At 32.2% G+C, this 72,089-nt stretch overlaps 1 protein-coding gene, 1 long non-coding RNA gene and 1 other non-coding gene across 3 annotated transcripts; 2 read left to right on the top strand and 1 right to left on the bottom strand.

Annotated features, from left to right (window-relative positions):
- Nucleotides 1–34,680: 34,680 nt before the first annotated feature.
- LOC124909573 (putative germin-like protein 2-1) lies at nt 34,681–42,556 on the top strand. The gene is made up of 3 exons (XM_047450240.1): nt 34,681–34,795; nt 34,858–35,092; nt 41,980–42,556. Exons 1-3 carry the CDS (start codon nt 34,681–34,683, stop codon nt 42,554–42,556), a joined length of 927 nt encoding a protein of 308 aa, XP_047306196.1.
- Nucleotides 37,306–37,379, bottom strand: TRNAI-AAU. The gene has a single exon. It is a non-coding gene; the product is annotated as a tRNA-Ile (tRNA).
- An 8,492-nt stretch (nt 42,557–51,048) lies between the features above and the next one.
- On the top strand, nt 51,049–52,004 carry LOC124910718. The gene is made up of 2 exons (XR_007096451.1): nt 51,049–51,356; nt 51,680–52,004. It is a non-coding gene; the product is annotated as an uncharacterized LOC124910718 (long non-coding RNA).
- Nucleotides 52,005–72,089: the final 20,085 nt, after the last annotated feature.

Below are 72,089 nucleotides of genomic sequence, written 5' to 3'. Positions count from 1 at the left end.
GTACCCTTCTTAAGAGTATATATTATTGACAGAAGAAGGAGAGCCAAAAAGTTTTCAGGAGGCACAAGTTCATACAGACAAAGCTAAGTGGCAGAATGTAATGAAAGATTAGATGAAGTCATTGCAAGAGATGGGCACATATGAGCTGGTGGAACTTCCTAAGGGCCGAAAGGCATTGAGAAACAAATGGGTGTTCAAGCTAAAGAGAGATGAAAATGGAGAAATTATGAAGTACAAAGCTCGACTTGTTGTAAAGGGTTTTGGACAGAAACAGGGCATCGACTTTGAGGAGATTTTCTCACCAGTGGTAAAGATGACTTCCATTCGTACAGTGTTAGGTCTAGTAGCTAACTTAGACCTTGAGCTTGAGCAACTTGATGTAAAAACTGCATTTCTTCATGGTAACTTGGAAGAAGAGATCTACATGGTGCAACCAGAGGGTTTTGAAGTGAAAGAAAAGGAGAACATGGTTTGCAAATTGAAGAAGAGTCTATACGGGTTGAAACAAGCTCCGAGACAGTGGTACAAGAAATTTGACTCTTTTATGATGAGTCATGGGTACCAGAGAACCAAGGCAGATCCGTGTGTTTACTTCAAAAGATTTTCTAATGGAAAGTTTCTGATCCTTTTACTTTATGTTGATGATATGTTGATTGTAGGACATGATGCTGAGAAAATAGCAATGTTGAAGAAGGAGATGTCCAAGACATTTGACATGAAGGACATGGCCAAGCACGTCAGATATTGGGAATGCAGATTACTCGTGACAGAAAAGCTAAGAGACTTTGGTTGTCACAAGAGAAGTACATTGAAAGGGAGCTTGAAAGATTCAACATGCAAGGAGCAAAGGAAGTAAGTTATCCACTTCCTAGCCATTTTAAATTGAGAAAGAAGATGTGTCCATTAACAGAGAAAGAAAATGATGAAATGTCAAGTGTTCCATACTCCTCGGCTGTAGGGAGTTTGATGTATGCAATGGTTTGCACTAGGCCAGATATAGCGCATGCAGTCGGTGTGGTAAGTAGGTTCCTCTCTAATCCAGGAAAACAACATTGGGAAGCAGTGAAGTGGATTCTTAGATATCTAAGAGGCACTTCCAATTTGTGTTTGAGTTTTGGAAATGGTGAAGCTGTGTTAGAAGGTTACACAGATGCTGATATGGCTGGAGATCTAGATCACAGAAAATCCACTTCGGGTTATGTGTTTACTTTTGCAGGGGGAGCCGTGTCATAACAATCCAAATTGCAGAAATGTGTGGCTTTATCAACAACAGAAGCAGAATACATTGCAGCAACTGAAGCTGGTAAGGAGTTATTATGGATGATTAGATTTCTCCTAGAGTTTGGTATGCAACAAGAAGATGCAATTGTTTTCTGTGATAGCCAGAGTGCCATAGATTTGAGCAAGAATGCTACATATCATTCCAGAACTAAGCATATTGATGTGAGGTTTCATTGGTTAAGAGATGTAATAGAAAACCAGCAGATGAAGTTGAAGAAAATCCACACAGATAAGAACCCGTCAAACATGTTTACGAAGATTGTTCCAAAAGACAAGCTCGAGCTCTGTTGTCGGCTTGTCGGCATGAATACCAAGTGATGACTTGAAGATCGGTGTACCTCTCTCCGTGGGCTGGAGGGGGAGATTGTTGGTCCTTTGGGTCCAGCCCAATTAGGCATTTAATAAAACAAGCAAAACCCTAAGAATGCTGCTCATTCTATCACTTCTAGAGAGAGAAGCCATTCTGCAAAGAAGAGAAGAAACAGAGGAGAAGAAACAGATGAAGAAGAAGAGAAGGATGCAGTAGATCTCTTACATTTTCACCTTCAGGTTTCAATCTCTTGTTATCTTATATCTAGACTAGCTTAAGTCTGAATGAATCTGGTTTTCTCTGTTTGTATGCCTCAACTTTGAGTTTAAAGTTGAGAAGAACATTTGTATCTGTTTCTTGCTTATAGTGAAATTTGCTGGTTGGCCCCGTAGTTTTTTTTACTCCAGGTTGAGAGGGTTTTCCACGTAAATCTGGTGTTATTTTGTTCTGTGTTTGATCTTCTGTTTTAGACTTGGATAACCTGTGCATTTACCCATCTCACATTGCTAAATTACAGTATAAAAGTAATCTTCATTTCAAAATTCCCAACAATAACAACTTCCTAAGACAATCTGAATTATCCTCGTAAACCACAACAACAACAGAGAACTTCATCAAGAATTTTTTGCATGTAACTTCCTCCATAATCACCTGCTCACCATTAAAGATGTCCTTAACATCAATAAGGTCCATATTTCATCCCACCCAGATTATGCCGGTTCTTGAATTATAGTTTAGCACAAACTTCCATCCCTCACCAAAACAAAGATCACCAATTTTGTCCTCATTCCTAAGCTTGGCTTTAGTCTCTATAATCCCAATTAATGTGGTAATATGTATGTCAATGATCTTCCTAACCTCCTTATTTTTTGAGAGGGTCATTGAGCCCCTTAATATTCTATGGACTAAATTCATGAATTTAAATACGAATTAGAGTCCCGACTTTCCACATCATTCCTGTTGTTTTTCCTTTTCTCTTTTTTTTTTTACTCTTGTTGTCTTGGGTCGATTAGGAGATTTTAATCTATTACCTTTTTCATCATCACCCTCGTTCCGATCAAGTCTGGTCTTTGAGCTTTTACAGTCTCAAATTCTTGATTGTCATTCACTGTAGATCTTGAGGAGCAAATTCCCAACATTATTCCATCATTATTATTTTTCTTGGCAATTTCGCATGTAATAAAATTGAAGTTTATTGATTTCCCTTCCTCATTTATTGGGTCAGTAGCATTAGGATCCATATCATTTGAGCATGTGATCGTCACATACTTGTATAAGTAATAAGTCGTGCCTAAAAATTAAATATTACACAGTCGATTCTCGCTTAAAATATCTTAAGTTAAAACTTAAACTGAGGATAAATTGAAGGGTCATACCCACGGGTTTGTTTGACGAAATGAGTTTTGGGATAAAATCCAGTTTTTATCTCAAAACTCAAACATCTTATCACCGATCTAATCATCAATTTTATCTATTTAAATACCAAAACTACTCCCTTTCTTTCTAAACCACTTTATCATTTCTCTTTCTAATCCACAATTCTATCACATTCAGCCCATCCTCTCAACTCAAGGGTAAATTTGTCTTAAAATTTTAAAAATCAGTTTTTATCAAATAAGAATTTTTAGAAAAAAAATTCAGGTAAAACCTAAAAACCCACTTTGTAAACCCATGGAATACTTGTTAGTTTTCTAAATTGAAAAAAATACAAAATATTAGAGTTATCGTTTTTATTTTTGCAAATATGATGTATAATTATATTATTTTGGCAATTGTTTTTGGTAAACTACTAAAATGGAACTAACCAAATTATTTAACCGAACAACACGATCACATTTTAAAATTTTCAAAAAAAATGTATAAATAGATTGAACAAATTGTATGGTTTAACGTTTGGTAAGTGATACAAATTATATATATGGTATAAGTTGTATAAAAGTATAAGTTATAATGACGTATAAATAATATAGAGTATTATAAGTTATATAGGTTATTAATGTTTGGTATTAATTATAAGAAATTATATAAGTTGTATATGGTTTATAATTTTGTGTTTGATATATATTATAAAAATATAGTATAAGTTGTACAAATATGAATTTTAAATTATTATTATTTATTTATATTATAAATAATATTATTTATTATTATAAATTATTTTACCGTTATTATTTAATATTTAATGTAATTTTAATTAAAATATAAAAAATTAATTATAATATATATTCTAAATTATATTATTTAATTTAAATATTATTAATAATTGTAATAAAATAAACTTAAAAATAAAAATAATATATAAAATAAACAATATTATTTATAATATAAGTAAATATAAAAAATAATAATTAATAAAATTATTTTTATAAAAATAAATAAATATTTTTTAATTAAAATATTGAATTATTTAAAAAAAAATATATTAAAAATATTATATATAATAGTAATAATAATATTAAAATTAAATTTAATATATTATATAATAATAATTTATATATAATAATAAATAATATAATAAAAAATTAAATGATATAAAAATAGTGTTATAAGTAGATATTATTCTATACCAAATATGAGTATAAATTATATAAAGTATAAATTTATATCACTAATAAACAAATAACAAATACCATATAAAACACTATTAATATAATTTATATTATATATACTAACAGTGTTGTACTTTTGTTTGTACCTCTGTGTCCACCTCTATATCCACCTGAGTTAAGAATATATTTGATCAAGTACCAACTAATATATATAAATGACAAAATATAAATGATTGTAATTAAAAGTATATATCCAAATAAAAAATAGAAAACACAAATGGTTGTTGAAAACTAAACACAAATTTTCAATACTAGTTATATATTATTATTATTATTTATATAATTTAATATAAAACTAATTAAAATAATAATAATAAAGAAATTAAATTATAATGTTATAGATATAAAATTAATTACATGAGTTAGTTTATTTAAATAAATATATTTTTTTAATATGCAAATATAAATTTAATTTATTTATCTAAATCATATAAAATTATAAAATCAAAATAATTGACAAATACATAAAATCTTAAGATCATAAATTTAAAATCCTAAAATTTTAACTAATTTAATAACTAATTTTCATAAAATTGTAATTTTTTAACAGTTAAATCAAAGTTTATTGAAAAATTATTATATACACAAATTTTAGTTCATTTGATAGAACAAAATAAAAAAAATTGTATATTAATGAATTCAAAATAATCACACATATATATAATAAAAAAAGTTAAATAATAATGAAAGAAAATGTAAAAATATGATTGATTGAGAAAATTTTAATCTGATTCACTTAAAAATAAAATTATTTTTATTTTTTATAACACTTTTATATTTTTCTAACAAATGAAGTGAATCATTTCCCCATATTTTTGTCCATTAAAAATTCACATCATATTAATTAATTCAAATATTCACACTTTATACTGTTAAAAAAAATTGTAATTAATAGTGAAAAAAAATATAAACTAAATATACATCAATTTGGTAAAGATGTCCTTTTGTCCATTCAAAAGTCCACATCATAAAGATCAATTTTTAGCCAAAATATACATCATTGAAACATATTGCAATTGATCAGATTCCCATTTTCTTTTTGCAACTAAATCCAGACATATATATATCCTAAGTGGGTCCCTTGATTTGGATCTTCTATCATTTGAAGACAAACTTCACATTAAACTAATGTATGAGATTGAAACATTTTACCATCAAATCATATAAATTATGATCTTTCATAAAATAATATATCTTTTATAAATAAGTCCTTGACCTATTTTTCAATTGATATATATCCTAACTTTTAAATTTGTGTTCATACTCATACAGTTTATTTTATATATTTTTAATTATTTTCTGAAAATTTGAAGTTTTTTAGATTACCCTTTTGTAAGAATTTTGATACCTTTAAAATCATATAACTTTTGAACTTTTATCTCCAAGAATTTAGTGATTTCAGAAGGTTTTAAAACTTCGTGAAAATAAAACATAATTGAAAAGTTTGAGAATGTACATCTAACTTCAATAAAATAATTAAAGGAGTTGTTTAATTATGAAATTATAAGTTTTGCAATTTATTTTGACTTGTAAATAGTGAGTGATGACGGTTGAGTTTCGTAACAGCAAAACTATGGATCTTCTTAGAAATCAAACATGTAACAAATCAGTTTTCAAATCGTCTATGACGAACAACAGATTTACCAAGAATTGAAATAGCACAAAGCAATAAACGACAACACAATATATGTGGTTCGGTCAAAATCGACCTACGTCCACGGGAGGGATAAATTTCACTAAATCAAAAAAATGTCAATAGTAGAAACTTACACGCCCTGCTCTCAAATGAAAGAAGTGATTACACTAGGAATGATTAAACTACTCCACAATCAAAAGCTCCCCCAATCTTTCTCTTTGGATCAACCAAAGAACAAGAAGAAGAAGGAAACCAGAAAACCCTAGATCTGTAATTCACTCTCTCTCAACATACTGTATGTTATGAGAAAAATACAAAAAAAAGTATTTATACTCTAACCCGTTTTCATAACAGAAAACCCTGACCCGTTTACCCGGAATTTAAAACCCGCCCGTAATTGCAAGGAATACCTCAACAATTCTCTCCCTTCCGAGCCATGGGAGAATGTTGTTATAAACATTCATCATCGTGACGCTCTTGCCAGAACCATTCCGGCTTTGGCACAACATATATTATGCTTACCTCTTGGTAAGCCCTTTGTCATCATATATGACACGTTCTCATCTGTATGCACTTTCTCCAAATATAACTCCTTCTTCTCGAGAACTTCAAGGATCCAATGGTATCTTCTTTGGATATGTTTTGAACGTGAATGGAAACTTGAATTCTTGCTTACATGTATAGCACTTTGTGAGTCACTAAACACCACAAACATGTCTTGTGTAATGCCTATTTCTTTCAACAATTCTTTCATCCATCTCATTTCCTTACAACATTCAGTAATGGCAATATATTCAACTTTTGTAGTAGACAAAACAACAAATTTCTGTAGACGAGACTGCCATGATACAACTCCTCCTCCAAAAGTAAACAAATACCCTGAAGTTGATCTCATTGTGTCAATATCACCACTCATATCTGAATCAGAAAACCCTTCAACATGTGGCTTTCTAGTACCATAACACAAAGCGTATTTAGAGGTCCCTCGAAGATATCTCATTAGCCACTTAACTGCTTCCCAGTGTGTCCTACGAGGATTTTAAAGGAAACGACTAACTACTCTAACCGCATGAGCTATATCTGGTCTTGTACAGACCATTGCATACATCAGACTACCTATTGTTGAAGCATATAGAACACTGCACATTTCTTGTCTTTCCTCTTCATCCTTGGGAGACATTGTCTTGTTTATTTTCAAGTGTGTAGCCAATGGACAAGCAACTGACTTTGCCTTGTCCATACAGAATCGTTTTAGAATCTTCTCAATATATCTCTCTTGAGACAGCCATAACTTTTTTCTTCACCCGATCACGAATGACCTGCATTCCAAGAATTTGTCTTGCTTGACCCAAGTCTTTCATCTCAAAAGACTTAGCCAAATCCTTTTTCAACTTGGCAATCTTGAGCTTATCTCTCTCAACAATCAGCATGTCATCAACATATAGGAGAAGTATAATAAAATCATTAGAAGAAAACTTGTGTACAAAGACACAATGATCTGTAGACGTCTTTATGTACCCATGGATGATCATGAACGACTCAAACTTAAGATATCACTGCCTTGGTGCTTGCTTCAAACCGTACAGACTTTTGACAAGTTTGCACACCTTACTTTCCTCACCTTTCTTATTGTAACCTTCAGGTTGCTCCATATAAACATCTTCATCCAAATCACCATGGAGAAATGCAGTCTTGACATCAAGCTGTTCAACCTCAAGATCCATACAAGCAGCTAAACTTAACACCACCCGGATAGAAGTCATTTTCACTACCGGTGAGAAAATCTCATCATAATCAATTCCATGCCTCTGGACAAAACCTTTGACAACCAGCCTAGCCTTGTATCTTGTCTTTCTATCATCACCTTCTTGCTTGATCTTGTACACCCATTTATTTTGTAATACTTTTCTGTTCCCTAGTCTTTCAACTAGATCATATGTTCCATTTTTCAGCAATGACTTCATCTCTTCATCCATGGTAGCTAGCCATTCTTTCTTATGAGCATCCTCAAGAGCCTCCTTATAACATATAGGCTCCCTACAATCAGTTAGAAGGACATACTATGTAGTAGGGTACTTAGAACTTGATCTTTTCTCCTTAGTAGACCTCCTAAGTACCTCTTTTTATTGATTATGTTGATTTCCATCTTCTTTTTGAACTTCAAAATCAGCCTCAACATTATCACCAAGATCAGTTTCAATATCAGTATCATTTCCATGGCATACAACTTGACCCTGAGGAACATCATCTTCACTATCCGAGTCTGAAGCTACATGTGGCCTTGTCTCCTCAACATCATGAGACAACTCAAGACCAGAAAGATCACGTATGTATGCATCAAGCTTTTTACCATCTTCAAAATTCTCAATAGTCTGATCTTCAAGAAATACCACATCTCAGCTTCTCAAAACCTTCTTATCAACTGAGTCATAACACCTGTATCCCCACTTTTCATCACCATACCCCAAAAATATGCATTGTCTGTTTTTTGCATCTAGCTTAGACCTCTCATCTTTTGGAACATGCACAAAAGCTCTGCAACATAAAACACGTAAATAGTCATAATTAACATCTTTACCTGACCAGACGCATTCTACACACTTATTATTCAATGGCTTGGAGGGAGAACTGATCACATACACTACAGTGCTCATGGCTTCATCCCAGAAATGCTTAGCCAACCTAGCATGGGAGAGCATACTCCTCATCCGTTTTAACATTGTTCTGTTCATCCTCTCTGCCACACCATTTTGTTGTGGAGTCTTGGGCACAGTCTGTTCATGTCGAATACCCTACTCTTTGCAATAATCATCAAATGAACCTATGTACTCTCCCCCATTATTTGACCGCACCCTCATCAGTTTTCTTCATGTCTCTCGTTCAACCAGCTTGTGAAAGACCTCAAACCTTGCTGCAACCTCATCCTTGGACTTTATAAAATAGGCCCAAACCTTCCTAGATGCATCGTCTATGAAGGTTACAAAATAGGAAGCACCGCCTATAGATTTAATCTTCATAGGACCACAAATATCTATATGGACCAGTTCAAGGACATTATTTTTCAGTTCAACTTTTGACTTACTGAAGGAGACTCTATTCTGCTTACCCTTCAAGCAATGCTTACAAATTTCAAGATGAGCATCCTTGAGATTCAACAACTCATTCCTTAGGATTAAAACATTCAACCCATTTTCACTAATGTGACATAGTCTCTTGTGCCACAACTCAGAGGATGACTCCATCAAAATAGAATATGTTGCATCATAGACAATTTTCAAATTTGTCTTGTATAAGGAACAACATTTCTTACCTCGTGCAAAAACCAATAAACCCATACTTAGCTTTCATGCTCCACCACTGAAAACATTATGGTAGCCTCCATCATCGAGCTTACCTGCTGAAATCAAATTCATTCTCAAATTAGGAACATGTCTTACATATCTCAATGTCATGAAGCAGCCCATGTTTGTCTCGATTCTAACATCACCAAGACCAACTATCTTGGACACACCACTGTTACCCATGCGAACCTCACCATAATCACCAGCTTTGTAGGACTGGAAGTAACCTTTGTGTAGAGTAATATGGAATGAGGCACCTGTGTCAACAATCCATGTTGTTTCATTTGAAGATGTGCTAAGACAAAAGTCTTGACAGTTAGAAGCATATGTCAGTTCACCATCTGAAGCATAAGTAGATGTATCTGCACTCTGTTCTTTCTTTTCTCTGGGATTCACTGTACCCTTCGCTTTATCATTTTTAAATTTCCAGTACTCATTTTTCCAGTGACCCATTTTGCCACAGTAATGGCAAGCACCATCCTTCTTTGGAGCTCTAGACTTGCTTCTATTCTTTCCCCTACTCGATCCACTTCTATTATCCTTTGATCTTCCTCTATCGGCCACCAACATATCAGACTTAGAGGGTTTATCCCCTTTTCGATTCTCCTCATCAAGTAAGGAACTGGTGACAAATGCCATGTTGACTTTACCATTTGTTGTTGAGTTGTTGAGAGTGATAATAAGTGTCTCCCAACTTGCAGGTAAAGATCCAAGGACTAAAAGTGCTTGCACCTCATCATCAAAGTTTATCTTCATACTACTCAACTGATTCAAAATATTTTGAAATTCATTCAAGTGCTCAACATTTGATTTATTATCAATGTACTTCAGATTCACCAGCCTTCGTACTAGTGCTGCTTTATTCCCTACTGACCTCCCATCAAAGAGAGCTTCAAGTTTGCTCCACACACCATACGCCGTAGTCTCATTCTCAACATGATGCACAACATTTACACCAACCCAGGAACGAATAAAGCTGCAGGCCTTTCTATCTATCTTTTTCCAATCAGACTCTTTTGTAGTCTCAGGTCTAACACCCTCATTTTCAATTGTTTCATTCAAATCATTTAAAACTAACAGATCACTAATCATCAGTTTCCATTGCCTGTAGTTTGTACCATTCAGACTCACCATATCAGGTCTACATTTCCCCATTATTACTGCCTTTGTTGAGTTATGGAGCCTACACTTATAATAAACTCTATATTGTTAATTAGAGTTTATTGGGTTTATCTTTTTTGGTTTTGGGCTTGGGCCTGACAAAAGTTATTTAGGTTTATTACCTGAATGTTTACCCTATAAATATGTGATTATTAAGGGTTTACATTGGGAGACAAAATTCTAGAGAGATAAAGTGTGAGGCAAAAACTCTGTATTCCTTCTTCTTCTTCATAGTAAATCTGGTGGTGGCTGAAGTGGATGTAGCTCAATTTGAGTGAACCACTATAAATCTGTGTGTTCTTGTGTTCTTCTTTCTTGTGTTTTTACAGATTGTTTTCAAACAGGTCGGATTTGGGAGATACAAATCCTAACAACTGGTATTAGAGCAGCTAGGCTAGATCTGAGCATTGGAAATAATGGCAAGTGATAATAGTATAGGACATGGGATTGAAAGATTTGATGGGACAGATTATGCCTTCTGGAGAATGCAGATTGAAGATTATCTCTATGGAAAGAAGCTTCATATTCCTTTAAGTGAGAAACCAGAGAAGATGGATGAAGCTGAATGGAAACTCCTTGATAGACAGGTTTTGGGAGTTGTCCGATTGACGCTAGCCAAGACAGTTTCTCACAATGTAGCAAAGGAGAAGACCACCATGGGTCTGATGAAAGCTCTTTCTGATATGTATGAGAAACCATCTGCTAACAACAAGGTACACTTAATGAAAAGACTCTTTTACTTAAGAATGATTGATGGTACTTCTGTCACTACTCATTTGAATGAACTCAATACAATTGTGAATCAATTGCTATCTGTTGAGATTGATTTTGTGGATGAAGTTAGTGCCCTGATTTTGTTAGCATCTCTACCAAATAGCTGGGAACCTATGAGGGCAGCAATTAGTAATTCAGTTGGAAATGCTAAACTGAAATTTGTTGAAGTTAGAGATCGTATTCTTGCTGAAGAGGTTCGTAAAATTGATTCTGGTGAAACATTCAAAGGTTCTGCTCTGAATGTGGAAAATAGGGGAAGATGTAATGATAGAAATTTCAACCGAGGTAAGAGCAGATCTATGTCAAGGAGCAGGAGGAGTCAGTCCAAGTCTGGGCGGACATTTGAGTGTTGGAATTGCGGTAAACAGGGTCATTTAAAGAGGAACTGCAAAGCACCGAAGAAAAATGGTGATGATAAAAATGATGCAGCCAACGTTATTACAGAATCTGTCACTGATGCGTTACTTCTGTCTGTTGATAGCCCGATAGATTCATGGGTTTTGGACTCGGGAGCGTCTTTTCACACCACTGCCCACAAAGAATTAATGGAGAATTATGTGGCTGGAAACTGTGGGAAAGTTTATCTCGCAGATGGTGAGCCACTGGATATTGTTGGCATGGGGGACATCAAATTGAAGATGGCAAATGGTTCTGTTTGGAAGATTAATAAGGTGAGACACATTCCAGGTTTAATGCGCAATTTGATCTCTGTTACACAACTTGACGAAGAAGGTCACAATTTCAGTTGTGGAAATGGTGCATGGAAGGTGACTAAAGGAGAAATTGTTGTTGCTCGAGGTCACAAAACTGGAACGTTATACACGACTTCAACTTGCAGAGAAACAGTTGCTACTGTAATTGATGACTCGAAGAACAGTGAGCTATGGCATTGTAGGTTGGGCCATATGAGCGAAAAAGGGATGAAAATTCTTTTGAAGAATGGACAGATTCTAGAACTGAAGTCTGTTGAACATCAGTTATGTGAAAACTGCATTCTTGGAAAACAGAAACGAGTGAGTTTCTTAAAAACTGGGAAGGAGCTCAAGAAAGAAAGACTAGAGTTGGTACACACTGATGTGTGAGGACCTGCACCTGTTTCTTCTATTGGCGAATCATACTATTATGTGACTTTTATAGATGATTCAACAAGAAAAGTATGGGTTTACTTTATGAAGCACAAGTCTGAAGTATTTGCTATTTTCAAGAAGTGGAAGGCTTTGGTTGAAAATGAAACAAATCAGAAAGTTAAGTGCTTGAGATCCGACAACGGAGGTGAATATATCAATTCAGATTTCAAAGAGTATTGTGCTGAGATCGAGATCAGTATGGTGAAGACTGTTCCCCGAACGCCTCAAGAGAATGGAGTAGCTGAAAGAATGAATCGAACATTGAACGAGCGTGCTAGAAGCATGAGATTGCATGCAGGGCTGCCTAAAACCTTCTGGGCAGAAGCTATTAATACTGCTGCCTATTTGATAAACAGGGGACCCTCTGTTCCTCTTGAATTCAGAATTCCTGAAGAAGCTTGGAGCAATAAAAAGGTAAACCTTTCTTATTTGAAAGTGTTTGGATGTTTATCATATGTTCATATTAATGAATGTGATAGGAGCAAGCTTGATCCAAAGTCTAATAAATGTTTTTTCATTGGTTATGGTGATATCGAGTTTGGTTATCGTTTCTGGGATAATTAAAATCGGAAGATCATTCGTAGAAGAAATGTTATCTTCAATGAACAGGTTCTCTACAAAGATTGTGTTGGGAAGACATCAGGTGGTGATTCCAAGTTGGAAGAGACTGGTACAGTCGATTTGAGAGAATTTTCAGCTGAATATGTACCGGTTGTCGAAGAAGAACAATGTGTTGTTGAAGATGAAATCGTTGAGAACGTGGCCCCAGAGGTAAATCTGCAAACACCGGTTATACAGTTGAGAGGTGGTCTCCATCTCTAAACTATATCTTGTTGACAAATAGAGATGAACCTGAATGCTATGAGGAAGCAATACAATCTGATGAATCGGTTAAGTGGGAGTCTGCGATGAAAGATGAGATGGACTCTTTGATGTTGAATCAGACTTGGGAGCTCACTGAGCTACCAAAGGGAAAGAAAGCACTTCACAACAAATGGATCTTCAGGATTAAAGAAGAACATGATAAAACCATGAGGTACAAGGCAAGATTGGTTGTGAAAGGATTTCAACAGAAAGAAGGTATTGACTACAATGAAATCTTCTCTCCAGTAGTTAAATTGATGACAATCAGAACTATTTTGAGTTTGGTTGTGAAAGAAGACCTTCATCTTCAACAAATGGATGTCAAAACTGCTTTTCTTCATGGTGATTTAGATGAAGAGATTTACATGCGACAACCAGAAGGATTTGAAATCAAAGGAAAAAATGAGCTTGTGTGTAAGCTTCAGAAGAGTCTGTATGGTTTGAAACAGGCTCCAAGGCAATGGTACAAGAAGTTCGATAGCTTCATGAAAAGTAACAATTTTTTGAGGTGTGAAGCTGATCATTGCTGCTATATCAAGACGTTTGATAAATCGTACATTATTCTTCTTCTCTACGTTGATGACATGTTGATTGCTGGAACAAGCTTGTATGAGATTAACAAGCTTAAGAAAGAGTTGTCTGAAAAGTTTGCAATGAAGGATTTGGGTGCTGCAAAACAAATCCTTGGGATGAGAATTTTCAGGGATGAAGAAGTTCTCAATCTTTCACAAGAAGAATATGTGAAGAAAGTTCTTAGCAGATTCAACTTGTATGATGCAAAACTAGTTACTACCCCCTTAGATAGTCACTTCAGACTATCTAAAGATCAGTCGCCTTCAACAGAGGAGGAGAAAAATTACATGGCAATTGTACTGTATGCCTCTGCCATTGGTTGTATTATGTATGCGATGGTTTGCACAAGACCAGACATAGCACATGCAGTGGGAGTTGTTAGCAAATTCATGAGCAATCCGGGAAGACAACATTGGGAAGCAGTAAAGTGGATACTACGATACTTAAGAGGAAGTACGAGTCTCGCTTTGTGTTTTCGAAAGTCTAATATGGGTTTGGAAGGATATGTTGATGCTGACAATGGTGGTGATGTTGATAGTAGGAAGAGCACAACAGGGTACATTTATACTCTGGGAGGTACTGCAATCAGTTGAGTTTCAAAATTACAGAAGATTGTTGCTCTTTCTAGTTGTGAGGCAGAGTATGTTGCTGTGACAGAAGCTGCTAAGGAAATGATGTGGTTACAACCCTTTTTGCGAGAATTGGGTCAAGACTACGAGGGAAGTGTGTTGCGATGCGATAGTCAGAGTGCCATTCATTTGGCAAAGAATCCTGTTTATCATGGCAGGACGAAGCATATACAGGTTCGTTATCATTTCATCCGGTCAGCTTTAGAAGATGGAGTATTAGCTCTTGAGAAGATTCCCGGGAGTGAGAATCCAGCTGATATGTCGACGAAAGCTATGACAAATGAGAAACTGAAGTTGTGTGCAACTTCAGTTGGTCTTCTTCATTAAGACACCGAATGGAAAGCCACTACCGATCGAGAGATGATGAAGTTAGTCTCCAAGTGGGAGATTGTTGAGTTATGGAGCCTACACTTATAATAAACTCTATATTGTTAATTAGAGTTTATTGGGTTTATCTTTTTTGGTTTTGGGCTTGGGCCTGACCAAAGTTATTTAGGTTTATTACCTGAATGTTTACCCTATAAATATGTGATTATTAAGGGTTTACATTGGGAGACAGAATTCTAGAGAGATAAAGTGTGAGGAAAAAACTCTGTATTCCTTCTTCTTCTTCATAGTAAATTTGGTGGTGGCTGAAGTGGATGTAGCTCAATTTGAGTGAACCACTATAAATCTGTGTGTTCTTGTGTTCTTCTTTCTTGTGTTTTTACAGATTGTTTTCAAACAGGTCGGATTTGGGAGATACAAATCCTAACAGCTTTGACAACTGAAAAAAAACCCAACAAAGAAACCAGTTGATCTCTTCTATGAATTTCGCCAAATTACTAGCAGAGCACTCTGATCCAATGTTAAACCAGATAACCAATCAATACTGCTCTAATACCACTGTTGGGTTTTGCAACAGCAAAACTATGGATCTTCTTAAAAATCAAACATGTAACAAATCAGTTTCCAAATCGTCTATGACGAACAACAGATTTACCAAGAACTGAAATAGCACAAACCAATAAACGACAACACAATATACGTGGTTCGGTCAAAATCTACCTACGTCCACAGGAGGGATAAGTTTCACTAAATCAAACAAATGTCAATAGTAGAAACTTACACGCCCTGCTCTCAAATGAAAGAAGTGATTACACTAGGAATGATTGGACTACTCCACAATCAAAAGCTTCCCCAATCTTTCTCTCTGGATCAGCCAAAGAACAAGAAGAAGAAGAAGAAGGATCTCTCTCAACTTACTGTATGTTATGAGAAAAATACCAAAAAAAGTATTTATACTTTAACCCGTTTTCATAACAAAAAATCCTGACCCGTTTACCCGGAATTTAAAACCCGCCCGCAATGGCAAGAAACACCTCAATAGTAACATATGGCTGATGACCTCGGATGTCATTGTAAGCAAATTAGTAAAGAAAATTCAGAATTAATTTTTGTACACATTGACATATTCATAACAATCTAACTACATGCACTATATACCTTAATTTGATGATGTCAATATAAAGATTAATATAAATGACACAAAGATTCCCAATTGATTATTACATTTTGTTGCACTTAATTAAAATATTTCCCTTTTAAATTATAGGTAATGTCTGTCATTCAATCCATTACATTCAACTAAATAGTCAACTACTCAATCAATTACAATGATGTATTTTATCCATTAGCACCAAATCGTAACAATATTAATCTGATTCTAAAATAAATAATATATTTGAGATGTTCAACAAATTAATAAAACAGTTATCTTGAATTTCTGAAACCTTCCAACAAGTATGTCTGATCTTAAGATATTAGAATATAACTGTTTGAAAATATCTGAAGTTAAGGTGCATTTAGATGAGTTTAAGAGAATAAATTAATGTTATTAAATTTATTAATATATTACATAATTTAGGTATATTTCATAAAATTGTTTTATTTAAATTAATATCCTAATAAGATATTAAAATAATAGTTTTTAAATAAATTTTTTTTTCCTCAAACCTCTTAAAACGAAGCTTTCAAATTGGGCTAATAATATTGGCAAAGAATCACACCTAGGAGGGCTACATAAAACACAATTAAACAATATGTTTGATTGATACCATTAAGTTTATAAAAAAGATTATTAATTAATTAATACATTTTTTAATTTTAATTTTAAAATATTATTTTAAAAATGCATGGTTAAAATAAATTAAAAATATTGTATAGGATGCTACTGATAAATTCAAATGGAAGATGACATTTGTTTGGAAAGGAGATTAAGTCAATTAAACAAAAACAAAAATTACTTTCGGCGACATTTAAATAAACTTCTTCTAACCCGTAAAAGCGTTAGCCAAAATATAACCGACATTTATTCTTGCGTCACAAGTAGCAGGATGGGCGTAAGTTTTAACAACGCTTATTTAAGCGTCATTAACATTAATTTAAGTGTGGACAAAAGTCTATTTAATTTTTAACAATTTTATTTTATATTTTAACTTTTTTAACAAATTTTTTATTATTTTAAATTAAATAATCATTAAAAAGAACATTTAGAATATCATTTATTTACTCATTATTAACATTTTAAATAATAACAAATAAATATAAATAATCTCAATAATATTATCTCGTAAAATCATATTATAATAGTTAAATAAAAAACATTAACTAACATATTACAAATTTTTAATAATATTTTAATAGTTTAAAAGCAGTTAAACTAATTTGTATATTAAAATAATTATATAAAAATATAGAAACAACAATTACTCCATACATCAAAGACAATTTTATACCTACTTTTTGGACACCAATTCCACGACAACTCTAAACACAATTGGAAGTGATATGACCACTAGCATGTAATTAGATTTCGCATTACAGCTGAATTATTTATGTGGTCAATTGCCTGCAATGAGTTTTAAAGAAGAAATATTTCATTGTCCTTGACAACATAAACAAATGGTAAATCCAAAATAAATTTCCTTTAACTAAATGAGAAAAACAAAGTAAATTGACTTTAACTTAAAGAAAAAAAATAAAATGTCAAACACTCCACTACTTTTCTTAAATACTTTAAAAAAAAGTGTTTGGAGAATTCCTCATACCTATGTAGTCCAAAAGAGACTTCAACACTAAATTGTACAAAAAAAAAAGAAAATTCCATATCGAGCAATTGAGTCAAGTAAATCTCTATAATTTACCCAATCTTCATGCACTATAAAACAAGAGATCCCAATTAGGGTAATTAAATCTGCAACTCAACATATGATATAACCCTTTGGCAGCATTAAAATAATAGTTGGTAAGGATATAGATTTACTCAACTATAAAACTTATGTAATGTTAACCTACATAAGTAGCTCTAAAACTAATTCCAGTAAAGTCAGTCTTTTATGATCCAATGGAAATAGTATGTTGATAGATTTTTCTATTGAAATTGGAATAGAAGAAATAAAACTAAGTTGTTCCAGTAATTGGTATCAATAAGTCTCTTGACCATACTTTGTTATAAGACCTTTTAACAGTGAATACATAAACTTTCTTTCATTGAAATCAACAAATAAATAATTATAAGAATTACAAAATTAATAGATAAGCTTATAGTAAGTCAATTACGGACTTATATGAACAATAACATTTTCAATCATCGATTATTCCACTACAGATTTGAGCTTAATTTAAGCATCCAACAAGATTGAAAAAGAGATTTGGTCAAGATTGAATACAAAGTTTCCGAAGAAAAGAGTAGCGTGTTAACCTATGTCTTGGAAGAAATAGAATCCAATTGAGGCTATGATCGAAGTGATTATCGATGAGAGTGGTGGAACAAATATAATAATGTACTAAACAAATAATTTAAATAAACTTATGCATGTTAATGCAGAGGCGAATTTGAATTTTTTTTCCTGATCTATAAAGATGGTAGGTATTACACTATTAAAGATAATAAGTGAGCATATTAAACATATTAATTGAATCTAACTATGAATACCTGCACTAAAATAAAATAAATATACGAAATCTACAAAATGATAGAAATACCTGATTTAAATATTTAAAATTTTATCTCGTATTATTAAAAATATAAAAATAAAAATAAAAAATTTATAAAATTTAATAAACTTTTACATATTATTTAAGTTACAACTTCTCTTTTTAGAATAAAATTAATATATTATAAAATCTAAATCAATATATGTAACAATCTCTCGTTCAATATAAATCATCGTAGTATTTGTTAAAAAAATTACTTTCATCTTATTCCGTTAAATAATTTTCAAATATTTCATAGTTGAAAATGATATTTTTATACTGACGGTAAAAACTGGTAAAGTGAAAATAAGTCGAATTAATCTATATTAATCCAATTATAATTTGGTGACTTATTTATTTCAACTAATCTGTGGTACAATTCATTGATGGAAGACATATTTTGAAAATTCTCATTACTACAAATATAAATTTTATAATATTGGAATTGTGATATCAAATAATGCATTTTTTTTCATTGAAGTCTTTGTAGATAACATTTTCATCCAATTTATAAATATTTTTAACTTTAAATAATTTAAAATTAGTTTTAAAGTTTAAAACCGAACTAAGTATAAATGAGCTCTACTATGTCATCACTCGATCTAGATTCAACTATTCTAGTTGAAAATTTATCACTAAAAAAATATCATATAAATCAGTTACAAATTTTGTGATAATATGTTTGTTCAAATCATGGTTACAAAATTGTATAAACCAATAAATTATAATGTTTTTAGAAACATTACTTTTAATTTTTAAAATGTACATATTAATAATTAAAGTACTTGTATTACATTCTTATTTTTTTAGTTAATATATTCAAACCACTTTGTTACTTATTTTGCAACAATATTACTCTCTCAAATATTGTGTTACAAAAGTGTTACATATTTTAGTATTTTAATTTTGAGGGTTCAAATATAATAACTTAAATGTCATTGTATTTGCAATCATTAACAATGTTATTATATGTGAAAGTTGTCAAATTGGTTGCAAAACTTTGGGACAGTGTTTTGATTGTAAGTGTTACAAAACCTTATAAAATTATAATGTTTTATGAACATAATTTACAACTTTTAGTTTAAGATGTGTTGCACTAATGGTAACATTATATTGAACCGCAAACGGAAAAAAAAGTGGCATTACAATTATACTTATCAACATTTTTATAATCACTTAATACTCTAAGATTTATTACAACTAAAGTTAAAAAAATATTAAATTGGTAAAAACTTACAACCTTTTATATTCTAAAAAAAAAATATTGGCTAAATTGCTGGTAATGTTTCTTCATATTAGTGTTTTATAAATTATAATTCTTACTTTTTTATAAAGGTTTATATCATAATGTAACTTAATGTTGAAACTGACATTTTTAGTAACACTCTGCTTATCTGAGTTTTTGATCTTCCATTTAGGTGTAAAAAAGGTACATTAATTACTTCCAATGTTTTATTTGTAATTTAAGTTTCTTTTTCAAAATTCTGCATCATATATATATATATATATATATTGTACATTTTAGTCGGTAAACACTTTATTTTGGACTGATTGTTAAATGTAAAATGTCTCAATATTTTGAAATGAAAAGTTTGGGTGAAAAATATATCATTTCATTTATTTTTTTAAAACTCAATTAATTTTTTTCTCATCATTTTTTGCTATTTTTTATTGTGTTTAAACTACTATTCATAAATTATTTTAATAATTTCTTATGATAATTTACAAATATGATAAGAAAGTATGGATCTCTTATTATTATTATTATTATTATTATTATTATTATTATTATTATTATTATTATTATTATTATTAGTTTTTATATTGGATCATATAAGGTGAAAAAAGGTTAATTAAGGATCAATCATTTGCAAAGTACAAACCATAAAGGAGACCATTTAATTCATTTGACAAAGAGTCATATTTTATTTTTCTTTGTTTGTGACACCCTCCTAAAGAAGCTAAGATCATTCACCATTAAAATTTAGCTTTTTTTTTAAGAGTCATATTTTATTTTTCTTTGTTTGTGACACCCTCCTAAAGAAGCTAAGATCATTCACCATTAAAATTTAGCTTTTTTTTATTTTGGTTTTAAAGATTATTCAAAAGATTCATTATGCATTCAATCTATAATATCATTTCATTAGGAAGTCCACCAAAATGGTTATTAAGTAACTCTGGATTCAGTCCAAATTTCTATATTTATAGTTGCCCAAATATATCAAAAAAACCAAGTTAACCGAGAGAATGGATTAAAGTCGACCTTGAAAACTCTTTGAAAAGTAAATTATTTGAATTATATTGTTCAAAAGATTGAATATGAAAAACGCATAATTGGGAGATTGAAAAATCACTCACCAATGTGCATCGATCTCTTGTAAGTTAACATTGATGAAGATCAACCCGAGGTGTTCGACTCCGTATGATTGGAATTGGGGAAAAGGGAGATATTGACGCGGCTCAATCAAAAGAACACGGGTCAATTAATACTACTTGAATCTATGGATCGATCTTCCATCTATAAGAGAGACCTTGTCTTTGATTGAGCCACCCCAACATCTCCCTAAACCTTCATCATCTCTTCATGAACCGGTCGGTTCAGGAAGACCTCGTCAATTGTAAGAGATAAAGGAGAGAGATGGTGTATAATGGAATGAATATTGTCATCTAGCCCTCTTTGATGTATTAATACACTTTGGACAATATGAAAAGCTATTTAATTAGTTTCATTAATTTATCAACACTTATGGTATTAATTAATTAATTAATGACAACTTTATTGTGATTAACTAGTATTTTATTCATATTAGTCCGTTTAATTTTGTTTTTTCAAGAAAAGTAACAATATTTAACAACAAAAGAAAATCTCATGGGGAATTTAAAGATGGAAAATATTGAATTATTATTTTGTTTTTAACCTAGCTAAGAAATGAACCCAAATCATTATTTTGTCATCCGAGAGGTAGTTGATCTGTCTTTACATCAAAATATATATGTTATTAGTTTTTTAAATATAATATATATATAATGTATATAAATATACTAAAAATAATGATAATATTATTATTTATCTCAGTGCAGTTGTGCATTAATTCTTGAAAGTAAGTGGTCAACTACTACTTTAAATATTACATTAGTTTATAAATTTCTCTGAATTATTCCACTAATGATAATGAACTTTATAGAAGGCTGTTAGGATAATATCGTTTTCAATAATTATTTTGTATGCTCAACCCACTATCATCAAATATTATTTATGTTAGCAAACAAATACAAAAAATAAAAGATAATATATCATTTGATTTTCTGTAAATTTGTTTTATTAAGGGTATATTTCCAAAATCAAATAATGCATTTTGTAAGTGCTAATTCAACATACCAATTCTCCTTTTAAAAAAAAAAATAAAAAGAGAACAAATTCAACATTCCATATTCTTCCTTTTATTTTTTTTTAAAATAAGTACTTGAATCTGAGTTATTTTCTTAAAGATACATACAATAATTTTATTAATAGGAGTGGTCTTCTATGAATACAAGTTGTTTCATTTAGATAATTAATATCAAATTATGCTGGATTTCAAATTACAAATCTAATATCCGGTTTACCCGAAATTCAATAGATTACAATGATTCTCTTTTTCGATTATTATCATGTAACAATAATAATAATAATATTATTATTAACTACCTTTTGAAAAATAATTTGAGTGAATATATTTTCCCAACATTGAACTATAATGATGATTGATGAGGTTGCAATAAATTAATAATTGTCGAGGATTTCAAATCAAATATTTATAAAGGTAAACTTTTATTATTGAATAAGAAATTGCTAATTTTATATTTACAAATTGTAATGTCAAGTCTTGATCAATCCAATAAAATGATTTAATGGTCCTACATGATATATGATCGAGCATGGATTAGTTGGGAATGTTTCTTTTTAGCTGTTTTCCTAATGGATATAGAGTAGCTAGCTAGCTAGCCAGCTCGCTATTGCAAATTTCAGATTATTGAGCCTTTTTAGAACTTTATTTTTTTTCATTATCATATCTCTGCCTTTTTAATTTATTATACAAGAAAAATATGTACATCATTTTCTTGAGTAAATGAACCAATAAAATTAGAATATATTTATATTTATTTTTGTTGTGTTTGGTAACTATAAAATTGAAATTGTGGGTGTAGGAGAAAAAGACCAGTAATAATAAGTTGTTTTTCATATATAGCAATTGATGTACTTAAGGAATCAAGTTGGTTATCCGATGATTGACCGTTTGAATACTTTTGTGGGAATTATTAATCAATTGGAGGCGATGAAACTCAGCTTTCATGACGAGATATAAGGCTTATGTCTACTTTCTCTCTTCCTAACTCATGGGAAACTTTTAGAATAATTTTGTCTAATTCTGCTCCAGATGTTATTCTCTTAATGGATGAAGTTAATAGTATTGTATTAAATGAAGAGATGATGTTGGGTCAAATTATTTTGTTTAAAATAATTTAGGGAATAAGTGTATTCTATGACCAATTTTATTTTGATGATATGTAACTAAAACTTAATAAGTTGAGAATGAAGCTAAGCTGTCTATTTATGTGTATGCAGGTGCATCAAACTATGCTAAATTAGACATGGTCTAAACAGGCTAAATGGACATGTTGCGAATTTAGATGTCAAGGTCAAATTTCATTAGACGTGGTAGTCTAATAGGATACCTAGTTAGACGTGCAGTCTAACAGATACGTAGTTAGACGTGCAATCTAACATATACGTAGTTAGACGTGCAGTCTAACAAATACATAGTTAGACGTATATTCTAACAGATACGTAATTAGACGTGCAGTCTAACAGATGCGTAGTTAGACGTACAGTTTAATAGATGCGTAGTTAGACGTGCAGTCTAACAGATACGTAGTTAGACGTGCAGTCTAACTGATGCGTAGTTAGACGTGCAGTCTAACAGATACGTAGTTAGATGTGCAGTCTAATAGTTACGTATTTAGACGTCCAGTCTAACTCCATTAGACTTGGTGGTCTAATGGAACATGCTATTAGACGTTGACGTCTAACTCCCTTAGACTTGGTAGTCTAATGGAGCACGTCTAATGCCTTGCTTCAGCCGTTTGAAGTTAGCTTACGTTTACCCACGACCAACTAGTTGTTCGCTACTCCTGCTCCACTCATCAGTGCAGTCTTGTACGCCATCTATTTGCATCCAATGGTTGAACACAACGTACGCGAATATTATTCCCACTACTTGTTCAATACAGGACAATTCCAGAAGGATATCTGGCGCACTACCGTTCAGTACGGCCACGATCCATGTGCACAGAGCCTGTTGTACTCTTGTACTATGGGCGGCTTTCCAATGGATGCTTGCCACGTGTCCATGTAGAAGATTCGATCGTTGGTGTCCTTTTACTATTTATAGTTGCTTAAGAACAACGAACGAACAACTTGCTTACCACATGGTAACCGAATTGAATTCTTCTTAGTCGTTACTCTTGCACTTAATGATTGTACATCATTCAAGCTTAAGAGAGAAAAAAACTAGTTGTGAGATTTGTAGTTGATCATATTATAAAGTTGAATAGAGGTTGTTCTGCTCAACTATGTGTTAGCTAGCTCAGTATTTTGTATTTGATTCAAAAGAAGTTTAGTGAAATTCTTCCAGTTGTGGAAGAAGGGGTGACGTAGGAGAGTTTGCTCCGAACATCCATAAACAACTTGTTGTGTTCTTTACCTTCTGTCTTTCATCGTTCATTGGTTCAAAGCTTCAAACCTAAACAAACAATTCTGCACTTGAATCGTTTCAAGAGTTGGTGAAGGTTTTCAAAGAATGGAAAGTGATATTAAACCATAACAGGATTTTTATCAATCCGTTTATCCGAAGTTACTAACAATAGTCAGACCCCCATCTCTATTGGTTGCACCGATTCTATCAAGTGGTATCATCCATGTTTTCTATTTTCAAGTTATATACAAGAACCTTATTCATGTTTAAATATGCCAGTTCCACCACGATCCCTATGTTTTCGAAAGAAAACTACATGATGTGGAAGAAGAGAGTCCGTGCTCATCTTGTTTTTCTTCACGATGACATGTGGAGCGTTGTCATAGATGGTCCCATCAAAATCAAAAAAGAAAGATCTGAATGGACAAACGAGGATAAGAGGAAGAACAATTTAAACAACCTGGCAATGGACGTTCTGTACAGATCTCTTGATGGCATCATGTTCAACTATATCATTGCATGCGAAACCCCTAAGGAGATCTAGGACAGACTCACTCAACTATGTGAAGGCAACGAACAGACTAAAGAGAACAAAATTACTATTGCAACTCAGTAGTTCAACAACTTCAAAATGCGTCGTAGAGAGACTATGATTGAGTTCAATGCAAGGTTCAACAAGATTGTCACCACTCTAGCCATTCTCGGCAAGATTTACAGCAATAGAGAAGTTGTTATAAAGGTCATGCGTGCATTACCAAGAGAGTGGGACATCAAGACCATGGTGATGAGGGAGTCAAAAGACTTCAATAAGATGAAGTTCTTCGACTTGCTTACCGATCTCAAGGCCTATGAGTTCGAGTTGAACTCAAGGATTAAAGAGGAGAACCCCTCATCCACCATCATTACCAAAGCTCTGGTGACTGCCGAAGAGCCACCAGTTGTCGCTGAAGTGAAGACAATTGCCCAACAACTTAACAGTGATGCTATGGCTCTCTTCGTGAAGAAGTTCGGCAAATTCATGAAGAAGATCAATTCTAACTCAAGCTCCTCAAATACCAATGATGATAAGAAATCTAAAGTTGCTAACGTTAAGTGCTTTAACTGTGATATTTTAGGTTATTACAAATCGAAATGCCGAAAGCTGAAGCGTGATGAAAAGAAGAAGGACGAAGAGAAAGAGTTGAAGGCTCTTGTGGCGGCCGACGGGAAGGCCAAATGGAACTACAACGACTCTGACTCTTCATCCAGCGATAGTGATGATGACGAGGTTGCTTGTTTCATAGAGAGCGTAAGAAGAAGAACCTAAGGAATCTGAGGTATTTGACTTCTCCTTTGAAGAATTTTTAAGGGATGAACTGGTAAATGCAGTCAATGACATGGTCATAGAGTATTAAAAGCTATTAGAGTATCAGAATGAAATAAAATCCACCTCTGAATTGTCTAAACTATTTTTATCCCAAACTTTAGTACCAAAAGTTTTTGAAAATGGCAAGGTAGAGGTCTCATCTGAGAATGAGAAACTCAAAGAAAAGGTTCAAAATCTTTTGTCTGAAAACCAACGGTTAACGTACATTGTTAGTTCTTGGACGAAATCTGGAGAAGCTGTCAAGCATCAGATCAGCATGCTAAGACCTATCGGATGCAAATTCGGTTTGGGATATGATAAAGGTGATTCAGAAAGGTTTTGTACAAAGTTAAACTCAGAATCAGACATGTTTAAGCCTATAAGTTTTGTCAAGAAGAGTCTAACAGATAGTGAAGTTGATCTAATGTATGAGGATTTAATCCTAAAGGATGTAACTACCTATGTTCCGCCAATAGTTAGCTGGTTGAAGCCTGGGAAGGAAGCAGCCAACAAGTCTGGCTTACTAAAACCTGACAAAAAGTCAAGGAGTTTTAAAATAAAGTCATCCTCTAAGATTAATGGATTAATGGCTAGCAGGAAGACATCTGGTAAGTCAAAATTATATGCACTTATTACAACAAAAAATGAGAAATCCATAAGAATAACTCAAATATGGATTCCCAATGGACAGATTGATCGAGGACCCAAGTGAATGTGGGTACCAAAGTTGTAAATATCTCTTTGTATATGTGATACAGGAAAGCTGCAGGAAGGAAGCATGGAGCATACTCTTCTGAGGACATGATCCAACAGATCAGCAAGTGGCACCACTACCACTCCCATAGACTAAGTGTTTCTATCTTAAAAATATTTTTTGGTCTTGAGGACCTCAAATCATTTATTATGTTGTAAATATGCATAAATTGAGGGGAAACATAATGATTTTCTATTATTTATGTTCCAACAGATGCACACTGACGAAATCCTTAACCGGTCTATTAGACGTGGACGTCTAATAGAAATGCAAGTACTTAGACGAATATTTGTTTACTCAGTCTGGGTTTATGTGTTGGAATGTCTTGGTTCAAAACCTACGCGGTTAGACGTCGAAGTCTAATACATGTTTAGACATTTATAAGACAAGCGTAGTTAGACGCTAACGTCTAACCAGACACACGTCTAATGTGTGGTGTCTAAGCGTAATTAGACATCTAAAGTCTAATAGACTGTTGGATGTCTATAAGGCATGCATGATTAGACGTCGATGTCTAATAGACGCTCATCCAAATTAACCCCAGAACTGAAGAAGCAAGTTAGACGTTTAACTACGTGTGCAATTAGACGTTTCATCTTCCACTAGTAAGGGCTAAAACCGTTACTGAAAGCATCAAAAGCCGTTACTGATAACTATTTGTAACGGAGAATAAAACTGTTACCATTCGTTACAGACACGACCGTCATTGAAACTTCGCAGGCATCAATAATGGTTTTCGAAAGCCGTTACTGATAGTCATTGGACAACAGTAACGGTTCTAGCCGAGTTAAAACCATTATTGAAAGACATTCAACATTCGTAACGATTTTCGAAAACCGTTAATGAAAGTCATTGGACAATAGTAACGGTTCTATCCGAGTTAAAACCGTTACTGTTGTCCAATGACTATTAGTAACGGCTTTCGAAAACCGTTACTGATGTTGACTGCCTTTCAGTAACGGTTTTTTATTTGTTAAACCATTACAGACAAACTTATAGTAACGGTTTTTTAATGCATAAAACCGTTACTAAACAATAATCATTTTTTTCATATTTGTACCTATAACAATCATCAATAACCAAAAACCACAATCATCAAATCAAAACAACAATCATACACAAACTACAATCATCCACAAACTACAATCATATCTTAAATTCACAAAAACCATTAATTAACGTACTTTAAATAACACATACATTTCAAAAATTACATAAACCTTCAACTAACCAGAATTCAAGTGGGAGGGGCATCATCACTAGTCGGAGGGGCATCATCTATAGTGGGAGGGGTAGGTGGACGTGTATTACCAACAACCAAAACCCCGCTATTTTGGGTGGTCAAGCTTTCGTCATGTTTTTCAGTGTTAAACTTGTATCCATTTATTTTGCACGAGTTATATTTCTTTGCATACAATGTAGGCCCGCGTCCTAAAATCTTAAGATTCGTTGTCTTATTGGATTGATTGGTTAATTGCTCCACCTATTAATTAGAAATTGTTGTTTAACTAATTGTCATATACTAAAAAGAAATTGTTGAGATGATTACTTACTCTTTCTTGGAAATATCTAACATATTGTTTATCCCGAACTTCATTAGAAATATTAGGAGGGCATGATTGAACGAAATCGCTACGCAAATGATAGATTAAATTATTACTTAAATCATACCTCATAATGAAATTAATGGACTTACTTATAATATTCTTCAGCTTCGCGACAATTTTTTAAGATGTACCAATGAGCACGCTCACGATCACCCGATTAATATGTGTAGGCTGTGTTCCATTAGATAAGTCTTCCATAGCGATGAATATGGAGAATGTTGTACTTGTATGTATCGATTCATCTTCTGACTCATGATCGTCCAAATATCGGGCACACATGCTCATACTCTCATTCAAAAGGTAGCTCTCGCTGATTGAACCTTCTGGAAAGTTCCTGTTCCTAAGGTATTTCTTCAGTGTGCTCAAATATTGTTAAACTGAATACATCCATCGATACTGAACCGACCCTCCAAGACAGGCTTCAAAAGCTAAATGAACTGGCAAGTGCACCATTATATCAAAAAAAGAAGGTGGAAAGATCTTCTCCAATTTGCAAAGTGTTAAGACAATTTCGTCATGTAGTGTTTCTAATTGCCCGCGTTGTGAACTTTTTTGGCAAAGCAACCGAAAGAACCTTGCTAAATTCACCACAGCATCGTACACATCATCGGGAAGTAGGCCACCTGTAGCTAGTGGAAGGAGATATTGTAATAAATGTGACAATCGTGACTCTTCAATCTTGAAATTTTTTTCTCATCCATGTTTACACACGCCCCAATATTTGAACAAAAACCGTCTGACATTTTAATATCTTTCAAAAACTGGCATAAACGTTTCTTGTGTTCTAAGAACAATGTATAGGGGGCCGCCGGACACCGAAGATCACCATCAAATTCAACCGGATGTAAGGAATTTTTTATGTTCATTATGACAAAATCTTTCCTTGCTTTAATTCCATCATTGGTCTTTTCTTTGAAATTCATTAAAGTTCCCAACAAACTATCACATATATTCTTCTCAATATGCATTACATCCAAATTATGTCTCAACATCAAAGATTTTCAGTAAGGCAATTGAAAGAATATACTGGATTTGTTCCAGTTATCACCTCGGGATTCATGAATCAGTTTCGTTTTCTTGGGCAGGTATTTTTTCAAACAAATTTCCTTTAGATCTCGTGCTTGCAATTGAATTTTGGAACCCTAGTAGTACAGGAGGACCTTTATGCTCAGTACGCCCGTCAAACGTATCGGTCTCTTTGCACCATCAATGATTAGGCGGGAGGAATCGTCGATGATTCATATAACACTCCTTTTAGCAATTTGTTAACTTCAAAGATGTAGTGTTCTGATTACAAGACGGACATACCAATTTCCCCTTTGTATTCCATCCAGACAAATTTTCATATACCGGGAAATCATTAATAGTCCACGTAAGAGTTGCTTGCAAATTAAAATATTGTTTTCTGCTTGCATTGTATGTCTTCACACCGATATTCCAAAATTTCGTCAACTCTTCAATAAGTGGCTTAAGAAATACGTCAATGCAATCTCTGGGACTTTTTAGTCCTTGAATGAGCATTGAAAGAAGAAAATTTCTTTTGTCCATACATGTGGTAGGAGAGACGTTGTAAGGGATGAGAATAACATGCCAAATGTTGTATGATGGTTTTCCGCTCGCAAAAGGTTGAAAACCATCACTTGTCAAACTAAGTCGCACATTTCGAGGTTCTGTTGAGAAATTTAGGTACAAGTTATCAAAGACCTTCCATGTCATTGAATTAGCAGGATGTCTCAACACATCATCTTCGGGATTGTTATCTTTATGCCAAGTCATGCGTGGAGAAGTTTTGGAACACATGTATAATCTTTGCAACCTCGGTTTTAATGGAAAATACCACATCACCTTATTGGGTATATACTTTCCATTCACCTTCGTTCGAATTGCACCACTAGATTTATTGACATTCCAACTAGAAAGCCCACAAACTTTATATTACTATAAATCATTATCCTCTATACAAAAAAACATGCAATCATTCTTACACGCGTCAATTGTTTTGTACGATAGACCCATGTCTTTAATGAATTTCTTGCACTCATAATACGAATTGAGAGTTGATTATGAATTGACAATATTTCATCCTTCAATAAACTCAACAATAAATCAAATGACGTGTTTGTCCACTGACCTACATTCTTTGTGTGAAGAAGTTTAAGAAGAGATGAGGCTTTGGAAATGCGAGAACCTTTATACAAAGGTAGTTTTGAATCGTCCAATAATTTGTAAAACGTCTTAGCATCATCAACGAGATGCTCATTTTCACTCGGATTTTCATTATTATTATTGACATTAGGGTACAAATCAACAATAATATCTTCCATTAGATGATCCTCACAAACTTCAACAAGTTCGTCTTCCATGATATTAGTCTCGTTATTTGGTGGTACATTGATCGGTTCGTCTTCAAGTTCATCATCTGATTCATCTTCCTCCACATTCTCAGTAACAGCATTTACATTCTGACGTTCAATTCTCTTTTCACCGTGAAAATACCAAAAACCGTAATTTTGTCTTATTCATAATAAAATCAGATGTGATCTAACCATAGTCTTATTCTCATATACTCGATTTGCACACCTTACACAAGGACATGCAATCGATGATCTACTCGTAGACCTTTCAGCAAATTCTATGAATTTGTCAACCCCCTCAATATATTTAGGATCAGTACGAAGTATAGTCATCCATGTTTTGTCTGGGATTTCCATTTAACCTAACATACAATTTAATAATCCAACAACCTAACATAAATAATCAAACATACAAATCGTTTATTAATCTAATAATCCTATAATCTAACTTAATCAAATAAACCAACAATCCATCAATAATCTAACATACAAATAATCTAACTTAATATACCAATCCAATAATCTAACATTCAAATAATTTACCTAAATCTAACATCAAATAATCTAACTTAGCATTCAATATTATCTAACCTAACATACAAATTATCCACTAACCTAACATCAATAATCTATTAATCTAACAATGCTATAATCCAATAATATACTAATCTAAGAATCAAACATTGATTGTAAATAAGATCTAACCTGGATTTGAAAGGGAAAACTTTAATCCGCGGCAGGAAATACAAGGACAAATTCAAACGGTGAAATTTGAATTTTCTGCAAAATATAAAGAAAGAGGAGTATTGAGAAAACAAATTTCATAATGTTTTTTTTCTTGCGTTTTCCAACTCCAAAACACAGTAAATCAGCTTCTCTGGTCTAAGCATTGTCTTTACATAGAATTATTATTATTATTATTATTATTATTAAGAATCTGAAAAGAACAAAAATCTTAACACTTATTTCTAAACTTGATGAGAATTTGAATATTGAAGCTAATTGCTCAATAGAAAGTAAAATATATTGGGTACAAGTGTGTCCATACTAGCTTTTCACTTTCATTGCATTTTATTTCTAATTAGGCATATTCTAATTAGGCGTGTTTCTAGGGAGAAGAACAAATAATCAGGCATATCCTACACATTCGATTATAAAATATCTATCAAAAACTATTCAGATCATAATGTTTCGATTTAACAGTACCTATTCAGATCATATAAACGGTTATGACACACAAACAATAAAGTTGGTTGAAATCCACAACAATCAAGACATATGAAAGGTTAATTCCATATTCTAAACATTCGATTCTAAGCTCTACATAAAACAATATGTACATATGATAATATTTACCTGGAAGAAGAGTTTCAAGAACAATCATCGATTCGGGAAGAAGAGCAGACGGAGAACGGATCCAACTAGAAGGAAGGCGGGCACGAACAGAGAAGAGGGAAGAAGAAGAGAACTTACCTGATTGCGGGCGAATGATCGGCGTCTTCTACCGGCGGCAACTTCAACAAATCAGACTATGCAGGTGGCAGAAGAAAACGGGCGCGGAAAAGAGGGAAGAAGGAAAAAAGGAAGAAGGAAAAAAGAAAGAAGTCGGCGCGGGCATGGGTTATTACTGACTATCTGTAACGGTTTTCTCAACAACCGTTATAAATACCAGTAGCGAAGATAAAAAGACGGTTCACTATCTGTAACGGTTATTGAGAAAACCATTACAAATACTATATCAATAACGGCGTTAGAAGAAAACCGTTACTAATATCCATTTCTAAAAACTGTAACTGAAGCCTTATCTGTAATGGTTTTCTCAATAATCGTTACAGATACCAATAATGAAGATGAAAAGACTGTTCATTATCTGTAACGGTTATTGAGAAAACCTTTACAGATACTATATCTGTAACGGTGTTGACAGAAAACCATTACTAATATCCCTTTCCAAAAACTTTAACTGAAGCTTTATTTCTAACGATTATACTAAAACCATTACTAATACTAGTAATGAAGATGAAAAGATGGTTCATTATCTATAATGGTTATTGAGAAAACCGTTACAAATACTATATCTGTAATAGTGTTGAAAGAAAACCGTTACTAATATCCCTTTCCAAAAACTTTAACTAAAACCTTATCTGTAACGGTTATATTAAAACTGTTACTGATACCCTTAACTCGAAAAATAAAATTTAAGTCACTATTATCTGTAACGGTGAATCCTTATCTCCGTTACTGTAAATTCTTAATAGTAACGATCTTATATAGTCGTTACTGATGTGCTCTTAACAGTAATGGTTTATTATAACTGTTACTGATATAAATTATTAGTAAGGGCGTTCGAGCGTCGTTACTAACAGTCGTTATAGAAGTCATTTTTTCTACTAGTGTAATTCAGATCTATAAAGGACATTTGTCAATTACTTGTGTGATATCTAATGTTCTCGCTCAAACATTAAAATAATCATTTTCGAATAACATGAAGACACGTGTCTTTCAAGTTAAAAGAAAAAGACTAATATAGCTTTAAAATATAAAGATATTTCTGATAAAAGACTAACTAATGATGGCCTCCTTTAGAAAATGTTTTTCATATTAATTAGTAGGCTCGGTGTGTTCAAAGTGACGGTTGAGCCATGTGACTATTCGTATACTACTTAAGGACATATTGCATGCGATTGAAGCCTTTATGCTTACAATTCTCTAAGAACCCTAATTCTCATCTGCCTTCTCTCTAAGATTTTGTGTTCATCTTCACCTTTCTCTCCAAATGGCTAACAAGAAACCCATTTCTCTTGGTCATAACACATTATAGGTGGATTTCGTCTCGGTCTACACCATTGATCAACATGTGATTGTTGATATGTTCTGATCTCTGAAATACTCTAGCCTGAGGAAATATCTTGGAGGACCGTTCATCTTCCATGAAAAAGAAGTACGGGAATTCTTCCGGACGGCGACCGTGGTTGGGGATTTCATCTCTGCGACAGTAAACGGAACACCCATTTCTTTCGATGAATTTGCCTTTGCTGGATTTTTCGAACTTCTGACGAAGGGTCACACCTTCAACAACGCCCTTCCATCCAAGTCTGTTTCAGAAATGAAGGTGGTTCTCTCAAAAGACGGTAACCCTATTAGAATAACCGGAGAAAAGAAGATATTGAAGTTGCACTTCATCCTCTTGAACGACAGTATATCCAAGGCTCTTCAGGGCAAAGCAAGTTCATTCAACCTGTATAGACAGGATCGATTTGACTACATGACAGCTATTTCCAAAGGAATGCAAAAGAAGAAACTTTATTGTGGAAAACACAATGGGGCATGCTCTTTTACCTTTGCTCACTGAAAGAAAGGCAAACTTTAATTCATTCGTCAAGGATGCTCGTGCTGAAGAGAAAGCTATCAAACACCTTGATTCTATCGTGAAGGAATTCACCTCCACTGTTGTCAAATACTGTCACGGATCTGAGTCATCTCAACTAAACTTATTTAAAGTCAATGTCGACCTCAACTGTTTTGATGAAGATGAGGACATGCCCTTTATTGAGAATATGCCATCTCTTCAAGGTGAACCTTGACGTCTATTTTGTGCTAAACATTTATTATGTGCAAATGAGGAGTAGGTTGCTCGCTATCTCATTGAGCTGGGAAATATCTCCTTTGAAGAAAAACGCTTTAGGGCCCAGCCTCTTATCGAACAGATTCCAGACCCAGTTCAACCTTACTTAGTCATGGAAGAAGAGGGGATTATTGTTGAAGTTATACAATTGCCCGTTCCTCAACAAGAAACAGATGTGTTGGAATCCTCTTTTCAAGAAGTAGAGCAATCTTCGTTGGATGAGGTTGAGGTTGTTCAGCTTAATAAAACAGAAATTGAGGGGAATCCACAAAAGAAGACGAATCTGAGAAGACTCCCTATGCTGATGGGGAACAAGTTAATCAAGAGGAGTCATCCTCTAAAAAAGTTCAAGAAGAAGAAAGTCCAGTCCGAATCACGATACCATTAGACGTTATCGAAAATGTGGTTGATTTGCTTCTTCATATTGAAAATATCTCTGAAAGAATTCATCAGATTTGTGATGATATTCTCAACAACCAATCAAAAGAAAACTCCAAAGATCCTTCTTCTCCCTCTAAAGAAAAGGAACCAGAAAATTACATTCAGATCAACATGAGGATGAGCCCAATTCGCACTTTTCCAACTTGCTCTCAAGTTGTCTCCTCTGCGACTCATTCTTCTAGAGAAGCTTCTCCCGGTGGAGTAAACTTTTGCAACTCAATGTTGGATGCAATTCATTCCATACAAAAGAATATGATGGACATGCAGTCCAGATTAGTCAATCTCGAGAAGGCTCAACCTCAAGCAAGAAAGAAGTATCTTCCATTCTTGCCTTTCAAAAGGAATTGGAAAGGACCATGAAGAGAAACACTTATGAAGTCAACATCGTTAACACCACTTATGCAAAGTTTGAAAAGAATCTCTTCAATAGACAGTCGGAGAAGTTTACCGAAAACAAATAATTCAACTTGGAGCTTCATCAAGAAGTTATGATAGCAATGAGTCTTGTTCAAGCTCAAATGATTGAAATGACCAATTCTATGAATAGAGCCGAAGTTGAACGCATGGAACAAGTTGATTCCTATGCAAGGTCAATTCAAGCCATGGAAGAAGGTAAAGTTACTGCTGAAAAATAAAGAACCCTTATTACCATTGATGTTGATAATGTTAAAAAGGGGAAAGTATCTCAAGAGGTGGTAGTTCAAGAGGTGGTGCTTCTAGAGGCACCAGATCGAAGAGAAAAGTAGTTAATGAAGGAAGTTGCAGACCAGCTAAAAGAGGTGAAGGTCGTGGTGGCGACCGAGGTGGTGGAAGTGGTGGTCGTGCTTCCATCACTCGTTTTCATGATCTTCTAACTGGAAACTCTCTACTTAAAGGAAATGTTGATCCCAACGTGAAAAGGGAAGGACCGTAATCTCTTTTCTTTGGCTTTTTATATATTGAACTTATGTCTGAATTTTGCTGAACTAATGTGATGATTATTTTAATTGATGGGTGGTTATCTTGTCTTATTAATATTGTAAAGTTTTAACATCATAAAAAAGGGAGAAAGTGTTGGGTCAAATTATTTTGTTTAAAATAATTTAGAGAATAAGTGTATTCTATGACCAATCTTATTTTTATGATATGTAACTAAAACTTAATAAGTTGAGAATGAAGCTAAGTTATATATTTATGTGTATGCATGTGCATCAAACTATGCTAAATTAGACGTGGTCTAAGTAGGCTAAATAGACATGTTGCGAAGTTAGATGTCAAGGTCTAATTCCATTAAACGTGGTAGTCTAATAGGATACGTAGTTAGACGTACAATCTAACAAATGCGTAGTTAGACGTGCAATCTAATAAATGCATAGTTAGACGTACAGTCTAACATATGCGTAGTTAGACGTGCAGTCTAACAGATGCATAGTTAGACGTACAGTCTAACAGATGCGTAGTTAGTCGTTTAGTCTGTACAGTCTAACAAATGTGTAGTTAGACGTGCAGTCTAATAGATGCGTAGTTAGACATGAAGTCTAACAGATGCGTCGTTAGACGTGCAGTCTAAAAGATGCGTAGTTAGATGTGTAGTCTAACAGATACGTAGTTAGATGTGCAGTCTAACAGATGCGTAGTTAGACGTGTAGTCTAAAAGATGCGTAGTTAGATGTGCAGTCTAACAGATGTGTAGTTAGACGTGTAGTGTAACTGATGCGTAGTTAGACGTGCAATGTAACTAATGTGTAGTTAGATGTGCAGTCTAACAGATACGTAGTTAGACATGCAGTCTAACTCCATTATATTTGGTGGTCTAATGGAACACGCTATTAGAAGTTGACGTCTTTTTTTTTCCAAGAAAAACAAGTGATAAATTTATAAAGTCTGAGATGTCTAAGACGAGCCATATTTTTGGTTAATAATCTCATTTGAAAAGATACCTTCTACGAGTGTTCGTAGAGATAAAATTATTATTTGCATATCTAAATTTTAAAATGGCCTATGAAGGTCTCTAACATTCGACTTTCGCGTTATTAATCCGACTCTTAAACAACTGAGTTAATAGGCATCTATACATATATAATGATACTTAATTTTGAAAGTGTCCGGATTACCGGGTTGAGAGCTGTGGTTAATTTGAATATATATGTGAGAGTAAATGGATACTTGGGTCTTCTGGGTTGACTCGCCCATAAACTTAAAATGGTTAAAAATAAAATTAAAAATGTTATAGGTATGTTTCGAACTCGTAACTTAACAAAACAAGTATAACTTTTTAACCAACTAGGCTAATAACACTATATATTTTAAATTCAACACCAAATTTGATAAACGCGAGATATTTTTAACTAACTAATCTATACATATATAATGATGATTAATTTTGAAAGTGTCCGGATTACCGGGTCGAGAGTTGTGGTTAATTTGGATATATATGTGAGAGTAAATGGATCTTTGGGTCGAATTCTAGGTTGACCCGCACATAAACTTAAAACGGTTAAAAATAAAATTAAAAATGTTATAGGTATGTTTCAAACTCGCAACCTAACAAAACAAATATAACATTTTAACCAACTAGGGTAATAACACTTTATATTTTAAATTCAACACCAAATTTGATGAACGCAGAACGTTGTAACAATATATTTTTATCCGTGTGAAAATCTTCTTAGTTCAAATAATATTTTTTATTCATTAATATTTTATGAGATTTGAGAGAATTATAAGTAAATAGTGATAAAAATATTATTCAAATGTCTAAATTTTAAAATGGCCCAATGTCATTTCTGAGTATAACCAAACACCAAACTTAAATCTGAACCTCATACATCGTGCATTTCTACACGATTATTATTTTTTCTTGCGAAGAAAAATGAGTGACGACTCTTATAAAGTCAAAGATGTCTAAGGCGAGCCACCATATATTTGGTCAATAAAGATAAAAATATTATTCACATGTCAAAATTATAAAATGGCCTATGCAAGTCTAAAACCAGCAATCTTCGCATTATTAGCACAACAATCTAAATAAATGAACTAATAGGCCTTTGATTAATGGCTATTATTCATTAATATTTTATGAATTTGATATAAATGTAAGTGAATAGCGATAAAAAAATAATTCACACCTCTAAATTTGAAAATGGCCTATGCAGGTCTCGAACCTGCGACCTTCGCGTTATTAGCACGACGCTCTAACCAACTGAGCTAATAGGCCTTTGGTTAGAATTTTTTATTCATTAATATATTATTATATTCTAGATAAATGTAAGTAAATGTCCAACCTTTACGTTATTAGCACGACACTCTAACCAACTGAGATAATAACCTTCCTATCTCAAATTAAACCCGAAATGTTCAAATGAGTTGTTGAACCTGCAACGTTGCCTATATAATTTATAATTTTTTTAATGTCATGTGATCTTTTTTTTATTATTGTAAAACTTGAACTTATATTTTTGAGGTATAGTAACAAATCTTTTAAATCTATAACCTCCCACTTTAATTAATGTGATTCGGTGATAAATTGTTAAATACCCACATTAACTTTAGTTACTTGAGTCATTAGTCAATTTTTATGAAGGCTAATGTGATTGAAAAATGTTTTGATATAGATATATTGTCTAGATGCCACCACATATAACTATGTTGATAAAAAAGAACTTGACACTCATCTAGTAAGGTCATGATGGTAGGCAGTGGTGGAACTACATATAGGACTGAAGTGAGCTGCAGCATAAATATTTAAAACTATATAAACATTAATAGAGTACTTGTCTTGGTGGTTTTGAAATAAGAGAGATTAGGTGATCAAACTAAAATAACCATATTTTTTTAGTTTTAAATTAGCATAAACTTGTGAATTTTTAATTTAAGAAGATATATTAGAGAATCTTTTAAGAGATAATACTATAATAACCATTTTTTATAGTGTTTTTACAAAAAAAAAATATTAAACTATGAAACATTAATTTTAAAGTATCAAATTAATAAGTGTATTAACTTAATTAAGAAGATATATTTGTGAAATAAAATACATTCTCGATTTTCAAATATATTATTTCGGAGTTTCACAAGTCAAAAGTCCAATATAAGAACTCAAATTTCATTGGTAGAAATGATCACCCTCGTTATCATAATTTTAATAATAAAAAAAAAGAATAACGTAAATAATAATATTAAGCTAACCAAAAAAAACTTATATGATAATAATAGACTAATAATAAAATATCATTAACTATTAACTATGGCACAGAACTTGTCGTTTGACGTACTCGAAAATAATTGTTTTTTTTAATTTTAAATTAACATCAACTTGTGAATTTATTAATTTAAGAAGATATATTTGAGAATCTTTTAAGAGATAATACTATAATAACCATTTTTCATAGTGTTTTTACAACAACAAAAATAATATTAAAATATGAAACATTAGTTTTAAAGCATCAAATTAATAAGTGTATTAACTTAATTAAGAAGATAATTTGTGAAATAAAATTACATTCTCAATTTTTAAATATGTTATTTCGGAGTTTTATAAGGTAAAAGTCCAATATAAGAACTCAAATTTCATTGGTAAAAATGATCACCCTCATTATCATAATTTTAATAATAAAAAAAAGAATGATGTAAATAATAATACACTTATTAATTTGATGCTAACAAAAAAATATAGAATTAGAACCTATATGATAATAGTAGACCAATAATAAAATATCATTAACTAATAACTAGGCACATTAACTATTAACTAGGCACAAAACTTGTCACCGTGTGATAGACTTGAATCCAAAAACTTTTAAAAATTTATATTTAAACAGTACTAAATTGAGAAAAAACCGAGTAAAAAACTATATAGTTAATTTTAAATTAATTTTAAACTATTTATAAAGTTTACAAAAATATATAAAATAATATTTAAAAACAAGTTAAAATAGTTATATTAATTTGGTTCGGTTATTTAAACAAAGAAATTTTCAAAAACAAAAATTAAATCAATTATAAAATAAATATTCGACCCTATAACAAAATGATCAGATATAGCAACTCATTCATTTGGAAATTAATATTTTATTTATTCTTCCAAAACAATTTATATGCATTAATATTCTATAAACGTTTTTTCGAATGTCTACTAACTTAATAATCTGTTTTTAAGTTTTTAACGATGATTTTTTGTTTGTGTTCTTATTTTTATGTTTGGTATCTTTTTTTTCTTATATTTTCATCAAAACAAAACTGAAATTTAATAAACTAGACTTTTATATTTTATTTATTTATATAATTAGTCTTTACTTATTTCAAACTTAATTAATTTAAGTTTTTTAACCTAATTTTTTTTTCAACTATATAATTTAAATATATAAAATCCTAGGTTTTTGGAGCACAAGCTAGAAAGGGATGAGCTTTCTTTAACCGAGTAAGAGCTGTAAACTTAACAATTTTACGGAAAAGATTAACAAATTTGTTATTTAAATTGATATTCTTAACACTTTTTAGATTTTATATTTATTTTATTTTAGTAAAAATATTCATAATTGATTTGATTAATATGTTTAATTATATGTTGAATTGTTATCCAAAAGAGTTTAATACTTATAATATTCCTAGTCCAGATGGTAGGTTACATAATATTATTTTACAAAATGGTAGGTTGATTTTTTTATTTTTTTATTGAACTAATGTTTATTATTTAGAGAAAACTAATTAATAATCATTAGAGAAAACTATTCACTCACCAAATTTTTATTGAGGACTTAGTCTTGTTCAATTTTGCAATCATCTTAAGGAGGCAAGCATTGGGCCATAATAACCCTATTTGATATCTTTACTTGAATTTTTTTTTTTCATTTTATTTCTCACAGCTTGTTTAAAAATATATAGTGCTTAATACAATTCATTTTCAATTATTTGATAAGGTCAATAATAGACCTAACAGAAACAACTTGTGAACTCGATAAAATCTTATTTAGTTGGTTGATAATGATCGAGTTTTAAAAATTGCTGACATATTCTCATATTCGTTTCAAGTGAGATGTACCAATTACTTGCGACCATTGAAAAATGGTTGGATTATTCAATCTTACATGTGACTTTTTCATTTTCATTTGTCAAACATCTCGTTAGTTATGTCTAACTAAACTTTTGTATTAATAAAACATTTGATTTAAATTGTTTACATATTTTATGATTGAGCTAACCTATGTGGAAATGGTCCTTAATTGAGTTCTTTATGAACACGTAAAGGACAAAGATCATCTTTGATAATGTCCTTAATCATTAACTAATTTAAAATGACACAACTAGACACATTTTATTCATTAGATTATCCTTAACTATTATTACAACTTCACTTGACCAATTCCTAGTAAATATCTGTCTTTGTTTTGTCCAGCTAGGACCTCAATAACTCCAAAATTAAGTACTCTAATTACAAAGAAATTAACAGATAATTAGATCCTGAGAGTTAGCTGTAATTAATTAACATATATCTTCTGTTATTTCTTGATCGTCCATATCGATATAATCTTTGTGTGTTCATGATTAATTATGGATTTTACAGTTTTTCATTATAACTAGTTGTATTAATACATTTTTTTTTAAAATATTCTTTAATTTGCCGGCGGCCATATATACAAAGTCATATGATAGTTATGATGATTATGCAATTAATTGAGCCATTCAAATTGACTTGGTAAATCTACGTAGGCACACATGCAAATTTCACAATTAACGGCTCTATCTGATTGTCTTACATATGACCAAATCAAAAGTTCCTATATCTACTATATAAGGAGGTCCAACTCATTTTAAATTTAGTCAATCAAAAACCATCTTTTCTAAATTTCTTTTCTTATCTGAATTTTGCCTACCCTTTTCGCTATCTTTTTATCCTTCAAGATGGGAAAAACTATACTCTTGTTTGGCTTCGTTTCTCTTGCTTTCATCTATATGGCCTTCGCATTTGATTCGAATCCTTTGCAAGATTTTTGTGTCGCTGACCTTGCTTCCTCCGGTATTTGGTTCTTTTCTCTTGCATTATATATATATACTAATTTTTTATGTATCGATTTTTCTTAAAACTTAGATTAATAGTCTTTGAGATAAAAGATTTGATTCCCTTTCCAAGTTCATTTTTTTTTTATATATTTTTTACATTAAATTCAAGCCCCTTTAATTTTTTTCTTAAATTATGTCCAAATTTCATAACTCTAATTTTTTACTCCATTTCTGCCTATAGTGTATCATAATCAATGGTAGGGCTGTATGGGCTTAAGCCTTAAGCCCATATATCAAAACACCATTATTGCCTACTAAATTTTTGTTTATGAAAATTATAAAAAAAACTTATATAATAGAATAGTAGTATAGTGTTTTTAAGAAAAACATTGATGAATTTTTCTTACATTAAATTCAAAACCCTTCATTTTTTTTCTTGTATTATATTGAAACTCCCTAATAATAATTTCCAGCTCCTTCCCTCTTTATAGTTATTATCATAAATAACAGGAATAAGATTTTAACACGGTTTATCCCCCATTGTTATTGCTTCAGATAAGTAGTTATTCATTTTATCACAATATATAAGTAAAATAAATAAATAAAACCCTAAAAAAAGATCCGTTTAAAAATAATTATAATTCTAAACAAAAATTCATACGGCGGCGCTTATTCTATTTTAGCGGCGCTAATTATGCGTTGATAAGCCTTTACCACATATAAGCGTCGGCAATTATTTTTGAGACGTTCTATGCGCCGTAAAATGACTTTTTAAGCGTCACAATATATGTGTAATAAGTTGCAGTGTCATGAAATAGTAATCAAACAATAATTTTTTTTTTTCTTAAATTGGGTGCAGTAACTGTGAATGGCTTGGTATGCAAGGATCCGAAGCTAGTCCAAGCCGATGATTTCTTATACAAGGGGCTAAACATTCCAGGAAACACCTCGAATCCAAATGGTTCTAAAGTGACTCTAATCAATGTTTTTCAACTTCCTGGTCTCAATACTCTCGGAATATCCATGGCGCGTGTGGATTATGCCCCATGGGGACTCAATCCGCCGCACACTCACCCACGGGCCACAGAGATCTTCACCGTCGTTGAAGGGACTATATATGCTGGATTCGTTACTTCCAATCCAGAGAATCGTCTAATCTCTAAAGTCCTTCACAAAGGCGATGTTTTCGTTTTTCCCATTGGTCTTATCCATTTCCAACACAACATTGGGCATGGGAGAGCACGTGCGATTTCTTCGTTGAGCAGCCAGAATCCTGGAATTGTAACTATCGCAAATACTGTTTTTGGATCGAATCCTTCCATTGCAGACGATATTCTTGCTAAGGCGTTTCAGACTGAGAAGAGTATAATTGATCAAATTCAATCAAAATTTTAGAGAAGAAGCAACATAGAGATGGTCAAATGAAGATTAATGATATTGTTGTTTTATGTTTTGGTTGTGTTTGAGATTTTCATTGTAAGTTTAATTATTCATTGTTAAATTTTTTTTTCCTATCTTCAATTGATGTAACTTATTTTTCTTAGGTTTGTTGTATTGATTTCTCGTCCAATAACAAAATAACTGGCCAGAATCATTTGAAATTGAATAATTTGTACACTTAAATAGACTTCAAATAAAACGAATATTTAAGTGCAAGAAATCTTAATTAATTTAGGCCCATTTTGAGTTGGAATGTTGAACTGAGACCTATCAATCTTGAGTTGAGGCCCATCTATTTTCTTATTATCTGTAACAATAATCATCATTTAAAGAGTATGTAGCAGTTCTTATATGTTGATTCAATGATTAAAAATGTATACTTTTGGTTAAATATTTCTAAAATAAAAAACAAAATTTAAAAATTGAAATTGGAATTAATAAATTATAATTAGCATTAAAAAAAATATAAATGTATTTCATTTGTAAAAGCTTGTTTAGCTTGTATTTATTGTAATAAACCTGAATTATTTAAAAAAAAATGTTAGATTTTAAAAAATGAGATATTTTATTGATAAAATGTTTAAAAGTATTAATATGTAATAATAAAATAAATAATTAAATAAAAGATATTTTTGTATTTTAATTAATGAAATGTATGATGTAATTGATGATATAAAGTATGAAATAATGTTTGATTATTATTATTATTATTTTATTATTATTTTAAAATATCAACTGATAAAGTTTTAATTCTTATATAAAAATTATAATAAAAATAATTTAAATAAATATTATTTAGATATACCCCAACCATAATAGTATTTCAAATGACACCTCATATAAAATACCCATTAATTTTCTAAATTTTAAGAAAATATATATCGGTTTGATAGGTTAGCCAATGGCTATATTATAAATATAAATTAATAAGAAATTTTATTTAGAAAAATATAAAATTATAATTCAGAACTATAAGAAAAGTTAAATTAAAAATTAAAAAATTAAAAAATAAAAAATCAAATTGTTTAATATTTCATTCTAATTTCAATTCAAATACTTCATTTTAAATGATATATCACACATGTATGAATTAAAAATAAATATCTATTCCAATCCAATATTACCATACAAATTAGTTTTAATTAGTTTGATAAATTTAACAATGAAATCAAAATCAAGATGAAAAATGAATATGATATAATCAAAAAAGATTAATGAAAGATTTTGTTGAGTAAAAAGATTTTGGTAGTGGTGGGATAGTGACAAGATGCATTACTAATCTGGAAACCATTATAGTTACACGACAAACTTGCTTTCATTTTCAAACCCTAAAATACTAATACAATTAATTAGCCTTTTGCTTTCATCACAAAAAAAGTAAAAGTATATAAACAAACAGCTCTTCACTTCCAAACCAATAACATAGGTGGTACATAGGTTTGGTTACCTTTGGTGTTGCATTAATTAGAAATATCAAACAAGATGGCCCGATTTTGATTTAACCGCCAATAACAAACCAATAATAATAACAAAAATTACCTCAATTTAAAAATATTGTAGTGTATAAAAGTATGAGCATACTCGTTTTTTTAAAGGCTAAAATTTGAAATCTTAGAGCGCGTTTAATCTTGAATTCTTAATGATTTGTAATCCTGGTTGGCTTGGGGTAAGCCCTGCAAGTCTACGGGTTAGGGCGATCAAACCCCAAAATAGTCTTTTATTAATAGGCATTAAGAGTTTTAGTTAAATTTAATATTTCTATAGATATAGTTGGTTCAAGATGAAAAACAAAAAATTTTATTTTGTTATGGATTTAAATCCCACTAGATATAAATTTTAAACTAAAATTATGATAATCAAAATTGTTTTCACGCTTTTTACATAAACTAGGGCAACCCAATTCTCTAGGATGTTACTGGTTTAATCTTAAAAAAGTTGTTTGTTAAAGAAAATGAGTTATTTGATATTTGTTTAAAATAAATTATTAAAATATTTGTTGTATTTAAAATTTAAAAATAAAAATATTTTAATATTTTAATTAATAAATTAAATAATTTGATAGTTATAATAATATTTATGTGATAAAGAGATTTTTCAAAAACAAAACATAAAAAAGAAAAAATATATCGTTTGATTATGTTTTAACGTATATGTATATATATTTTTTAATTACTAAATCACTTAATTTATTAATTAAAATATTATAATACACATAAAAAAAAATATACTAAAGTAATCAACTAATTAAAAACTAAAAACAATTATTGTTGAACTTGCATTTATTGAGTTAATGGAAGTCATTTTCTTATATTGAGAAACATGTGACATTGACAACACCTATCTAAAGTTGTCCCCAACATTAGTCAACAATAAATTAAATATTTGTGTCCTAACCATTGTTGTTAATGGTGTCATTGACACCCGGAAAGACATAATTAATTAGTGATCATACCTTTTATATATATTATTATTATTATTCAGAAACCAAATCATATAGACATATCAAATCATTATTTTAAATGAATCCAATTTAAATCTATAATCTGATAAAAAAAAAACTACCGGCATCTATATATATATATATATATATATGAAATTAAATTTTTTTTATTCAACACTTAAACCACTTTATTATAGGGAGAAATTATCGATATTATTAGTATATTAAAAATATGGTACCGCAAAATATAAAAAATATAGATATTTTGATATAACGAAAAAATATAAAGTTTAATACCAATTTCAAAATAATTAGTGTACACTAAAAACATAAAAATTTTAAAATTTTGATATATCGATATATATTAAGATACCGAAAAAATATTTATAAATTAATATATATATATATATATCACTTAAAAGAAATAAATAATGACTAATAAAATTGTGTATAATTATGTTTTTAATTTTCGATACAAAAATTAAATTCACACATGAAAAATGAAATTCTCAAAATATTATCAACGAATCAACTAATTTTGATAAATTTATTTATTTTTTCAAATATATATGAGATTTAACTTTCAATCTATCTAATGTCTATTTAAATTTAACTATTTATTTTATTTTTTAAATACATTTGACGTCAATTCAATTATAGAAACATATTTATTATATATAAAATATAATTATAATATAATATTATTCAATATATATATTTTCACCGTTAATCATATGCATTAATCATATGGGCTAAAAGAAAAGAATTCACCTCGGAATGATACTTTAATGATAAACTTTAATGGAATAATTAAAAAGCATGTGAGATTTTATTTATTAATTAAAATTAAATTAACTAATATTTATTATTTATTATTATTATTATTATTAAACTGCAGTGTATTATCAATTTATAAAAATATTTTGTAAATGCAAATATGATTAAAAATCATTTTCGATCTAGTTCGTTACACTTTAGTGTAACTTAAATATTATACTTATATTTATTAACTCTAATTTTTATAATTTAATTTAATTTTTAACCTTTACTAGTCTCTATAAATGTTTGAATTTTTAAACAGTATATTTTATATTGATCATTTTTTTGATTAAGTAAATATATAATTTTTTGGTATGAACAATATATACAGACTGTACCCAAACTTTTGATGCGATTTAAAGTATGGATACAAATTACGGTATAAATAATCAAACTATTGTTAATATTTTATTATTTTTAAAGTTATAATATTATATATTTCAGTTCTTTTATTATAAAATCCAATAATATATTAAAAAAAATGTTAGAATAAAATGACTTAGAATACCCCACTATTGGAATAAATATTAGTTAAGCAACTTAACCAAATTAATTTATAATTAAAGGAAAAAATTATAGTTAATAACAATAATAATGACGATGATAAAAATAATAAAAGCATATTCTCTCGACGTTTGCAAAAGGTGACATGGGCTGGTAGATCTGTAAAGCTGTTACAAGTTATAATTATAAAATTATAATATTATTATACTTTGTTGAATTGCCTTTTCCACCAAAGAATGAAAACACCTTTTCCTTTTACATTAACTAAAAATAATATATATATATATATATATATATATATATTATAAGATATTATTGAATAATTTTTAAATAACTATTTTTTTATTCATTAAATTAGTTAAAATATTTTATATTTTCTTTTAAAAAATAATTTTTTATTATTAAATATACAACATTTTAAGTTATTTTATAAAATAATTAAAATTTTTTAAATCTCAATTTCAACTAAAAGTACGGACTTGTTCAGTTTTTTAAATAAATAATTTTGATTATTCGAAAGTGATGATTCGGTGATAATTTTAAAAAGATATAATTCTTTTAATAATTGTTTAAAATTGTATTAATATATAATAATAATAATAATAAATAAAACATTAATTTAAAATATATAATAATTTAGTTAATAAATTAAATAATTGAATAAATAAAAAATATTTCAATTTAATTTATTTAAATAAACTCAAACACTACAAATGTTAATTATCTAGTAATAAATATCAATAAGAAAAGAGAATATATATACTATAAATTTTGGTCTAAGTCGTTGACTCCTATTCCACTTATTTTCTGGTGAATTATTTGACTTGAAAGGAACCGTATAAAGTTTAGATCTTTGTCGACCGATGTGTTTAATACATAATTATTTTATCATGACAATCAGGGAGATTCATTGGGTAAACCGATTGAGGTGATCAATGAACTTATTGATCTTCTCGAGATCCTCCGTGCTCGTTAAATTTGTTCTTTTGTTTATTTTTTTTACCATTGGTGAACATTTTGTGTTGTGCTTTTCTTATATATTATTTTCATTTTTTATAATTGTTTTTGTCGTTGAGCTTACATGACTCTCGTTTATATAATTTTGCATGAATCATTTCAAATATATTTATATATGTGAGTCTAAGAATTGATTATCAATAAATTTGAAAGTTATTGGTCTTTATTGTCTTAATTTTATGCAATTATGATTTATTTAATTATTAATAGGCCTGAGTTTGTATGTATAAGTAGTTTAGGGTTTCTGAGCTAATCTACTACTTTAAAATAATTGTTTGCAAATGTTAAAATATAACACATAAGACTCTTAAAACTTTTCCTTTTCAACATATATCAATCGTGTTCTCAAATTTTTCCTTATTTCCCTTTCTTCATCATTGTTCTTAGAAGATCCGATAATCGGAATCAACATTTGGTATAAGAGCTTATATGAAGAACATGTCGTCAAAATCAACTAGAGATGCAACATAATGAAGATTTGAAGAGAATGGAACATGACGCTCTCCTATCCGTTACTCACGCAGAGTAACTACTCGGTGTGAGTGTTGAAGATGCGGGTAAACTTACAAGTACAAAGAGTGTGAGAAGCCATGATGCTCGATGAGGTCGACGAATGTAATGATAGAATGGATATCGCCACATCTATGAAGCACTCCCTAAGGACGTCATTCTCATGGTGGTTGAGAAGAATTCCACTAAGCTAGCGTGGGATACGCTAAAGACGATACATGTTGGAGTGGAGAAAGTTAAGGAGGTAAAAGTGCAAATCTTGAAGACACGCTTTGAGGCGATTCACATGAAGAATGGGGAGCCGGTGGATGATTTTGTCATGAAATTGACATACATTATGACTGGTATCCGCTCGTTGGGAGAGAAGGTGGTAGAGATCTCTGTTATCAAGAAGTTCCTTAGAGTCGTACCATAAATATACATATAGATTGTTACCGCGATCGAGCAATATGGTGACCTTAAGAATATGACCGTCGATGAGATTGTCGGTTGTCTCAAAATCCACGAAGAGAAACTTCGTGGCTACGAAGACCAAAAGGAGGAGCACATATTGCTCACACATGATGAATGAATGTCACGAATGAAGAAAAATGGTGAAGCCATTTTTTCTTCTAGATCGTCGAGTCACAGCATCAACGATATAAATAACTAAGGTCGTTGCAAAGAACGAGGTTGAGGGAGAGGTCATGGAAAAAGCTCACCTCGACAAGAAGACACCAAGCCCCACAAAGATAAGAGCATAGTGAAGTGTTACGCTTGTTAAAAGTATGGGCATTACATGACCGAGTGACCTAATAAAAGGCCCGACGATGAGGAACACCTCACTAGCTTCCATTACGATGTGCAAATATTAATGTTTACTAAGGAAGTGACGAACGCCCGAAGACGATGAGATAAACCTTGAATAATTTGTGCAAGAATCGTCTAAGGAGGAACTAGAGGTGGTGTTGCTCAATGAATAGAAATACATGGCAAACCTCCTCGTAAGTGGCGATGAGTATAATCACACTAACGTGTGGTACATTGACAATGGAGAAAGCAACCATATGATGAGCCATCAAGAGAAGTTCAATGAGCTCGACGAGAAGATCATTAGAAACGTGTCGAAGACGGAAGTGAGGCACACAGGTTTCTTGATCTAGCTTGCGGGAAAATCCGTGTAAGCAGAGATGTGATGTTCGAGGAGGAGAAGAAGTGAGAGTGGTGCAACAACAACAACGAGCTTGTAAAAAAATCCATAGAGTTTAAAATCCTATGAGATGTCTATGCGAAAGCACCACTCGTAGAGATGGATCATGATAAATTGTTGTTACTCACCACTGATGAGCCAACAACATATCACGAGGAGGAAGCCGAAGAGCAGTGACATGAGGCCATAAAGAAAGAGCTCAAGTCCTTTAAGAAGAACAAGACATGGGAGCTCACCTACTTACCACTCAATTATAATACCATCAGGTTAAAGTGGGTTTTAAAGTTGTTAAGAGACAACAAATACAACATTCACAAACATAAAACGATATTTGTAGCGAAACACTACGTGTAGAAGCAATGCGTTGACTTTGAGGAGATCTTTGCACTAGTGGTGAAACTTGACAATTAGACAAATTTTTGCCATCGCAACTCACCGTGGATGGGAGATCCACCACTTGGATGTCAAATCAACATTTCTCAATGGTGACATCGAAGAAGTGGTCTACGTCGCTCAACCTAAAATCTTCATCATTAAGGATAAAGAGCACAATGTGTACAATCTATATAAAGCTCTCTACGGACTACGTTAAGCACCAATGACGTGGAACACTTGCCTCAATAAGAGAATAATGAGTATCGACTTTGTGAAATGTTCTCAAGAGTAGGTTGTGTTCACGAGAAACCATGGAGAAAAATTACTCATCATGCGTATTTGCTGATGACTTGATCGTGACATGATCAAGCATTAAGGCTATTGAGGAGTTCAAAAAGAAGATGATGAAGGAGTTCAAGATGAGTGATCTCGGGCTACTTTCATACTACCTTGATATCGAGGTGGACCAGAAGAAATATAGCATCAAGGTGAAGCAGTCGACTCATGCGAAGAAGGTGTTGAAATAGTTCGCAATGGAGGATTGCAACCCAAGTAAGTATCCGATGGAAGCAAAACTATAGCTCGTAAAGGATGTAAAAGGAAGCTTAGTGGATCTGAGGGAGTATAGGCGTATCATCGGGTGCCTTAGTTACTTGACACACACTCGACCTGATATCTCTTATGTAGTTGGCATAGTGAGTCGATTCATGGAGCATCCCACCACTCTACACCAACATGCAGTAAAACACATTCTTCGTTACATGAAGCGGAGTTTATGGAAGCTACTGTAGTGTCATGTCAAGACTTTGGATGAGAAACTTGTAGAGCAAGGTTCTCGGATGCGAGTCGAGGCCAGTAAACCTCTATGTGGACAAAAAGTCCGCAATAACATTAATGAAGAACTCGATTTTTTATGGATGCATCAAACACATTGACACTCGGTTCCACTTCATTTGTGAATGTGTCGAGAACCAATAGATCGTCGTAGAGTTCGTAAGCACCAACGAGCAACGTGCAGACATTCTCACCAAGGCACTAGAAAAAGTCAAATTCGCGGAGATGCGAGAACTGCTAGGCGTGAAGTATCTCGAACCAAATCAAATTTATGGGGGAGATTATGAGTGTAAACATTAATTGTTAGTAAATATAAAAGTTATTAGTCTTTATTGTCTTTTATGCAATTATGACTTATTTAATTATTTGTGTGTATGAGTAGTTTAGAGTTTTTGATCCCTCTTTTAATCTAGCGGCAATAAGAGGTGAATATTAACTCTAAGGTCTTGAGTTCGAACCCGTCAAAAATTTGTTTTCAAATATTTCAACCGTTCATATATATATATATAAATAATTGGTTTTCAAAATTTTCTTTTTATTTCCCTTTCTTCATTAATGTTCTTTAAAAATTCATTAATTGGAACCAACAATATATACTGTTAACTAATATCACAATTATAAAACTCAAAAATATTCAAATTTAAAACATCCTAAATGAAATGAATGATTGTGAGGTCTCATTTTTTAGGTTATTCATTCGAATTTACATAACACATAGAATAATCTTAAAAAAAGAAAAAGGTAATTGCGTTTTTGGACCCATAGGAAAATGACCGGAAAGCATAATTGTAATGTAGGGCAAAATGAATGCGTAATGTATTTGGTCGGTCTACCAGCTGGGTTTCTATTTTAAAATATGTCCAGATTCAATGAACTTGGAATCCTCACTACCTTTTTCTCTCCTTCTACAGTCATAAATGACCCTAGTTTGATTCTCCACTCACTCATCACATCTCATCTGAAATTGAAAACCAGAGTTTTAAAATCAAAGTTTTCAGAAATTGAAGATCCTCTTATGGCCTTTGTTTCCTCTGTTTTCTTCTTCCCCATCCTCCGTCTCTTCCATGGTAAGTTTCTTTCTTCAAATTAATCATCTTTCATCCTAACTTTCAATTGTCAACAAAACCCACTTTTTATTTTTCCCTATAGTTTTCTTGATCTTGTGATTGATCGATGATGCAGGTTTTCATTTTCAAACTGTGTTTTTGGTTTAGTTCATGATTTGGTTAATTTCTAGACATGTTTTAAATTATTTTATAGAAAGAAAAGGTCTTTTTAGATGTACGGATACGTACTAATTCTACAGCTACGGTCCCACTGAAACTTACTTTATTTTTTTAAAAAAGATATTTTGCAAATTATTAAAATTTAGAATTTTATTTTATTGCAGAAGAACAAGGCGGGTAAAGCATGCAGAAGCTTTGAGCCAATATGGAAGAGGTGTCGGTTGAATCAACGGTCATCTCTACCATATGTTCGAGACCATTCTTCCTTAGACTAGCCAAACCCTAGTTTGTAAGAAATGTTTGATATATCTTGGCTGGTTCTTTGGTTGATGAGTTCCCCTCAACAAACTTCAGATTTTGTGTGACTTTTTTTCATAAATTTATCTCTATCATTACATAATTATGATGAAATAATAGTTTATGGAGTGAGAAATTGTTATGAATTCTTATTTCTATTGTTCAATTATGATCAAATCTTGTGTATGTTCATGTATTTTCATTATATGGATCACAGATTATCTTCATTTATCAACAAAAGCTCATAGTTAAATGGCTATACCAATTAAATGCGAGTCATGCCAAGATTTTGTCGGGAATTATATAAACAAAATGATAAAATAAGGAAGTCGTGTGCCATTTAACTAGTTAACACAATTTCACAATCATTCACTTTTTTTTATTATAGAGTAAAATCACTAATAAATGCAACTTCCGAATTCATTCAATCTCGATTCATTTTCAAAGTTATTCTCTCCCTTCATCACTCAATTGGCTCAAATTCAAGTGTAAAAGAAATAAAAGCTTTTAAAATATGAAATGTGAGTTTTCAAGACTTATTTTGATATGGAGCTTGTAAGTACTCTTGAGTCTTGACAACATATTCAAATTGAGAATAAAATCCCAAAATATATATCAAAACTTATTCTTAACTTATTTGAATTTATATGAAACTTATCATTAAAATATGTGTTAGAATCAATTAGCAATTGCATATTTTTTTTTTTTTTTTTATCAAAAACAGATTTTGGTTCAACTTCTGAATGATTTCTTAAGAATTTGATCTTAACAATGCATGGCCAACTTAAGATCAATAGGATTTGATTTGGATTGTTTTATGATCATGCAAAGTAGGGGTAGATAGTAAGTTTTCTCAAAATATAGCAAATGCCAAGGGTTGATTTGAAGGAGATGAATATTTTATGTTAAGAAAAAAATTAAAGGGTATTGTAAACACTTAATTTTTGCTTTCCAATTTTATAGTTTATATATTTTAATAAATTTTCAGTGTAATGTTTTCTAAAATTAATATATAAGCTTATTCACAGATTATTGAACAGATAACTATTATTTAAGATATTATAGTGTCTCGACCGTACTATGAAAATAATTAGTTTCGTACTTAAAATAAAAAATAAGATACTAATAAGTTAAATTTGAATAATTTAATTTAGTACTATTTTATTAAATAAATAATTATTTTTGAGATAACATATCTAGTTTCAAAATAATTAATTTCGAACTAAATAAAGCTAAACGTGTAAAATAAGTGATAAGTTAATATATAGATAAAAACTGGATGAAAAAAAGAAAAAGTTCTTACTTTTTTTTTTATTTAAAAAAAATAGAGACGTTTAACAGCTCTAGTTTCCTCAAATAAAAAATTTTAATTTTTTAATCCCAATGGAACTAGAGATTAAATAAAGTATACATAGCTTGCACAATTTTAGCCAATTTTTTTTTTTTTTATCAATTTTGGATTTATGTATGTCCAGCTGATAAGGACTCTGGCAGGACCGCCGACGATCAAGGCCCAAATAGGGGAGTCAATCGAGCCCAAATCCAGATCAAGAGGCGCACCCAGGCCCATGTAGAACGCCAACCCAACGTCTAGGCCCATGCATTACTGTATGGCGATCCCAAGCAATCTTCAAGCGACCCAAGATTGTTCTTGGTGTTCTTCAACTTGTTCCAAGTTCTTCGCCACAACCAAGATGCGCGCAACCCTTTAATTATGTAAAATGCGACTTTCTCCCTTGATACTTAAACTAATTTAAGCTACGAAAGATGTCACGTCACCACAAAGATGTAAGGAATCCAATAACGCCAACAATTTTAGAAAAAAACAGCGATAAAATCTCCATTTAATTAGGATGCACTACTAGTCATTTAGAGCTAAAATTAACAATTGAGCACTATGCTTGTAAGTGTTGACTGAAAATTTTATAGTAACTTATTTATACCCTAGACTAGCTACCATAGAAATGACACCTTCCTAGATATCCTACAACTTGATATTTCGAATTTCTAAACAAGAATACAAAGTTTGTCTTCTTGATACTCAAGTCTAAGAGTCTTACTTCAAAAATTTGTAATTTTTCTCTCAAATATCCATAACTACTATAAGGATTCCTTTTCCTATTTCTAATTGTTTTGTAACCTCACTTCCATTTAATCAATATATTGGAATTTTCAAATTATGTAAGCTTGTGATGCTTGAATTGTAAATTGAATTGATATATTGCATATTAAAGTAATTATAAAACTTTATGTATTCATACAATAAAAATGCCTAATTAGAAGAAAATAATTTAATTTAATAAAATTGTGTATATGATATAAATCATGTGGCGTTGCCCTTGAAACAATTTAAATGACTTTAAATTTTTCTACAATTTTATTCAAAGGATGTCCTTATTAATTTTTATTTTCGTTGATTCTTGATGATGTTATGGAGGGATGTTTTTATTATATTATTGTTAAAAACATGTTAACTAACAATGAATTTTGAATTAAGATATTTTTTTGGCATAATGTGTTCTTGGTTTTCTTTTTCAATAACACCCGACCGTGAAAATAGACCAATGACTATTTTTTTTTAGCATGACTTGATTTTGACTGAGAATACCAATCATGACATGGTTTCTGACAGTGGGTGAAATGCAGTGGTTGCAAAAACTAGCCATTGCATGATTTTCGATCATGAAAATCAGTCATTACATTATTTATGATCGAGTTTTTTGCCTAGCTAAGTTTTCGACCAAAAAACAAGTCATTTGTGCGTCTAATCTTAGTTTTTAGCCACACTTAGCATCCGACTGAGTTCTCATGCCATTGCATAGTTTTCGAACAAAAAAACTAGCTATGACATACTTTTCGAACGAGAAATCAGAAAAATTTGTCAAAAACATGTTATCGACTGAAATTTCGTCCAGTCGGTCTGCCCCGGTTTAATTCCTTAGGCATTTTTGATTTATGCTTTTTTTATTATTATTTTTGTGTATTTTATTTATTTTATTGGTTTAATTAATTATTAAAAATCCATAAAAATGTTTGAAAATATTATTTTCAACCAAAATAATAAATAATTTTTCAATAAGTGTGTTTGGCTAAAATTTTAACTTTTACTGAACTTGTACATAACTTCTTCAATATTTGTCAAAACAAAATGAGGTTGATATATTTATTCTCACAAAATTATTTCCAACTTAAAAATTGACTTTGTATAATTTTCTAACTATTTTAATTTTTTCATTATTTTATGATATATTTATCCTATTAAACTTATTTCACATCTTTTGCATGATTTTATAAATATTTTGAAAATATTTTGTATGATATTTCATTATCCATACATGATTATCTATTTATATATATATATATATATTATTCTTGTACCCTTGGTGTTAGGATCGAGTACAACAATAATAGGGGATTAGAATATTGTTGTGCTCAACTTGAGTTTCAATTCGATGTTAATCTTGTTAGGATTAAGATCTATTTTTATTCTTCACAATTTTTCGCAAACTCTTGAACGAAATCAAGTGCGAAACTGTTTTCTCGATTTGAAGCGACAGATAAACGAATACAAGGTGCAAAAAGGAAATAATACAAGGAGTTTTATGGATGTTCGGAGATAAAAGTCATACGTCACCTCTTCTTCTATTTCCAGAAGGTTTTTCACTAGAAGACTTTGATTCGTATAGAAAACCACACAAACCCGGTTAGATACACATGACTTAACAACTGTTTGTTTCTAAACTCCTAGCTAACTCTCTGTTGAACAGAACAACCTCTGTTCAACTTAAATACTAAAATTTTACACATGAACAACAACGGTGAATTACAGAATAAACTTAGAGCAAAAGTAATTACAGAACTTTTTAATTCGTAAATTGCGTAAGATAGGACAATCTGAGAGACAGAGAGAGAGATTCACCGTTGTACTTTGCTTGATTTTTATATTGAAGAAAAGCAACGGTCGAATCTTCTTTTTGAATATGTGTGAGCTATCTGTTGGATGTACGCCAGGTGTATGGGAGGGTACACAAGAATATAATCGTTGGATCGTGGCGTACTGGATTGTATTGGAAAATATTCGTTGGGACGTGGTGTACTGGAAGGTACAAAACGGACTAGTGGAATATTGAGTACGTGGAACTTAAGCGGTTAGAGATTGATAAGTAGACTAGGTAGACGGCTGATAACAGACGTTGCTTATGGGCTGAGTAGAAATACATACGCTTCTTTAGACGCTTCTTCAGACGGTTGTTGAGGAGAAGCGTTTGCTCAAGCACTTCTTCAGACTAACACATCTGAGGAAGTTCAGACTACGTCTGTTCGCACACTACTTTAGAATAACACGTCTGATGTAGTTTAGACTACGTCTGCTCGTGCACTACTTCAGACTAACACGTCTAAAGTTGTTCAGATTATGTCTACTCGCGCACTACTTTAGACGAACACGTCTGATGTAGTTCAGACTACGTCTGCTCGTGAACCACTTTAGACTAACACGTCTGATGTAGTTCAAACTACGTCTGCTCGCGCACCACTTCAGACTAACATGTCTTATCTAGTTAAGACTATGTTTGCTCACACACTATTTCAGACTAACACGCCTAATTTAGTTTAAACTACGTCTTCTCGCGCACTACTTCAGACTAACACATCTAATGTAGTTCAGACTACGTGTGCTCGCGTACTACTTTAGACTAACACATCTGGTGTAGTTCAAACTTCGTCTGCTCGCGCACTACTTTAGATTAACACGTCTGATGTAGTTCAGACTACGTCTTCTCGCGCACTACTTTAGACTAACACGTCTGATGTAGTTTAGACTATGTCTGCTCGCGCACTACTTTAGACTAACACGTCTAATGTAGTTCAGACTACACTTACTCGCGCACTTCTTTGGACTAGCCCGTCTGTAGAAGTCAGATGACGTTTACTTGCGCTTGTGTTAGACAAACTGTCTGAAGACATACGTCTTTTGAGCTGTACCTACGCAAATAAAATTTACACAACTTAGTTTTTGATAGGATCGGCGTAATCAATAGAGACAGGGTCTGGCGATTGATAACGACTTCGGAAAAACGATTTGATAGAAATCCTGTTAGAGATTTAAATAAATTTCTATTTTACACAAACTCTTGAAAATTCTTGAACGACTCAAGTGCGGAAATGTTTGCTTAAGTTTGAAGCTACGAACCAAGAATAAAAAGATGATAGAAAGAAACAACACAACAATTTGTTTATGGATGTTTGGAGTTAACTCTCCTACGTCACCCCTTCTTCCAACTACCAGAAGGATTCACTAAGCTTTCAATGAATCAAATACAATCGCACAACTAGCTCACTATTGAACAGAACAAACTCTGATCAACTTACAATATGAAGATTATCACTCAGCTAATACAATACTTTGATTCTAACTCTCCCTTGATTAACACACAGTAAAAACAAGAAAGCAACTGACAATTAAGATAGAATAATTTGAGTATCGATAGATCGATTGACCTCCCATTGTCCTTGAGGATCTTTAAATAGGAGCATGTACCAATGGTCAAATATTCATAATGAAACGTGGCGAGCTTCCATTGGAATGCCTCCATAGTACACAACAGACTCTGAGTACTAACATCGTGGCCATATCAATCTGGTAGTGCGTCAAATATTCTTCAAAGATATTCCTGCAAAAACAAGTAGTGGGAAACATATTTGTTTACATGGCATTAATCAATTGGTTATAGCTGGCTGTCGTACTGATCTTCACAAGAAAGTGGAGCAGGAGTAGCGCACAGCTAGATAACGTGGGAAGACGGGTGCTAGCTTTAAGCAACTACTTAAGCATGGCATTAGACGTATTTCACTTAGACGACCTCGTCTAATGAAATTAGACGTCCCCATCTAATAACAAGATCCATTAGGCCACCTGGTCTAATGGGATTAGACTTCACGTCTAATTACAGTTCACTTCAGACTAATCTGAAGGAGTTAGACTGCACGTCTAACTTTAATTAGTTAGAATGTATGTCTAACTTTCTCTTTCCATTAGACCTCACGTCTAATTACATTTCACTTCAGACTAATCTGAAGGAGTTAGAATGCACGTTTAACTTTCACTAGTTAGACTGCACGTCTAACTCAACTAGTTAGACTACACGTCTAACTCCGTGTGATAGCCTGCACGTCTAACTCCGTGTGTTAGACTGCACGTCTAACTCTGTGTATTAGACTGCACGTTAAACTCAACTAGTTAGATTGCACGTCTAACTCTGTGTGTTAGACTGCACGTCTAACTCTGTGTGTTAGACTGCACGTCTAACTCAACTAGTTAGACTACACGTCTAACTCCGCTAGTTAGACTATACGTCTAACTCCGTGTGTTAGACTGCACGTCTAACTCAACTAGTTAGACTGCACGTCTAACTCCGCTAGTTAGACTGCACGTCTAACTCCGTGTGTTAGACTGCACGTCTAACTCCGTGTGTTAGACTACACGTCTAACTAAACTAGTTAGACTGCACGTCTAACTCCGCTAGTTAGACTGCACGTCCAACTCAACTAGTTAGACTGCACGTCTAACTCCGCTAGTTAGACTACACGTCTAACTCAACTAGTTAGACTGCACGTCTAACTCCGTGCATCTAATGCTAAATTGGTCTAATGAATCTCATTAAGACCAAGTCTAATATAACCTGTTTTTGATACTCCTGCACCAAAAGCAATTATACGCATAGATTGAGTTTGATATACATTCATCATCAAAATTCTAATAGTCAAACTACTTTGACACTTGGTCAAAATAATTTGACCCAACAATTTCCCCCTTTTTGATGATAATGTTAAAACCTTTTCCTAGATAACAAATTACGCATTCATTATATAGATAAGAAGTAAAACTCATTCATCCATCTTACATAAACACTTTTCAATACATTCAATATTCATAAAACAAACTTCATAGTCGCAAAATACCATTGTCAGATAAACATACATAATCAAGAGTGTTTTCAAGAGAAACATACAAAATATCATTTCCAAAAACAACATAAATCTATTCTTATCTTCTTCTTCTTCTTAATCATCATCTAGAAAGGAGAATCTACAACATAAGGAATCTCTAAAACTGCGGTTAGAGGGGGGTTGCAAACATCTATTTTCCTTTTCTTTGACTTGATCCTCTTTACCCTAAGAACATATTCAACAACTTTATGGTTGTTCAGAGTTTTGGCAGTTAGATGATACCCGTTACCAGGTTCATCAAGAAGAAAACAAAGGAAAGCGCCAGAGGATCGTCAAAACCAAATATCGTCTTTCGGGCATAAAGCATTCTTACTAGGTTTCCGAAGAGAAAACTTGTCTAGTTGATGGGTACACCCATTGTGATAGCCACCATTATCTCGAAGACCTTCGTATAATATTTGTATGAGGATTCTTTGGAAAGGAGAGATTTGGAAATGATGTCGTTGAGTAAAGCGTACTCAACTTTTAGGAGGCTACTTTTCCCGTGAATATCCATAAGGGGCGAGTCAGAGAAGACATTCATCATTTTGAACATGATTTCATAAGGGAAGGCGGAAACTCATGGATTCCTTCGATAGGGAGTTGGAAGAACATGCTGAATGAGCTTTCGGTGAAACAGATCATCTTGCCAAGGACAATCCCGATAATATATTTGTCTGGATAGAATTTGGCTGTTTCAAAGAACTCACGAATGATTTGTTCGTGATAGACATAATGAGGGCTTAGAAATTTCTACAGTCCAAAAGTTTTCAACGACTCAAACATCTTACCCATTCCAGGAGATTGTAAAGTGGATACATATTTGAAATCCACTTGTAACGATTTCGGAGAGAAGGATGTCATTTCGACTAGGTGAACAAGAACTGGTCGATTCAAATTCTAGAGAGAGACACAAATTTGGAAATACTCAGCCATTTGAGTAATACCAATCATTAAATATCAAAAACCTAACGTGTAGTTAATATGTAATGATCATACCGACCATCAAAAACTCAGAAATCTGTTCCCAAGAAACGCATCATTTAATATTAATCATAAAAATGCACAGTTAATACTAAATGTACAAGATAAAGTCATCATAAATTTTAGTCATTCTTTACGTATTGAAAGACACGTGTCTTCAATCTTTTTGAGAAATGAATGATTTAATTTTTGGCGGGAAAGGTACATAGACAAATACAAAATCAGATGACAATTGTCCAAATAGCTAGAAGATAAAAAGTCTATTTACACAAGTAGTTAGACGTTAATTTTACTTTTCACATTTTTCACTTCTGTTTGGGAAGTCCATCTATTTGACGTGACCGTCTAATTATGAGAAATCACCACGTGCTGCACATGTGTCTGGTTAGACTTGAGCATCCACTTGCTCTAGACATAAAAACGTCCAACTACGTCTATTAGACGTATGCGTCTAACCATGCAGGTTACAGAACTAAGACCTGAGTTCCCAAAAGAAGATTAAAATTCTAGAGTAGACGTACGTCTAAATAGTTATGTTTCTTAAACTTTTGATCCATTGGACGTATTAAGACCTCTGTCTGTATGTCTGTCTAGTTACATTTTGAATCACGTGTTCTCCCTTAATTCATGCACGTAACCACATCAATCAAGATCAACAAGACCTAAAATATTTCTAAAATGAGAAAACTTAGCTTCAGGCAGAGGCTTCGTAAAGATATCTGTCGTTTGTTGATCCGTAGGAACATATTCAAGACGAATATGCTTCTGATTGACGTGTTCTCGGATAAAATGATGTCTGATTTCGATAGGCTTTGTTTTAGAATGCAGAACTGGATTATAGGTGATTGCGATAGAACTAGTGTTGTCGCAGAAAATTGGAGATTCTTCAGCCTCAATCCCATAGTCCCTGAGCTGTTGTTGAACCCACAAAAGTTGAGAGCAGCAACTGTCAGCAGCAAGATACTCCGCTTCAGCTGTAGATGTGGCAACCAACGTCTGCTTCTTGCTGAACCATGAGACAAGACGATCTCCAAGGAACTGACAAGTTCCTCTTGTGCTCTTTTTATCAATTTTGCACCCTGCATAATCTATATCTGAGAAACTTGTCAAATTGAAATAGGAATCCTTCGGATACCACAATACCACATTTTGAGTTCCCTTTAGATATTTAATAATGTGTTTAGAAGCAGTAAAGTGAGAGAGTTTAGGATTAGCCTGAAATCTTCCACAAACACAAATAGAAAATTGGATATCTGGTATACTAGCAGTCACATATAACAAGGTATTACCATGTTGATCCTTAACTAAGCATGCATGAGTTTGAAAATCAACTGACAAGCCATTATTACATAGTTGACTAATACTAATCAAGTTATAACACAGATTGTCAATAAGTAGCACATCATTAATGGTTAGATTACCATGGATAATCTTACCCTTACCCATGGTCTTACCCTTTTTGTTATCACCAAAAGTGAGCTTAAGTCCATAACAATCTTCTATATCGATGAGAAGCCGTCTGTTTCCTGTCATATGCTTGAAACAACCGCTATCTAGATACCATACATATTCCTCGAGACCATCATTCACTTGTACCTACACAAAACAATATTTACAATCTTTTGGTACCCACATTTAATTGGGTCCTCGGTCAATTAGTCCCTTAGGAATCCATATTTGGGTTATTCTAATGGATTTCCCGTTTTGTTTAGTAACTAGTGCGTATGAGTTTGAATCTGTTATTTAGGCATTTCATTCTCTGATGAAATCTCTACTTCTTTCTTTTCAAAAAAGTTTGTTTTAGAAGTTTTATGAGAAGGAAAAATGTTTGCCTCATATTTCACTTTCATCTCATAAAATGAGTCTGATAACTTCTTGTACTCAATGGCCATTTCATTAAATGCAGTAGTTAACTCTTCGTTGGTAAATTCTGGTGTAGGAACATCTTTTACCTTGGATTGGTCGTTTGCCATCAAGCATGTAACAACTTCAGTTTCTTTTTCAGCAGGGGACTCCTCTAAATCGCTGTCTGCCCATTTGGATTTATTTTCAACGCACATGAAGACTTTCTGGTCTTTCTGATTCTACTTTGCTTGAGCGTTTCTACCATAAATCTGAGTTAGCTTCTCCCATATTTCTTTAGCAGAGCAACATGACTTGATTTCGTAGAATACGTTCATATTAATCGATTGATACAAAATGTTCCTGGCCACATTATCTAGGTTATTGGTCATCTTTTCTTCAGTAGTCCACTCACTTCTTGGCTTAGAAATCTTTATGGGGCCATTAGTAATGACACTCCACATATCGCAATAAGTGCAGCCAAATGAGCTTGCATTCTCATCATCCAATATTCACAGTTGTCTCTTGACAGAATAGGGATCTCGTTGATGATAGACATGATTCAGGTTCTTTAAGCTTGAGAATTGAAACAAAGCTCTGATACCAATTGATAGGATCAACGTAATCAATAGAGACAGGGGTCTGGAGATTGATAACGACTTCGGAAAAACGATTTGATAGAAATCCTATTAGAGATTTAAATCACTTTCTATTCTGCACAAACTCTTACAAATTCTTGAACGACTCAAGTGTGGAAATGTTTGCTTGAGTTTGAAGCTACAAACCAAGAATGAAAAGATGACAGAAAGAAACAACACAACAATTTGTTTATGGATGTTCGGAGTTAACTCTTCTACGTCACCCCTTCTTCCAACCACTAGAGGGATTTACTAAGCTTTCAACGAATCAAATACAATCGCACGACTAGCTCACTGTTGAACAAAACAAACTCTGATCAACTTACAATATAAAGAATATCACTCAACTAATACAATGCTTTGATTCTAACTCTCTCTTGATTAACACACAGTAAAAACAAGAAAGCAACTGACAGTTAAGATAGAATAATCTTAGTATCGATAGATCGATTGACCTTCCGTTGTCCTTGAGGATCTTTAAATAGGAGCAAGTACCAACGGTCGAATCTTCATAATGACATGTGGCGAGCTTCCATTGGAACGCCTCCATAGTACACAGCAGACTTTGAGTACTAAGATCGTGGCTATACCAATCTGGTAGTGCACCAAATATTCTTCAAGGATATTCCTGAAAAAACAAGTAGTGGGAAAAATATTTTCTTACGTGGCATTAATCAATTGGTTACCGCTGGCTGTCATATTGATCTTCACAGGAAAGTGGAGCAGGAGTAGCGCACAACTAGATAACGTGGGTAGGCGAGTGCTAGCTTCAAGCAACTGCTTAAGCATGTCATTAGACGCATTTCACTTAGACGACCTTGTCTAATGAAATTAGACGTCCCCGTCTAATAACAAGATCCATTAGGCCACATAGTCTAATGGGATTAGACTTCACGTCAAATTATAGTTCACTTCAGACTAATCTGAAGGAGTTACACTGTACGTCTAACTTTCACAAGTTAGACTGTACGTCTAACTTTATCTTTCCATTAGACCTCACGTCTAATTACATTTCACTTCAGACTAATCTAAAGGAGTTAGACTGCACGTCTAACTTTCACTAGTTAGACTGCACGTCTAACTCAACTAGTTAGACTACACGTCTAACTCAACTAGTTAGACTGCACGCCTAACTCCGTGTGTTAGACTGCACGTCTAACTCCGTGTGTTAGACTGCACGTCTAACTCCGTGTGTTAGACTGCACGTCTAACTCCGCTAGTTAGACTGCACGTCTAACTCAACTAGTTAGACTGTACGTCTAACTCGTGTGTTAGACTGCACGTCTAACTCAACTACTTAGACTACACGTCTAACTCTGCTAGTTAGACTGCACGTCTAACTCCGTGTGTTAGACTGCACGTCTAACTCCGTGTGTTAGACTGCACGTCTAACTCCGTGTGTTAGACTGCATGTTTAACTCAACTAGTTAGACTGCACGTCTAACTCCGCTAGTTAGACTGCCGTCTAACTTCGTGTGTTAGACTACACGTCTAAATCAAATAGTTAGACTGCACGTCTAACTCCGCTAATTAGACTTCACGTCTAACTCCATGTGTTATAGTGCACGTCTAACTCAACTAGTTAGATTGCATGTCTAAGTCCTCTAGTTAAACTGCACGTCTAACTCCGTGTGTTAAACTGAACGTCTAACTCCACTAGTTAGAGTACACGTCTAACTCCGCTAGTTAGACTGCACGTCTAACTCCGTGTGTTAGACTACACGTCTAACTCCGTATGTTAGACTGCACGTCTAACTTAACTAGTTAGACTGCACGTCTAACTCCTCTAGTTAGACTACACGTCTAACTCCGTGTGTTAGACTGCACGTCTAACTCAACTAGTTAGACTGCACGTCTAACTCTGCTATTTAGAATGCACGTCTAACTCCGTGTGTTAGACTGCACGTCTAACTCAACTAGTTAGACTGCACATCTAACTCCGCTAGTTAGACTTCACGTCTAACTCCGTGTGTTAGACTGCACGTCTAACTCAACTAGTTAGATTGCATGTCTAACTCCTCTAGTTAGACTGCACGTCTAACTTCGTGTGTTAGACTGCACGTCTAACTCAACTAGTTAGACTGCACCTCTAACTCCTCTAGTTAGACTGCACGTCTAACTCATGTGTTAGACTGTACGTCTAACTCAACTAGTTACACTGCACGTTTTACTCCGTGTGTTAGACTGCACGTCTAACTCTGTGTGTTAGACTGCACGTTTAACTTAACTAGTTAGACTGCACGCCTAACTCCGTTAGTTATACTGCACGTCTAACTCAACTAGTTAGACTGCACGTCTAACTCTGCTAGTTAGACTACACGTCTAATTCAACTAGTTAGACTGCACGTCTAACTCCGCTAGTTAGACTGCACGTCTAACTCCGTGTGTTAGACTGCACGTTTAACTCTGCTAGTTAGACTCTACGTCTAACTCTGTGTGTTAGACTGCACGTCTAACTTAACTAGTTAGACTGTACGTCTAACTCCGTGTGTTAGACTACACGTCTAACTCAACTACTTAGACTACACCTCTAACTCTGCTAGTTAGACTACATGTTTAACTCCGTGTGTTAGACTTCACGTCTAACTCAACTAGTTAGACTGCACGTCTAACTCAACTAGTTAGACTGCACGTCTAATTCAACTAGTTAGACTGCACGTCTAACTCCGTGTGTTAGACTACATGTCTAACTCAACTAGTTAGACTGCACGTCTAACTCCGCTAGTTAGACTTCACGTCTAACTCCGTGTGTTAGACTGCACGTCTAACTCAACTAGTTAGATTGCATGTCTAACTCCTCTAGTTAGACTACACGTCTAACTCTGTGTGTTAAACTGTACGTCTAACTCAACTAGTTAGACTGCGCGTCTAACTCTGCTAGTTAGACTGCACATCTAACTCCGTGTGTTAGACTACACGTCTAACTCAACTAGTTAGACTGCACGTCTAACTCCGTGTGTTAGACTGCACGTGTAACTCCGTGTGTTAGACTGCACGACTAACTCAACTAGTTAGACTGCACGTCTAACTCAACTAGTTAGAGTGCATGTCTAACGCCGCTAGTTAGACTGCACGTCTAACTCCGTGTGTTAGACTGCACATCTAAATCAACTAGTTAGACTACACGTCTAACTCCGCTAGTTAGACTGCACGTCTAACTCCGCGTGTTAGACTGCACATCTAACTTAACTAGTTAGACTGCACGTCAAACTCCGCTAGTTAGACTTCACGTCTAACTCCGTGTGTTAGACTACACGTCTAACTCAACTAGTTAGATTGCACGTCTAACTCCTCTAGTTAGACTGCACGTCTAACTCCTCTAGTTAGACTGCACGTCTAACTCAACTAGTTAGACTGCACGTCTAACTCCTCTAGTTAGACTGCACGTCTAACTCAACTAGTTAGACTGCACGTCTAACTCCTCTAGTTAGACTGCACGTCTAACTCCATGTGTTAGACTGCACGTCTAACTCAATTAGTTAGACTGCACGTCTAACTCCGTGTGTTAGACTGCACGTCTAATTCAACTAGTTAGACTGCACGTCTAACTCCGCTAGTTAGACTGCACGTCTAACTCCGTGTGTTAGACTGCACGTCTAACTCAACTAGTTAGACTGCACGTCTAACTCTGCTAGTTAGACTACACGTCTAATTCAACTAATTAGACTGCACGTCTAACTCCACTAGTTAGACTGCACGTCTAACTCCGTGCATCTAATGCCAAATTGGTCTAATGAACCTCATTAAGACCAAGTCTAATATAACCTGTTTTTAATACACCTACACCAAAAGCAATTAGACGCATAGATTGAGTTTGATATACATTCATCATCAAAATTCCAATAGTCAAACTACTTTGACACTTGGTCAAAATAATTTGACCCAACTATTTTGTTCAGACCACATCATTAAAACTATGTTGTATTGATTTAAACTTATTCTCTTATGTTTATTAAAATATTTTCCCTTAATTAATTATCTCTCTTTTAATTAGTTTTTCCTTTCACAAGAGTCATGATTATATTGAATATTTTATCACGGAACTATGAAATTAGTCTATATCGTAGTTCCGTGATATTTTTCCATTTTCTTTATTTAACTTAATCTAACACTTGATGTATGTATTTATATATTGTTTGTTACAAATATCACAAGAGTCATGACTATATTGAATATTTTATCAGAGAAATGACTACGAAATTAGTCTATATCGTAGTTTTGTGATATTTTTTCTTTTTCTTTATTTAACTTAATATAACACTTGATGTATGTATTTATATATTGTTTGTTACAAATATCATAAGAGTCATGACTATATTGAATATTTTATCACGAAACTACGAATATTTTGATCGATAATTCTTTAATCCCTCAAATCCACACACGCATATATCACATTTTAATATTAATATTCTATTAAAATTCGCATAAGTGAGCACTCAAACCCTAGTCTCAAATTTGAAATATGAACAATTTAATCACTACACCACTTGTGATTGTTTAAATTATTTAATAATTTTGTATATATATATATATTGTATATATAAAGAGAAAATTTATTTTTATTTAATAATAATATCTCCTATCTATAATATATCCTTATATATATAATTAATTTTGTATCTTTAATAATTTATTTATTTTTTATTTTCTCTATTCTCATTTATATATATATATATATATATATATATATATATATATATATATATATTTTCATATTGTTTTATACATAATTTTTAAATAAAATAAAGGATTATACATATGTAAATTTATTTATAAATAAATATTTTAAAATTTAATATTAAGCGTTTCACTCTCCTAAAAATTATTAGAGATACAAAATTATATATATAAATATATATATTAAAATATTTAAAATATTTAAAAATAAATTAAAATATGTATATTTTTTATTTTATTAAAAAATTATATGTAAGTAAATATAAAAAATATAAATATATAATGAGAGAGAAAATAAAATATAAATTAATTATTAGAGATACAAAATTTATATATATATATTATCTTATATTCTAACCGCTTTTAACCCGCCAATCCGGACACTATGGAATTAAGTATCATTATATATATAGATTAGTTAGTTAAAAAGTTAAACTTAAATTATTAAGAATATTCCGCGCCTTATCAAATTTGGTGTTGAATTAAAAATTTAAAGTTTTATTAGTATAATTTATTAAAAGATTATACTTGTTTTATTAGGTTACAAGTTCAAAACATATATGAATCAATGAGCCCTCTCTCGATCACCCAGTTCGTACGTGTAACTAATTCCCTTTGATAACTCTTTCAAACATATAAATACAGATAGAGTTGAATCTCGCACTGAATTACGCGGAGGATCTTGATCTTCCAAATGTCTCGCATATAAGCTAATACTTTCATTCACTAGATAACTCTCACTAATTGAACCCTCGGGAATTTTTTTATTTCTAAGATAATTCTTCAATGTACCCACATACTGCTCAATAGGATACATCCATTGATAGTGTACGGGTCCTCCAAGAAAAATCTCGAATGCCAGATGTAAGGGCAAATGAACCATTATGTCGAAAAATGATGTCGGGAATATTTTTTCAAGCTTGCATAGCGTTATAACAATATCAAATTGAAGTTGGTCCAAATCATGTTTATCCAACGACTTACAACATAATAACCGGAAAAACTTCGATAGATTCACAACTGCATCGTAGGCATCTTCAGGAAGTAAGCCATGTGTTGCTAGAGGAATAAGATATTCTAATATGATATGAAAACCGTGACTCTTTAAACCCCGAATCTTCTTTTCATCCAAGTTAACACAACCTGCAATGTTAGAACAAAATCCTTTCGACATCTTTATTTTTTTCAAAAATTCACAGAATTTTTTCTTTTGACTAAGAGAAAGTGCGTATGGGGCAGCGAACATTGTAGAACTCCATCGAGCTCAACGGGATGTAACGAGTGTTTTATTCCCATCAATTGTAAATCTTTCTGAGCCTTCAGTCCATCTTTCTTCTTCTCTTTCACATCAATCATTGTTCCAACAATGCTATCGCAAATATTTTTCTCAATATGCATGACATCTAGATTATGTCTCAACAATAGACTTTTTCAGTATGGTAGAGTAAATAATATAGATAATTTGTTCCCATTATCTCCTCGCACATCATGACAAATTTTCGATCTTTTTGAACTTAAAACAACATCTTTTAAACTCTGAGCTTGCATATAGGCTTCTGTACCTGATAATAGTGAAGGGGCCATTCGATATTCTATTTTACCATCAAAGGTTTCACATTCTTTTTGGAATCTGTGGTTAGGGGAAAGGAAACGTCTATGACACATATAACAAACTTTTTGATAATTTATCAATCTCATTGAAGTAATACCATTAGTAAAACACGGGCACGCAAATTTTCCCTTAGTACTCCAACCGGATAGATTTGCATATGCAAAGAAGTCGTTAATAGTCCATGCATGTTAAAATACTCTAAAGTGGATGCATCAAAAGTTCGAGCACCTGTATTCCATAAGGCCTGCAATTCCTCAATTAACGATTGTAGAAAAATATCAATCGCATCATCGGGACTCTTAGGACCTGGAATCAACATGGATAAAATGAAATTACTTGAGTGCATGCATATCGTCGGTGATACATTGTAAGGTATTAGAACAACCGGCCAAATGCTGTATGATTGTTTTCCATTAATAAATGACTAGAACCCATCACTAGCCAAACAAAGTCTTACATTTTGGGGCTATGAAGAGAAATCGGTGTAGTGTTCATCAAACAACTTCCAGGTCATAGAATCTGTAGGATGCCTCAAGAATTCGTCGTCTACCCGACTATCTTTGTGCCATCTCATTAGTGAAGCCGTTTTTTAAAACATGTATAACCTTTGCAGCCTTGGTGTCAATGGAAAATAACGTAGCATCTTAGCTGGAATGTGTTTTCCATTATATTTTTTCCAAACTATACCACTTGACTTATTAATCTTCCATCTCGAGGTGCCACATACCTTACAACGTTGCAGATCATTATCCTACTTACGATAAATCATATAATTATTATTATAGATGTCGATCTTTTCATATGTAAGACCGATATCTGTAATAAATTTCTTACACTCATAATAAGAATTAGGTAAATGAGAATTTATTGGTAAAATCTCATCTTTGAGCAAATTTAACAATAGGTCGAATGATGTATTTGTCCATTAACCAACATTCTTAATATGAAGCAACTTCAATAATGTGGAAGCCTTTGAAATTCGAGAACCTTCATACAAAGGCTTCTTTGAATCATCCAACAATTTGTAGAATGTTTTATCATTGTCAACCGGATCTTCAGAACTAGAGTGTTGAATGTTGGGATATAAATCATTTAGAATATCTTCCATATACTAGTTATCAACATCATTATCAATATCATCAACTGTATTATCTTCTTCTATGATATTCTCGTTAACATCGTCTTCGTTAATTGATTCGTCATCAACATCATCAACAATATCATTTGTGGAGCTCTTTTCACCGCGAAAACACCAAAAAACGCAGTCTATTCTTATACCATGTATAATTAGACGCGTCTTCACAATATTAACACTCTCATAGTTTCGATTTACACATTTAACACAAGGACAAGCAATATTTTCCCTTATAATAGAGTATTGAGTAAAGTTTAGGAATTGTTCAACGCCTTTCATATATTGTGGATGATCTCGACGTAGGAGCATCCAACTTTTGTCCGGAATTTCTATTTTCAAATGTCGATCAGATTTATTAACACCAAACTAGGGTTATATTGAAAAGAGTATTAGAAATTAATTAATCTCAATCATTTGAAGTGCTAAGATATTTTAAACTTAGTGGGATTAATTTAGTAACACAATTTAACTAAATAAAGTATCTATGGAGATTGAAATAAACATCATTTAACGCATCAATAATGTCAATATTGTGTTACAAGAAAAGCCTACATCTAATATAGTCCAATATCACTGAAATACACATCATCATATCATATTTATTAATATCTAACATATCTATATTGAAGACAAACATTTACTTTCATTTCTAACATATCTAATGAAGACAAACAAACATATCTATTATGTAAATTTCTAAATCAATGTAAATCCACTAGGTATGCAAACAATATATCTAATGAAGGCAGACAAACATCAATGTTCATAGTCTGGAAAGACCCTTAATTTGGGTTCAACATCAAGGAATCTGGTATAATTTCAATTAATATATATACAATGAATCGGGGAGTACCTGTAATTGGGAAGCTGACAAGGAATCGACCTGAAATCGGGATGTTAGTTTCTTTAGTCTAAATCTTTAATCCTTAAGTCTATAATATGTATACTCTATGTCGATAAATCGAGATAAACTGTAATTGCGGAAACGTACTTGGATCTTGAATGCAGAACGGTTCATTAAGCCGTTCTTCGTTATTCTCTACTTCTTGATCTTCTTTTGATCTTGAATCTGGACCTGAATCTGAATGTGGATCTTCTTGTTCTGGATCTGGATCGGAATGTCAGATGTGGGTGGGGTTTAAGTCTTCCAACCCTATATCGATAGCCTTCTTCTTTAGTGTTCTTGAGAGATGAACATAAACCTTATTGTTCGATGAGAGAAATAAATATGTAGGCTATCTATATGGGTTGGGGACCTAGCCCTAATATACCCATTTATTATTCGGCCCATCAACGAAATAATGAATGGTATTTCTACTTCTACACAAATATGTCCCCATATTTATTATAGATGTCTAAATAAGCCCATAACCTTTATACTTTAATAAATCACTTTATTTGGTCTTTAATCTTTATTATGATAACAACTAATATACAATTATTAAATAATATATGTATCCAAATATTGGAAATAATTCCAATTGTTGGAATTATTTCCAATATTTGGGTACATATATTATTTAATAATTGTATATTAGTTGTTATCATAATAAAGATTAAAGCCCAAATAAAGTGATCTATTAAAGTATATAAAGATTATGGGCTTATTTAGACATCTATAACAAGTGGTATCAGCTATGTCGATTTATTGAGATTTAATAAGGATAAAGATATTGAATTTGCTTAACAAGATTATGAATAACCATTAAATTTCTGTATATTCACATTGAATAAACAGATTCAGAATAAGGAAATTGAATTGAATGTTCATTTTAAGGATAAGGAAGTTGAACAGGTTTAATTTTGTTTTATTTTTGTTTCTCACTTACACACTTACAGTTAGGGTCAAATAAGACTAAATATTAAGTATAAAACAAAATGTGAGATAATTAAGAATAAGTTAATTCTATTATATATATATATTTGATTTGTGGTTATATAATTGTTATTAATTAAAGAATATGAATAGACATTTATAAATGTTCTTGATCTTTTTATTTACTGAATTATAAACAATAATTTATTTTGATGTATATGTTATAGTAAAGAATTAAAGACTCTAGACATTTAAATGATTTTTCAGAAATCATAAATAATAAACGGTTTTAGAATCATAAAGAATAAAAGAAGATGGAAAAAATTTATTTCAAGAATTGGATTTAATTATTAATTTAAAAATAATAATTCAAATTAATAACCTGAATTTAAGTGAGAAATATATGGTAAAGAAGTTGATTTTTTTTTTTAAAGAATTGGTCAAATTAATATCTATTTATTATTAATTAGATAATTAATGAAATATTAATTAATATATTATATAAAGAATCTTAACTGAATTAATTAAGGAATTTTGAATTTTAGAATAATAATTTATTATTATTCTAATTATATAATTATGT

Source organism: Impatiens glandulifera, chromosome 7 (genome assembly GCF_907164915.1).
Source record: "Impatiens glandulifera chromosome 7, dImpGla2.1, whole genome shotgun sequence".
In the NCBI taxonomy this organism is placed as follows: domain Eukaryota; kingdom Viridiplantae; phylum Streptophyta; class Magnoliopsida; order Ericales; family Balsaminaceae; genus Impatiens; species Impatiens glandulifera.
Note: the sequence above shows the minus strand (reverse complement) of the source record. Positions and strands in the feature narration are given on the sequence as shown.

What these genes read in the sequence shown, in the direction of transcription:
- LOC124909573 (XM_047450240.1), top strand. Translation starts at nt 34,681, where the DNA reads ATGAGTCTTGTTCAAGCTCAAATGATTGAAATGACCAATTCTATGAAT. An exon ending in AATTCAAGCCATGGAAGAAG is followed by an intron (nt 34,796 to 34,857) that starts GTAAAGTTACTG and finishes AATGTTAAAAAG; the next exon opens with GGGAAAGTATCTCAAGAGGT. An exon ending in AACGTGAAAAGGGAAGGACC is followed by an intron (nt 35,093 to 41,979) that starts GTAATCTCTTTT and finishes GTCATGAAATAG; the next exon opens with TAATCAAACAATAATTTTTT.